This window comes from Anoplopoma fimbria, chromosome 14, assembly GCF_027596085.1.
Source record: "Anoplopoma fimbria isolate UVic2021 breed Golden Eagle Sablefish chromosome 14, Afim_UVic_2022, whole genome shotgun sequence".
In the NCBI taxonomy this organism is placed as follows: domain Eukaryota; kingdom Metazoa; phylum Chordata; class Actinopteri; order Perciformes; family Anoplopomatidae; genus Anoplopoma; species Anoplopoma fimbria.
In genome coordinates, this window is record NC_072462.1 from 12810626 (window position 1) to 12882714 (window position 72089).

At 41.7% G+C, this 72089-nt stretch overlaps 2 protein-coding genes and 1 long non-coding RNA gene across 4 annotated transcripts in view; 2 read left to right on the forward strand and 1 right to left on the reverse strand.

The window, feature by feature from the left end:
• Positions 1-1044: 1044 nt before the first annotated feature.
• Positions 1045-19513, forward strand: smad7 (SMAD family member 7). Its single transcript, XM_054612168.1, has 4 exons — positions 1045-2710; positions 4033-4086; positions 7599-7670; positions 18621-19513. The coding sequence occupies exons 1-4, from the start codon at positions 2245-2247 to the stop codon at positions 19157-19159; spliced, it is 1131 nt and encodes a 376-aa protein (XP_054468143.1). The 5' UTR covers positions 1045-2244; the 3' UTR covers positions 19160-19513.
• Positions 19514-49403: 29890 nt separating this feature from the next.
• Positions 49404-51463, forward strand: LOC129102700 (uncharacterized). Its single transcript, XR_008531718.1, has 3 exons — positions 49404-49507; positions 49656-49865; positions 50429-51463. It is a non-coding gene; the product is annotated as an uncharacterized LOC129102700 (long non-coding RNA).
• A 7364-nt stretch (positions 51464-58827) lies between these two features.
• ctif (CBP80/20-dependent translation initiation factor) overlaps positions 58828-72089 on the reverse strand; it is a 46870-nt gene continuing 33608 nt past the window's right edge. For both annotated transcript variants that reach the window (XM_054613064.1, XM_054613063.1), the window contains 5 exons: positions 69879-70506; positions 68549-68848; positions 65041-65196; positions 60521-60574; positions 58828-59462 (listed from right to left, as the gene is read on the reverse strand). In XM_054613064.1, the coding sequence (XP_054469039.1) occupies positions 59241-59462; positions 60521-60574; positions 65041-65196; positions 68549-68848; positions 69879-70506 (1360 nt within the window). In that variant the 3' untranslated portion in view covers positions 58828-59240. The remainder of the gene's footprint in view (positions 59463-60520; positions 60575-65040; positions 65197-68548; positions 68849-69878; positions 70507-72089) is intronic.

Sequence of the window (72089 nt, forward strand, 5' to 3'; positions counted from 1 at the left end):
GCAGTGCGCTCCTGTCTGGGTTTCGGACACGTTTGTAGCCCTGGGTAGAGGCTTACAGGCACAGGCACTATCTCTCTCTCCTCCCCTGGCCTCTCTGCTTGTAGTAAAAGACCCAAGCTACATTTATTAAAAACCCAAACCTGAGAAAAAAAGGTCCAACTGTAACCTAAGCAGCTACAGAGCTTAGTGCTGCCTGAGAAGACATGTTAAGGGCGAAACTCCCTTAACATAAAACCAGGGGGAACTATTCTGCTGGAGCCACATTAGAATAGCAACATGTTTTATTATGAGGTTATAGGGACTGCTGTAGTCCATGTTTTAATTATATTGATTTCCACCTCCATTGATTGCTACACACTGTTATCATGCATGCTTTCTTTAATAGGCTATGGATATAATACAACATGGAACAAACGCCTCAAACTACACAGAGATCAGACATTAATGGCACTTAAAATGACCAAAAGTGGAAAAATGTATACACACACACACACACAAAAAAAGAAGCTTTAATAAGACACCCTAAGCTCCTCTGTATCTTATTAAAGCTTCTTTTTTGTGTGTGTATACATTTTTCCACTTTTGGTCATTTTAAGTGCCATTAATGTCTGATCTCTGTGTAGTTTGAGGCGTTTGTTCCATGTTGTATTATATCCATAACCTAATTAATCTTCACCAGACGTATCTTTTCCTCAATATAACCGCTTCAGAAGTTAGAACAGATATGACTTAAAAATTATGATTCTCTTTTGGCCAAGCTGCTTTCGTTTCTCAACCAATCCTCGTATTCTCAAACGTTACACTTTGTCAACTCTTTTTTTCTAAGAAAAATGTTAACTTTCCTACTCATTTGCGTGTGTGTGTGTGTGTGTGTGTGTGTGTGTGTGTGTGTGTGTGTGTGTGTGTGTGTGTGTGTGTGTGCGCGCACTGTGGGCTCTACTTGATCTGTTGTTTGCGCAACACAATCACATTTCTTTTAAGCGACAGGGTGTCTAGACACACACGTGACCGGGCGCGTCAATGCGCACTGGAGACGGAGAGAGCAAGGGCACCCGAGCCATCCGCCTCATTTGCAGACAGAGAGCCTTCTAACCTGCTCCAGACCACTCGTCGGCTCGCTTCTTTTTTTTTTTTTTTCTTCCTCCACCACCACCCACCTCCACCTCCACCTCCACCTCCACCACCACCACCACGACCCTCCACGCTTCAAAACTTGGTGTAGAGATATCGAGGTTGGGATTATTTAATGCTAAAATAGGTCTCGAGGCTTCGGCGAGCGCGGACGGACGTAACCCGAGGGGGTCTCTCTCTCTCTCTCTCTCTCTCTCTCTCTCTCTCTCTCTCTCTCTCTCTCTCTCTGTGTCTCTCTCTCTCTCGCTTCTATCTTTCTTTTTTTTTTTGTTCAACTCGGGCAGAGAGAATCACCAGCCCTGCATTTGCTCTCTGGTTCATTGGACGAGGCTCACTCACTCACTCACTCACTCTTTGCCAGCAGACCACATCCTTCTGCAGACGATAACATATCTATTTAAAACAAATTATAATAAAAAAAAAAAAAAGCCTGCTGGAGAGCCCTATATACTCGGATGAAGGATTTTATGGATTAATGCTCTTTGGAAGACGCGAGCGGCGAGCGTCGCTTTTTTTCCCCCTTCCCTCCTCCTCCTCCTCCTCCTCCTCCTCCTCACCGGATAATTGTGATAGCGTTCAGGCTTTAATTAGGCCCCCAGCTTGGTCTTCATTTCCACCACACAGATAATCCGCATTAATAAAAAAAAAAAAACAACAACCAACCAAGCAGGTTTGACATTGTTTTACGCCTGAAAATCGGAACTTGCTTTACGCAGCGCAATAGGCTGCAGATCACTGCGGGGATCACTGCAACACATCCCGGCTACATGCTGCTGCTTTGTGGCGGAGGTGTATAAGCTGCTAGATTCATTTAATATCTATATATCTATATATATATAGGCTAGTCTTAACCGTCTGGATATGATGGTTATTTATCCACCGAGGAAAAGCTGACTGTCCCGGGAACCTCCGCTGCTTTCCGGGGATCAGGTCTGCAGGAGAAGGCATCAGACTCTGGCGTATGCTACAGACTTCCTCTGCTCATCCAGCTCCCGGTTCTTCCACCGTCTTTTCTCAGGCTGCTTGTCATTGCCTGGACTCGGATCCCGGAATCTTCATGATTTGCGGACACCATGCTCGTTTTTTAGCCGGGGAACCCTCTTTTCGTCCCGCATGTTTAGGACCAAACGATCGGGGCTCGTCCGGCGACTCTGGAGGAGCCGTGCGCCCGTGGAGGGCGACGGGGAGACGGATAGAGGGACGCATGGCTCCGGGGGCTGCTGCATGGGCAAAACGACAAAGGTGGCCAAGTCCAACGCCGGGTCGGAGGCTGAACTGAAGGCTTTGACCCACTCCATACTGAAAAAGATCAAAGAGAAACAATTAGAGGTGCTTTTGCAGGCGGTCGAGTCCAAGGGGGGTGTCCGAAGCCCTTGCTTGCTCCTGCCCAGCAAAGTGGACGCCAAAGTGGGTCAACAGTCTTACTCTCTCCCCATGCTGCTCTACAAAGTGTTCAGGTGGCCGGACCTCAGGCATTCCTCGGAGCTGAAGAGGCTGTCTTGCTGTGAATCCTACGGGAAAATCAACCCAGAGCTCGTTTGCTGCAACCCGCACCACATGAGCAGACTTTGTGAACTCGGTGAGCTGGATTATTATTGTTGTTATTATTATTATTATTATTATTATTATTATTATTATTATTATTATTATTTAATAACAACCCCTCCATCATTCTCAAGACTAAAAAGTTACATTAAAAGCATGTCCACGTGCAGTCACCGTGTCATTGTGTCAGAGAGGTACCAGACTCCTGGAGGCCTAATTAGCCTAATTCAGATGACATCACCTCTCTTGGCATAGTTGTCTTGAGTTTCCATAAGGTCAAACGTGTCCTCTTCATAGGACTCTAGTGTCATTACATTTGAATTTGGCAACATCACATTGAAATAGTCACACAACAAACTGCCCTTCCATTTATTGTTATTATGATTTGTTGACTGTTTGTGTGTTGGTATATGCTGGATGTTTTGCTTTCTTAATTAGGGGCAGCATCCTGTCTTTAACATGTGTTTTTATTGGCACGTCAGCAGCGCCAAAGCACTTATGAGCTGTTTATTCCACCTTAAATCGGAATATTTTACAACTTCATCAAAGCCCCGCTTCATAAACAAACAAACAGTCTGCTATTTCAACATTTCACAAGTGCCATTTCCAAAGTGCAAAGCAGACTTTGTAGTCTTTCCACGGTGAAGTTTCCAGGGCCCGTGTGTGTGTGTGTGTGTGTGTGTGTGTGTGTGTGTGTGTGTGTGTATGTATATGTATGTATGTATGTATGTATGTATGTATGTATGTATGTATGTATGTATGTATGTATGTATGTATGTATATATGTATGTATGTATGTATGTATGTATGTATATATGTATGTATATATATATGTATGTATATATATATATGTATATATGTATGTATATATATATATGTATGTATATATGTATGTATATATATGTATATATATATGTATGTATATATATATGTATGTATATATGTATGTATGTATGTATGTATGTATGTATGTATATATGTATGTATGTATGTATGTATGTATGTATATATATATGTATGTATATATGTATCTGTGTGTGTGTGCTTGCTTGCTTGCTTGCTTGCTTGCTTGCTTGCATGGCGTCCCGGGCCAAAAGAGGCCCGTATCTCAGTTTGTCCTAGACGCTGATAGTGGCCCTCCTGGCGCCAGGCGGCCCCCTGTTTATCTGCCTGCCAATGAAAGGCAATAGCCGCCCTGCCGGCCTCACTGCTGTCTCTCCAGGCTGAGCTGACAGACACAAAAAAAACCTTTTCCCAGAAGAATGACAACTCTTATCATAAAGTTAAGATCTCTCCCTTGTTGTTGTTGGGTTTTTTTTGCTCATGTTCTGCTTATTTTTTTTTCACTCCATGCAGAATCTCCTCCTCCTCCATATTCGCGCTATCCCATGGACTATCTTAAACCACCAGGTGAGCTTAATGAACACATACTTGCATATATATATATTTTAATTTCCTGCATGTAGGAACGCCATTCATAAATGTTTAACGTGTTGATAGACGTTACATTTGCATATGTTCTCACACACTTATCCTGTTGTGTGTGTGTGTGCCTGTGTAGGTGTGTGTGTGTGCGCGCCTGTGTGTGTGTGTGTGTACGGAAACAGCTCCATGTTATGTTGTGATTTATGATAGCAGTGGAGTGGCTGGCTGGCTGGGCCGTTCTAGCGTGGCTGTCAGCCAGGGCAGAGCAGCACAAAGTTGAGATACCAGCTATAGACTGACTGGCATGTCACCAGGGGCACAGTGTGTGTCTGATGGGTGGGGGTGGGGGGGGATTGTTTGTTTGTGTGTCCATTTATCTATTGTGTATCGAAGCACAGACAGCGGCGGCGTCTCTGGAGCCAGCAGGCCGTTATCAGCTGAATTAATCATCAGATTAAGGTTGAGGACTTGTGTATATATGTGTGTGTGTGTGTGTGTGTGTGTGTGTGTGTGTGTGTGTGTGTGTGTGTGTGTGTGTGTGTGTGTGTGTGTGTGTGTGTGCCACTGTCCCACATCTCTGTTTGGATGCGTTTTGTTTTGGGGATCTGGGAGAGAATTTGCATGTAGCGTTTCATTTCAGCCAACGACCTTCCAACTGTTTCCCCCTCTGTACCAAAGCTTCGGTCCTGCTTAATTGTTTTCTCCCTCATGGTTGTTATCCTTTTTCCCAGTGCTGGAAATTGCCATCATATCATATCATAGTGTGTTAAGTATGTTAGATTTCAGGCTATAACCAGAATAGTGCCAGGCTGGAGTAGAAGAAAAGGAGAAGAGGATCATGTCACAGAGAGGGTGACAAATATATAAAATCCATTATTGGCTTTTTTATTTTTATTTTTCTTGCTTCTTTTTCTCATTTGCGTCCATCTGGCTGCCTGTCAGTGCAGGAATAGCTCAGAGTTGAAACAATGGCCGACCAGCCAGCCAGCCAGCCAGTTAGTCAGGAGAAGGAGAAAGTGGCTTTCAGTGAGTGGAAACAATAGGAAGTCATTGCAGCTGCAGCTGTGGTTCTTCAAAGCCCCCCCCCCCCCCCCCTTCTCCCTGTCTTCATTTACCAGGCTTTAGCGATACTGTTTTCACCTGAAAGCATTCACAAAACCTTAAATACAAGCAGAATTCATATCTCAAACAATCCTCCTCGTACTCAGCCTCCCCCTGATGCGGTGTCTGTCTCCGGGTAGAGCTAGTGCAGGGTCTTTCACGCGAGTTCAGTTGGAAACATTCCAGTGATGAAAGGAAGCAAGAAGGTAAAAAGGATATGCAGACAAAGGAAATGATTATACAACCCATGTTACCACCCTGTTTGCCCTCTCAGAGCGAACTGCAGAAACTTGAATTGGTTTGACTTTGTGGTAATTCATTATTGGAGATCTTATTCATGTATTTATGTCAGTATTTAAGTGAGTCACCTGTTATACTATTTCTTCATTCAGTCATTGCAGCTGCTGTTGTGGTTAATCAAAGGAGTGTCTGTCTGTCTGTCTGTCTGTCTGTCTGTCTGTCTGTCTGTCTGTCTGTCTGTCTGTCTGTCTGTCTGTCTGTATTTGCGAATGAGGGTGAAAGACAACATATATTAATAGGACAATGGAGGCAGGCTGGAGGGTACAGACACACACACACACACACACACACACACACACACACACACACACACACACAGAGGACAGATGAGCTTATCATGCAGAAAGACGGTGGGGGGTGGGGGTCCCCAGTGGCCCCTGGGAGCTGTCAATCATCAATTCCATCTCATTACTGGAGGCTATTACAATTTTCTATTCTCCCCTCTGTATTTGCTTTTATTTTAAGCTGTGTTAAACCATCGTGACATGTAGAAGATCCGCATTGCTAACTTTTAGAAGGCAATGAGACGTTGTTAAAAAATCTGCATGAAGCGGAAGAGCGCCTGATTTTATGACGATGGTTTTATGATTCCACTGAGCAGGAAGTGAGGGTTATATGTGTCAGGGTGCCAGTATGAAAGCAGCCGAGACGTAGAAACGCTACCTTGTTTCAGCTCTGGGGAATATAAATCACACACTGTTTTAGCTCTGTCTCGCTGATGCCCCATCAGCCTTGTGGTCAGCTGTGAACTGTTGCCCGGGAGACCAGGGCAAAGGCTGCTGGCAGCCAATGAAAGCGAGGCATGGTGTGGGCTCTGCCCGTGCATCTCGTTACCGTGACCACGAGCAGCACGGCCCGCGTCAGGACTGTGAGGGGAACCGCTCACGATGCTGTTTCTTTATTTCTTGTTAGCTACTGCGGCTCTGCTCGGTCACACAGGAGGCCAATGAGACAATCTGTGGAAGTATTCAACAGAAATACCATCCTCCTCCTTCTCCTCCTTCTCCTCCTCCTCGCCTCATGTGGATTAATTACATATTGAACCCCTACTCCCTATATTTCTTCCGTTTACGTCCCCCGTATTCGTTCCATAACACCTCAGATTAGAGCAACTCCAATTAAATGGTGATTTTTTTTGCTCTTTTAAGCTATGCGCTTTTAATGCAGCAGTAACGTGCATTGCGTGTAATGAGCTGAGGGCGATCACCACCGCACACTGTGGTTGAATGGATAGAAGGTGCAGCGCAGCATTGACGTGCAGCTAGAGGAATGTATCATTAGTGAATACCAAGCTACCAGCAGAAGCTCTGCAGCGGAGTTAAAGCTAGCCTGCTCCCAGTGGTGTGTTGCTCCGTTCAACACACACAGCAGGGTTTTTTTTTTTTTTTGTTAAAGCTCCATTCAGGTGTCATGTCGAAACAAGTCTACACTACAAGTCTTAGTGAGAGTTAAGCATTGAAAAGCAAAGAGAGGGCAGAGTGAGTAGTTTTTGTTTTGTTGTCAGCCTGCTAGTGTGGTTAACAGCTTTCAAGGCCTTTCTGAGCTCCGTCTGCCAAGGCAGCCACAAACTCACACACAACTGGATGCAGAAACAATTCTGATCCAAACCTTTTTTGTTGGTGTTAAGGCTCATATTTATCTGCCCTTAGACAGAAAAAAACATTACAAGACCAGGATCTCTATTAAAAAAGGAAACCAGGAACACATTTGATTATTGAGCAGGGATAAGAAGTCTCCGGGTCCAAAAGCCCTCGCCTCGGTCTTTAGCAGACAAGAATACAGCTCCTTCCAGATCAGCAGCTCATCTACACGGGGATGCAGGGCTAACGCTCCTCCTGAAGCAGTGGCTTATGGGGGATTATCAGGGGTGTAAGAAACTCTCCTCTGTAAGTCTTCCCTGTGTGTGTGAGAGAGTGTGAGCTCCGTCGTCAGCGTCTTCATTAGGCATTGATTTCACCCGAATGATTGACGGTCTCACAGCTGCTGCTTTGCCTTCTCCCCTCGCGCACACACACACACACACACACACACACACACACACACACACACAAACACACACATTTCTAATTCAAAGTCTCTCTTTCTCTCTCCATCAGATTCTCCAGACTCTGGACCGTCATCCAGTGAAACTGGGGGAACGACATACTCGGCCCCTGTGGGGCTTTCAGGTAAATATTAATACAAACAGACTTCCCATCCTTTTCTACCGTCCCTCCCCTTTGAACGTCATATTATTTTCCTCCTATGTTTTCTTTTCCTTCTCTGTTGCATTCCTCTCAACACACACTCATCTCATCTCCCTTCCATACTTGTGATGATGAGGTGCTGATTGTGGGGGCCCCTGCTTCCCCTCTGTAATAAAAAAAGGAAGAAAAAAAAAAAGCATGCGAGGGAGGGTGGTGTATTTCTCCCACATCCACATAAATTCCTCCCTCCTGGCTCTTTGAACAACGCTCCTCTCTTCTCATCTTCCTCTTCTCCCTTCACGTGTGATGCTGTAATGGAAGACAAACACGCAGAGCAGTTGTTTGGAGAAGAATATGCTCTGTGCGTGCGGTATTGTGGGAAAAAAAAATAGCAGCAAAGAGAGGCTCCGACTGACATGCGAGTGTTTGTTTGTGCGTACAGGGGATGTCTTTGTGGACAGTTAGCTCTCCTCCGGGCTCTGTGTGTGGATAAGAGCGGGACACAGGCGCCTTTCTTTCTTTCGTCCATCTCTCATGCAGGACGTGTTTCGGGCTTCCTCGGCTTTTCTCCCATAATCCCCTTTGGCAGCATTGCCTTCCTTACCCAGTGCCCTGTCCTCGGGCTACAGAATAAGATGGTGTTCGAGAGAGAGAGAGAGAGAGAGAGAGAGGTAGTTTTGCTCTCCACTGCCTGAGATCGCTCTGTGCTGTTCTCTGCTTTCCCTTTGCCTCAGATGGTTTTCATTTAAAGCCTGTTTTATGTCAGTTGGTGTTCGCTGCCCATTTCCCCCTCCTCCTCCTTTGTTTGGTGGTAGGGGGGGGGGGGTTGGCTTGACTGCCTGCATGTGTGTGTGTGTCCTTAGATGGGGGAAGAGATTGGAGCAGTGCTTACAAGAACAGAGGAACTAGAAATAAGTCTCTCCTTCTTCCTCTCCTCTCCTCCTCACCTTCTGATGGACACTGAAGTCCTCCCTGTGTGCGTTAACGAAAGACACATTTTAGACCAAGTTCAAACTGTGAAACCCTAGAACTGGAGTCTTAACAGGCGCCCCCACGCTCCCTCCCTTACTCCTTCCCTCCCTCAGCAAGGCCTACCCTTCACCTCCTCCCTCTCCTCCCCCTGTTTTTCCTTCCTGGCGAGGATGACATGGCAGCGGTGGCGGCCAGTGCTCCAGTGAATGGGCCTCCTCAGTAAAAGCAGTAGAAGGTAGAAAGGCCAGGGCGGGATGGCCGAAGCTCTCTGCCCTCATGATTTCCCCTGGCAAGCCAAGAAATAAAAAGGCTCCTCCATTTCTTCCCCGCCCTCCCTCCTTTTCTCTCCCTGCTTCCCTCCCGTGCTCCCTCCCCTCTGGGGCCCTGACAAAAGAAACATGGCTCTCCCAGAGGCCCGCCGCTGACCTTCTAATTCACTCACTCTGCCCTTTTTATGTTCTTCTCCAGACATATTTACAGAGAGGAAGAAGGAAGAGAGATGAGGGTGGCTTTTAGCGAAGGAGCGTGGCAAAGACTTGAAGTCTGCAAAAGCTGTGCTGTTACTTTTTTTTTTTGCGTTTATAGTAGAATAGTTAAGACCTTTTTAGAATAAGCTTGAGTGGAGAGGTAAAGCAGTTTTGGAAAGAGCAAAAACAAAATGACGCTCAAAAGAGATGCTCATTCATCTATGAAACACAGTTCAGACAGAGCTCATGAGATGAACATCCTCCTCTTCCATATTTCCCTGTGTATTCTGCTCGTTTATCCGTCTTGAGAAAAGCCAAGACCGTCCAGGCTGGAAGGAGTTAAGTGAGCTGCGACAGCGACAAGCGCAAATGCAAACTAGGCTGCCTGCCAGGCTACCAGCTCCAAAGCTCCTCTCGCTGGCTCACGTCATCAGCTTGGAACAGAGCAGAGAGGAGGGAAGAGAGGAGGGAATAGGAGCAGGAGAGGAGGCGGGGGGGGGGGGGAGGGGGGCTAGATGGCTGCAGGCCTGGAGCCGGGAGTCAGGGTGCTGATCTTGGTTTGCGTTGGTGTGAGGGCTTAGCTCGGAGGTTTAGGTTCACCCAGGAAACTGAAGGGGGAGATCAAGAGAGAGATTTGGAAACGGGAGATCGGGTCGGGGTTAAGAGGCCGCTGGATTGTTGGTTATGAATCTGTGGGGTGTTAAGTAATATTTAAACTTGCTAGAGACTGGATGGTTTATGAGCGGCTCTGGTAGCACCCACGTAGCCAGATGTCCATCTTGTCAAGCTGAAAGAAGTCTGGAACGAGTTGTCTTCAATAAAAGACCTCTGTGGGCTTGTTAGGACAGAGTTTCAGGCTAGTGCTGCTACGATGCCTCAGTTTGGGAACCAATACGAAAAACAAAACTTTCACTAAACAAAATAATTCAAATGTTGTCACGTGGTAAATGTTGTCCAATCACAAGCTGACATACAAGAACTTTTGCTTAATAGAATTTGCGACTATTTGAAATGAGTGTGGGACAATCTGAGAGATAATCTGATTATGAATCAGTTTGATGGTATTTGACAATCGATAATAATAAGTATTGGGTATCAATACCCAGCCGTAGTGTGTACATGCTTTTAATCTTCATTAAAGGCCAATAATAGACAACGTGTTCGTGCCCAGCTCTTCCTGGTTGTGTAGCATCGGTGTGTATTTGTATGTGTCTGTGGCGTGCCTGATGGTGCCATCGGGGACCGACCCGGACTGTCTGTGTGTAAGAGGATCCAGTCAGGCTGCGGTGACACGTACGCACACACACACACACACACACACACACACATTTTTCACACATACACACTGACAGGCAGATAGAATGACCTGGTGCGAGCCCTGGCGCACGGCCGACTGTCACACAGGCGCTTCCTCCCACTGCAGGTTAAATTTAGGCCGAGTTGTATTCTTATACCACAAGCCAGTCACCTCACTCGACAGACAGTCGGCCAGCCCTCCAGTCAGTCAATTAGTCATCCGGTGAATCGGCTGGAGGTATAACCTTCATCAGGGGGGCTCTGACAGAGATTAAATTTAGTCGCGGCACCTTGGCTCATTAAATCAAACTAGTTCTGCTGTCGTACGGGAGGCCCCCGAAGAAATGGCCCATTTTTCGGTGCAAATGGAGTGTGAGAAAAAAACGCCGGCGTGTTGTTTCGTTCACCGCTTTATATTATAGATCACCGATTCTATACGCAACCTTAGAATTTTAAAGGAAGCTAACTTTCACTAATCAGCAGCTCAATTCAGAAACACAGCGCCCTCAGTCTCCTTCCTCCTTCTCTCTCGGCATTCCTGCCTTGTTTGGGTTAGCAGGCGAAGGAAAGGGCTGCGCAGGATATGACCTCATGTCTTTGAGGAAAAGGGTAACGGACAGGCAGGCGAGGCATCTTCGTGACGGAAAACAAACACTGGTGTGCACCGACCAGAAAGAAGGAGGGAGTTCAATGAAAAAAAAAAATAGATTAAACATTAGTTTCTACAAAGATAGAAATCTTAATGCAGCCTATTACACTCTGGCATACTGGAAACTAGTCTAAGAGAAAAAGGACACCATAAAACCGCCATACCCTGATTGTTTTTTGCTTAAACACTAAGAGGAAGGAATGAAGTAGGGAGAGAAGATGGCGGCTTTGGGTGGAGGGAGAGATGGCCGGCAGCTCTGCTCTCTTCTCTGTAATTTGGAGGCTGTGTGTTCAGCCAGCGAGCTGAGCAGAGCAGAGCCGGGCCACTCCGAGCCGGGGCCAGGATCTCTCATTACTCCCCACTTCCTCTCCTTGCGCGGCAGCCAAGCCGCCTCTTGGCAAAGGACTTAATTTTGGTTTTGGCCGTCCTCTGTTCCCCACCCTGTGTCATTATGCTGCACAAATCGAAAAAACAGCACGTGGAGACAGTGGAGGACGGAGAGAGGGGAAAAAAGAGAGGAGAGGAAAGAGGAACGTTGGCCTAGCTTGTTTTGGGTTTGTCCTGAAGGTTTTTTTTATCAGATTGAGATGCTTCATGATGTGTTTTCTTAGCGTAGCATCAATATGGCATTTACCTTTTATAAAACATTGAAAAACAGCCTACCTTAGCATCAGCCAGTTGATTTGAAAGGTGGACTATGCAGATTGGGCTCCGAGCCAGAGCTGGAGGGAAGCCCAGAACAAGATGAACATTGTTTTGGTTTGCAGTCACTCTGTGGAAGTGGATTTTGACATTACCTCAATGTATAAAGATATGAAAGAGGGACTGAGTGTGTGTGTGAAGACGAAAGATGAAGGGAGGGGAAAAAACCTTCCTTAAGCAGGATGAAGATGGAAATGGAAATAAGTGGAGACACTTTCCTGTAAACCTGTGTGTGTGTGTGTTAGATTTCTAGTGTGACGAACACTGCTGCTGTCTCCACCCTCCCTCCCGCTCATTCATGTCGTCAGTTTGTCTTTTGTGATCTCTGGTGACTGGTTGGGTGCGAGTGTCTTCATCTCAGCGACAGACTGAGCCCTGTCAGTAGCCACAGCTCCATCACAGACCACAGTTCTGGTGTATTCACAGACACAGATACTGAGGTTCATGCATTTTGAAAACAAAGAGACAACACAAACAAAAGCTCAGACTGCACACACAACTGGCTCTGCTGGTTGTCTGCCTCTCTGTTTGCATGTGTTTTTCTGTTATTTAGTTCCCACGGTGGTTTAGCACCGCGACAATGAGGGTGATTGTTCGGCTTGTCTGTCCATCCGTCCGTAGTAAGTGATCCTCTGACTTGTGTGTTTGCAAAAGTGAGCTGATGACATCATCACGGCCTGCCTGGCACCTTGCGCCCAGCTAGCTAGTGTTTATTTGTCCTGTCACCCTGGGAAAGCTGGGCTGCAGGGGATCATTGTGTGTGAGGGTCAGCATGATGAAGTGTTGGAATAATAACTCTAGCAGGAGTAGGAAGGAGGTGTTGCAGGGGAATAAAAAAATCCTTCCAGAAGAAAAAAAAAAAGTATTGCGCTGTAGTTTTATGATAATATGGATCCAAATGGAAGATGCTGCCCAATTAATTATGAAACGTTCCTGTATTTTATCTCAAACTTGAGATAAACACCGAGGCTGAGCAGCATCAAGATATGTGGCTCTTGTAATTATAGCAGAAGCCTCCACTCAGACAAAATTATACCGTAGACGGAGGCTTTAGGAAAACATGCACCATTCTCCTCCTTATCTTCTCCCGGTCGTGGCCGGATGGTTCAAGTTAGAGATGGCGTGTCTGCAACTCATTCTCTCTATCTGTGTTTCTGAAAGGAGTCAGATCAGTAGATAGGGAAACTGTGCCACTCCCCTGTGTGGTTTTCCTGCCATCAGGGCTTTTTTTTGGTTTCCTGGAGTGGGGGGAAGGACTTTACATTTTATGTAAAGAAGAACCTCCCCTGTTAGCTACTACCATTTCTCTATCCGTCTATTTATCTACCTAGGGCTAAACAATATGTCGTTTCTTCTTCAGATTTGTCGCTTTGCAAAGAAGGCACTTTAACGAGGCATCCGCTTAGTACACTTCTCAGATAATTATGGAGTTAGAAATAGTTTCTTGATTGAGGGGCAGCAGCTCAAGGCTGCTTTAGCCGCTACTAGCATAACTAGCACCTGAATTTTCGACCAAACTGCTGTAGGTTGATTTGCATCGTGGGCAATGTAGTCGCCAAGAGTACACTTTTGAGGGAAATAACGCAGTCCAGCTGATAGATGATTTAGCCTGATTTTATGAGAATTGTGTTAAAAGATTTTATGCTTTTCTGCATGACATGACAAGTGACATATCAAGACCAACCAAAAGCAGAATGACTCATATCTCAAGAAAGAAAGAATCCAAACCAGACAGTGTACAGTGTACAGTCCATGGCTCAAAATTAGGAAAAGCTATAGTGTATTGATGTGAGACAAGGACACTCTCAACGTCTGACCTTTTTCTGTCTGAAGGGGTCGTCTGTCATTGAATAAGAAGAAAATACCCAACAAGCCTGCTGTTTAGGACTCTCTTCTTTTACTATTTTACTTGAATTACCTCGAAAGAATCTATGAGACCAAATATTTTTATGAATACTGAGAGAGAGAGAGAGAGAGAGAGAGACATGCACAAGCTCTCATTTCAGGCAGAAACACACACACACAGGGCTGAACATATATACGGCGTGGCAGTGAGAACAAAAGGAATGCCTCCAGGCTGACCCTTGACCTTTGGAATAGACTTTCGCCGGCTCGAGAGAGGGTGTTGACTTAGAAAATAAGGCACCATGAAGAGTCCTTCCTTCCCCCTAGAGCTGTAGCCTTCATGTCTTCCCCATTCCTCTCCTCAGCCGCTGTGTGTGTGTGTGTGTGTGTGTGTGTGTGTGTGTGTGTGTGTGTGTGTGTGTGTGTGTGTGTGTGTGTGTGTGTGTGTGTGTGTGTGTGTGTGTGTCCGATGACGACAGGGTCATTACATGTCTGAGAGCTGGCGAGGCACAAACACACACACACAAACACGCACACACACACACACGTACACTTAAACACACACTTGCATATATAGGGCTCTCGGGGATCGATACGAGACTCGTTCTCAGGAGCCTCCTCACTATTTACCGATGTTGATAGTGTTGTGTCCAGGAGTGAAGGTTGAAAAGTGTGTGTGTGCGTGCGTGTGTGTGTGCGTGTGTGTGTGTTTGTGCATGAGGGGGTAGGTGTTTGACTGTGCTGACTTCTAAGTTTAGTAGCGACCTGGTTTGTGGTGTGTGTGTGTGTGTGTGTGTGTGTGTGTGTGTGTGTGTGTGTGTGTGTGTGGAGTCAGACAGAGGTAATGATTAACCTTTCCAGACTGGCCCTGCGAGAAGCACCCAGTCTGTCGTCGCCCTTCCCCACCCCCCACCTCTCAGCCACCCCTCCTCCTCTCAGCCGAGTCCAATTGTCTCAGCTAGCATGGCGTCCACTTTTTAAGACCTTGGACCATTAAAATCCACAGGGGAGCTAGCAGTGTGTGTCTCCTTTTGCCAAATGTGCCCTGCCTCTGCTGTGGTTTAAATATTTTGCATTGCACAGGGGGTTTATTTAATCACAGATATTTACAGTGTCTCTCTCCCTCCCCCCTACCTCGCAGACCATAAGCTGATCATCCATTAAATGCCTAGAAAACATGGGCGCAATATGCTGTTTTTTGTGTGCACAGGGTTGCTAATGGCTAATCCACATTAGCTTGCACCAGCTGCTTGTTGCAATTTCTTACATCGCTAAAAAACAAGCTTATAACCTTTTATTTTTTATTAGAATCCATGATGATGTGATGCACACCAATCTGCTCCAGTATCTGTCAGCGGTAGTATATCAACATTTTAGCTCTCGTCCTGCGTCATAGAGGACCAGCAGTCTGTTTTTTGGAATGGGGTTTATGTGTGTGGAGGCCCCATGGGACAAACCAGACTGGGACAGACTGGCAGCAGACATCTGACTGGGGCAGAGCAGAAAGGGCCGGGGTGACAGATGGCCTCAGGCTGCCAGCTAGACCGCTTATCTCCGTCGAGGAGGAGCTTGAGACCCACAGGCTGAAAGGCCTCAGAGCAGACAAGCAGGTGGGGGCGGCAGACAGATAGATGGACTAATGCTTCGATAGGCAGACGTCCAGAAAATCTGACAGATGTACAGACAAGCTCTGTAAGTGTTCAGAGGCCGGAGCTGACGGAAACACGTTTGCTCCAACGACAGACGGACTCGGTGCAGACACTCTGACGACACCGTCTGACAAGCGCTCCACACACCTACGTGAGAAGCCCCTGAAATAGTGTCGGAGCGTAATATGAGGAGCAAGACCGGCAGCAACCTCACACACACACACAAACACATGATGTGTTAAAAAATTTAAATTCAGTTAAATGAGCCTTGCACTTGGAACAAGGTGTGTTGTTACAGGGCAACGCCACATTAGTGTGTGCGTGTGTGTGTGTGTGTGTGTGTGTGTGTGTGTGTGTGTGTGTGTGTGTGTGTGTGTGTGTGTGTGTGTGTGTGTGTGGTTCTGTTCTCTAGAAGCATTACTCATGAGGTGTAAGCTCATCTGCTGTCAGGACAAGCTGTGAACATATTCTTCACAAGGCTGTGCCCCACAGATGGAGGAGTCTGTCTGTCTGGCTTTTTTCTCTGCTGATATACTGAACACAAAAAGTTTGGTTATGTTTCCCTATGAGCATAGTTTGAGCAGGAAGAATAATGTAACTATATTTATTTTTGTGTCATTTGTATCTCTCATTAGCTTTCAGTCAGTCTCTTATCCAACAGTTGCTGTTCTTTTTTTATACTTATTCTTACATTTCAGAAAGAAATATTGTCCTTTTTAAATTTTTCCCCTTGGTCCGTAAAAGCAGTCAAAGGTCGTTTGTGGCGCCAGAGGTAGTTTTACAACGATTGTGATGATGTCATTACCATGGTTACCTCAGTTTGGACTTCAAAACTATAACAGAAAGCCTGTGTATCGTATAAGTCAGGGAAGCTCTAACAAATAAGGCTATTGAGTTGCATTGTGGGGAGTGTAGTATTGAGATTTTTTCGGAGCTTGACCCATACTAGGAATGGCATATCTCTGTGGATTATTGACTTAAACCATTCTTTTTTAATCTCTCTCTGGCAAGACCGGTCTTGTAATGCATTAGTTCTATTTCTATTTGGTGGTATTGCAACTTTTACATAAGCATACTTGCTGTTTTGCTAGCTGACATTTTCTGTTAGCCTCCATGTTTCCCTCTGTTGTTTTTTCTGTCTTTCTTCAGCCCTTTGCTTTTATCCTTCCCTTCGTTTTTCTCTCCTCTGTGATTCTCACTTGCTACCAGTCAGAGTTTCTGAGAGGGGAGGAGAGGAGGGAGGGAGGGAGGGAGGGGAAGCGGGGCAGTAAGTGAAGTCCTGAATAGCAGGGTGTTTTCAGGCTGCAATGACAGGCTCAGACAGGCAGCCGCTCTAATGACCTCTGACGCCAGGCCCTGTCTCTCCCAGCAATAACAAACACACACACAGGGCCCCACAGGTGAGCTCCACCAGCAGGCCCTCTGTCAGCTGTTAAGAAAGTCCAAAGCATCCTTCTTCTTATCAACCCCGGCTGTTCTTGTACGTACATGTAAATCAGACCCGAGAGCAAAGCTCGGCCAGGTTTCGGAGACTCTGTCTGACAACAGCTTGAGACACAAAGGACACTTTCTGTCTCTTATCTCAAAGATAAATGCTTTTTTCTCCCCCATTTAGTCTAAGGTAGATAGCTGGGTACTTAGTTTTCCCCAGCACCCCATGAGGACGGATTTACGATAAACTCCCCGGGGCTAGGCTCTGACCAACTTCAAAGAAACACAGCCCCTCTTGTTTTATGGAAGGCATGCTTTCAGTTTTTCTCCCCCTCTTCCTCCCCTCCTCTCTGTTTCTGTCTATCTTCTCCCAGCGTTGTCCCCCCCCCCCCCCCCCCCTCCCTGCGTCTAATGAAGGCTAATGACAGGCCGCGGTGAGTTCGCTCAGGCCCGGCAGAGATCCTGCCGCATTAACGTTGCAGTTTGTCTCAGACGGGACCTTCCAAATTACCGGTTACATTCACAGCCACCGCCAGATGAAACGAGGAAGGGGGGGGCTGGGAGGCTGGGAGGCTGGGAAGGACGGGGGCGACTGAAAATGGCTCTGAGAAGGGGCTCTGTTAATTTTTTCCCTCGCATATATTTCCCCAAGCTTTCTTAACCCTTGAATGTGTCTTTCATCACGGCTGTATTTCAGTGTGTGTGTGTGTGTGTGTGTGTGTGTGTGTGTGTGTGTGTGTGTGTGTGTGTGTGTGTGTGTGTGTGTGTGTGTGTGTGTGTGTGTGTGTGTGTGTGTGAGTGAGTGAGTGGAGAGGAAGTATAAGAGATTGTTGAGCGGTTGATAGGCGTTGCAGCAATTAGGTGACGACCCTAAAAGCACAAGAGACGCTTAGAAAATCAGGAGAGGAAGCAAAGTTGCAAAAGTAACAGTCAAAATATGTGGAAAAGCATTCCTTCTCTTCCCCACCCCGCCCCCTCTTTCTTTCCTCTCGCGCTCTCTCTGTCTCCCTCTATTTCCCTTGCGCCTGACTGGCTCCTACTTTTCTAGCTGGGAGTAGCTGGGAGCCAGATTTCTGTGGAATAGAGATATGAAGGGGGAGAGAAACGGCGCAGGAGGCACACTAAAGGGAGACGAGAGAGAGGGAGGGAGGAGGGGGGGAGTTGGAAACTGGAGCATGGCCAATGCTACACTTCTTTTACGCTCAGGGGAAACTTTAGACTGGAGAGGCCTAGCTTGTCAACGAATCAGACACCAGGGTTTGTGAGCTAACGGCCTGCCTTTCTCGTCAGCTAAACACCATGTGCTTCACCGTGGACAGCGACTGGGTTCATGTGTTTATGTAGAAAGTCACATATCTCGTCGCTCTGTCGCTGCGACCTCAAATCTTTCAGCATAAAGTCAAAGATTTAGTTTGGAATTTCCTCCAGCGGGGTGAAGCATGTTGCTGGAGAGAGGCGATCGGTCAGTTGACGTCACTACATTGTTGGCCGCGCCGCTACAAAAATACAGCGAGCCAGACAGAAGATAAGCATTTAATGCTCGGACAAATATTGTGCTGCGTGTGGATGCTTGCCCGCCAGTGACTCCCGAGTTGCTCCTCTTGTCTGAAGTCCAGGAATTCCAACATGGTTTTCGTGTGTGGCAGAAATTTAGGATGACAGTTAAGTTTCTGATCCGGACTAAAGCAAATTCTCTGATTCCCAAAAATAGGAAAAAGGTAGAAATTGGGAAGAAGTAGCAAATGATTGAGAACTCAGTGTCGCCTTTTGCTTTTTAGTTGAAAGCCTCATCTTTTCCTCATCCTCTCTCATTTTCCTTACTTCTGGATCTTTGTCTTTTACAACTATTCAGTGTCTTCCTGTCTCTACTGTGCAGCTTCCAACATGTCTGACCATCTCCTTCTCTCTGTGTTTCCTTCAGATTCCCTGGCGTTGCAGGAGTCTGGCGATCGGGCCCATTGGTGCGTGGTGGCATACTGGGAGGAGAAGACACGTGTCGGGCGCCTCTACTCAGTCCAGGAGCCCTCTCTGGACATCTTCTATGATCTACCTCAGGGGAACGGCTTCTGTCTGGGCCAGCTCTGCTCCGACAACAAGTCCCAGCTGGTGCAGATGGTGCGGGCCAAGATTGGCTATGGCATCCAGCTGACGCGTGAGCCGGACGGGGTGTGGGTCTACAACCGCAGCTGCTACCCCATCTTCATTAAGTCGGCCACACTGGACAACCCGGACTCGCGCACGCTGCTGGTGCACAAGGTGTTCCCCGGTTTCTCCATAAAAGCTTTTGACTATGACAAAGCCGGCAGCCTGCAGAGGCCGAACGACCACGAGTTCACGCAGCAGCCTCGCACGGGCTTCACGGTGCAGATAAGCTTTGTGAAAGGCTGGGGACAGTGCTACACCAGACAGTTCATCAGTAGCTGCCCATGTTGGCTGGAAGTCATCTTCAACACCCGATAGCAGCAGCTTTCCTCTTCTTCACCCTCCTCGCCTCTTCTGCCCCTCCACAAACGGACTACACCCACTTTTCCTTTTTTTGTTTCAGAGAGGTTCAAAAAGAGAGAAAAAAGTTTTAAAAGAAGAAGAAGAAGAAGAAGAAAGTATAAAATTCTGACGGACTTTGTTTAATAAATGACTAAGATTTAATTAAATAAAATAAGAAGCGAAAATGTATTTTATGTTATATATAAATATATTATTAATTGTAAATATGAAGACGTTTTATATGCATCATTATTTATGTATTGTGCAATGTGTTGATGAGAAAAAGAAAATAAGATGCACTTTGCTTAATATAAATGCAAAACAAAGAAATGCCAAAATAAAAAAAAAATACAAATAACATTTGTTGTCCGGTCTCTATGTTTATCTTGAGGTTTGTGGTGGTTTCATTCAGTTTTTCAATATTTTAATTTGGTTTTGCGCATAATCCAAATGGGATTATTTCTCTAAAACCCTTCTAATTTAATCATGGCGCAGAATAGTGTCTCTTCATTATGACCAAAGTCAACATTGGCTTAACTTCACTGAAGGACTTTGATGTCATGTTGTGGTTCGTAAAAGCATTTCCCTCTGAGACAAAATGAGTCAGACTGTGACAGAGCCATAACTCACTGTGCCTGTCCTTAAAGGCTCATTACGCCTTTTACAATTGTCTGTTTTTTTCGGAGTTATTTTCGGACCAATGTCCCTCTTCCCCTCTGTCATTAACCGACTGATGACATCACAGCCAGGAAGCAGTAATGACAAATATCAGGAACCAATAAAGTCAACAGAGAGTTCAGCTTCCTGGAGATGCCCTCTTTATTTTAATGGCTGATAAAAAAACAAAAGAAATGTAACGAATAAAACAATTCCAGAGAATTTGGTGCCACACCTGAGGAAATGAACATACTGGAAATATACTGGGAAATATACTGGGAAGATTACAACTTCATTTAGACATTCTTTGACATCAGATGAAAGGCCTGAATATGTCATATTTATGACCTATTGCATTTCTAAAAACAATACAAAACACAATAGATTTCCTTGTTACAAAACCGATACGTATATCTGTGTGTGTGTGTGTATGTGTATATGTGTGTGTGCGTGCATGTGTCTGTCTGGGCCGTGTCCTGTTGCTAGTCAGATGGGTGTCTGTGAAGAGGATTACTACTGTAAGCCTGCTTTACCCACACACACTGTCTCAAAGACCTACATTTACAAGACCCACTTTCCACGCCATCCAACCCCCATCCTCCTCTCTGTTCCCCATGCTTTGAAAAACCTTGAATTTTTATTTAGAATATGAGAGAGAAAACAACATATTTAATTCCTAGTGACTCAGTTGTGGAGGCAGGACTGGAATCATGTATGTGTACTTCCTCCGTGTTCCTTTAACCCTTCCTGTGAATAGAAATTTAAAAGAAAAACAATTCTCTTGTCCCTGAAATGATTATTCCCCAGCACGATTCATATTGTTTAGTGTTTTTATATAATCGGCAAATCCTCACTGAAAAAAGGACAATATGTAACACTTAATATTTGTGTGGTATAAGCTGACACATATTATGATACAGACAGAATACTGGACGTTAAAAGTCTCCCTGAGTAAACGCTTGTCCAAGGATACATATTATTAATCTTTCGCTTCTGTTTTATTAATGACTGTGCCCAGTGCGTACACTGTATTTACTTTAAAACCCAGAAAGACAAGTTTAACGACAAAAGAAGATCAATTATTCAGAAAACACTAGAATATATCCCACCGGGGGGAGGACCCTGTTCCTTGACATCATGCACTTTAAACTCAAGTCTGCCTGTATGGCCTCACAACAATAATCCCTAACCCTGCTAATACAACTAAAGCAGCTCGAAGCTTTGTGAATGTGTGTGTGTGTGAGAGAGAGAGAGGAATGGCGTAATACCCACGACTTCCCTCAGACAGGCTGACCCTGATTCTGTCCACCAATAATTCCATTAAAACTATTACAGATTGCACCAGCAACTCTAGCCAGCAGCACGAACATGTGTACAACACGTGAAAGCTGTTCTAGTGAGCAGCTTCCAAGAAAAACACTTTGAGTGTTTAAAGTTGACTATATCTAGGTAATTTGTATTTGTTCTAGCTTTTTTCTGGCTGTTTGGAGAAGACACGGAATCACTGTTTTTACAGCCATGTACATAAAGTATAATTTAACAGTTAAATGAAAAAAATGTAATATGAAAAGTTAAAGAAATGTGAAATAATAACACATTTTTATTTTTATTTTTTAAATCCTAGCTTAAGTCTTGCTTGTGCCCCCCTAAAATGAAGTAGTATTTAGTTTTATTATATTTTTAAGACTCCTTTATTATCCAAACTACCTATCGCTGTGATTTTCCTAAAGATATATAACAATGTTCTTATTATTTTGTTGTTGTGGCTATACCTTCAACCGAGCTTCCTTCATTTCTGTAGAACAGCGCCCCTCTTGATTGTAACGGCTCGCACATGTTATTCATCGTGTGTGGTGAGAACGAGTACTACACTCTGCCGAAATGAAGCAGCCAGGTAAAGTTTGCATCTTTCCTATAAAGTAAACTATCAAACAATCAGATGTGGTCACAACCTTGTTAAACTATTAAAGGACATGTCTCTGAAAAAGTAACTGTTAAATAGTGTCAGGCCTCACTCCAAACTAATTGTAGGCTTCAGTGCAGAGGGACATGACAGACTGGAGCGCGTGTCAGGTGAGTCAAATGCACCCTCCCTGTCTGTGTGTGTCTTTGCTTGCTGCTGGCTTTACTTGTGCTTAAATGTGTGTGTTTAAGACTTACTGTGTGGCTGTCGGTGTTGTGGAATTTGTTTTGTTTATTGTCGTCTTGTTTGTCTGCAGTCTGTCTTCAGTCCCCTGTTGGCTGTGTGTGGTTTATTTGTAGACAGTGCAGATGGCCTTGTTGATGCTTGTGACATAATTCGCCTATTCTTGTTGATATATCTAGCTACAGTGTTTGTCACTCTAAAAAGGGTTTGGATTGATCCAAGTATTTCTTAATACAATACTCAGGGCTGTAGTTAACTGTTTGTTTGGTCTATTGAATGTCAGAAAATAGTGATTTTCAAAAAAAGCTAGTTTTGACCAACAAAAAGTCCAAAATCCAAATATATTCAGAAATGACAAAGAAAACCAACAAATATTAACATGTGAGAAGCTAGTTCGAGAAGAAAAAAAAAGAAACGTTTTGCTTAAATATGACCTAAAACAATTAATTATGATTAAATGGTTGCAGATTAATTTTCAGTGGAATAAAGAAATGTTTTCAGCTCCACTCATGACCATGTATTCTAAACTTAAAGAGTTATTGGTTGCTGTAATCATTCCTCCTATACATAGATTTTAGGAGTTTCATTTTTAAGTTCAGAAAAAGCTACGAGACTTCAGCATCGTCAAACCAAGTAGCTTCCAAAGTGAAGTTCTACTCCAAAACAGACATATGGACAAGTGACTATTTTATTAAAATAGATCTGAGTATTTTTGAACCTATGCTTTTCAACTATCATGTTGACAAAAATACCACATTTGTTCCACTATCTCATTCCACGACATAATGAAGTACTATCAGCCGCTGCATGCTGGACCGTCATTAGTAAGACTCTTATATACAGTCTGTGGTAAGAATCGAACCAACATGCGGTTTGTCTGTGGTTCATACACCCATGCAGTCCATAGTAGGTTAGCCACTGAGCTAGTGTGTTTTTATGTATGTATATTTATATACATATGTATATGTGTGTATGTGTTTGTGTGCATGCAACCTGGGGGGTTGGGAGGATGAACAGGGTTGTGGTCTTTAGGTGGGGCCTCACAGGGTTAGTGGGGGATGCTTCGGCCTGCTCTTTGTGTGTAAATGTGCCCTGACCTTTTCACTTAAGGAATTATTTTTTTCCTAATTACAATGTCATCTGACATCAAATCTGATGTAAACATCCTCTTTGATTGTTTAAATAATGTGCCGCAAACTTGTCTGGAATGTGAGTCATCTTAAACCGCATTATTGTTCGAGGCATCCTATACATGCAGTATATATAGATCAAAGGACTCTACGCTTTGTCTTTGCGTTTGCGTGCCGTGTTTCATATATTATTCGCTGGCCTGTTTGTGTGTGTGCTCATGTGGATGTATGCCCATGTATTCTTGCACACGTGCATGCATGCATGCATGTAGGCAACACAGAGTCCTCGTCCGTGCCGGTAGACACAAAGCCAGACCCCCCCATCCCCCTCTTCCTCTGGGGAGGGGGGGGATAAGACAGTCTGTCTATCTGCATGCTCGCAGCGTGAGGGGGGCTGGGGCCCAGGATGGGCGGTTTAGGAGGTGGTGGGGTGGGGACCGTCTAGCCGTTTTAACTGGCTGGATGTGTCTGTTGGGGGTTTGAAGAAGGGGACAGTCACTTCTGGCATTCTTATGCTTATTTAACCCCCACACAGCCTGCAGTCATGTTTTTTTTTTTCTAACCTCAATGATTCCTAGAAAAAAGCAAACACTAAGTGGCTGAAACATTTGTGCACAAAGTAGGTATGTAAAGCTTTGATCCGTGTTACAAATAAAAATCCCTCTTATTTAAAAGTTGTTAGTGAAACCTGCATTGCCGCTAATTAAAAAGATCCTGACAAATATAATCTATGATCAGAATTAGCTGACAGAGGCAAGAACGTGGCTCGCTGATCGTCGTTAGAAAAAAAATTCTCTGCATTTTCCATGCGATGCATCTTGAGCCAATATTGATCCGTTGCTTGGAACAGTCACGCACAAGACTGCTTCTCTGTACACTGTTTGCAGATGTAATTAGAGTTTGTGAGGTTTTTTTTTATTCTCTTATTCATCTCCATGCCAACTGATCTTGTGCCACCACACATGTTTGCACATACAGTGTAGAAAAACACGGATGCAGCATCTTTGATATGTTTTTGAAGCCTAAACTTTGTTTTGCTGCACAGTACCATCTTCTTAGTTATTTGAGCCAAAATGACATTCCTCATTTATAAGAGAATACCTTCTGGAGTTTGCCGTCAAATTATGGAAATTACAGAAATCACCTCAGTACAATAGTGTAGACATGAGGATGTCGGTGGTGATATTGATTGATCCGAACCTCTTTACGGAAGAATTTCATGCATTACTGGGTTGAGAAAGAAGTGGTGATGTTCTTTCTTCACCACTGTGTGACCTGATCACTGTGCTTTTATTGCTGTAGCTTGCTTAAGAAAAAAAACATTGAGTTTAGCACTGACATTGTTGCCGTCATTTTCAACAGTTTCCGACAGAGCTGCAACTAAAGATTGCTTTCATCATCGACTAATCTGCTGATAATTTCTTTTGATGAATTGTTTGGTCTATGAAATGTCAGAAAATAGTCAAATACGCCGATAAGAATTGAAAGCAAAAAAGAAAGCAGATAATCTACACACTGATGAACTTGTTCCAGAGAGTGCTGCTTGAAAAATGGCTTAAACAATAAATCAATCAATGAATAAATCAAAAGAGGATTCCACACTTTTATTAAGCAGCATGTACACCCATCAAAAATCAACATACATGTGATAGAATTGCAAACAATGACATCCTAAAATGAGTTGTTTTGGTGTGGACAGTATTGTGGATAATCTCTGCACTGATTGTGGCACCACCGGCTTTATAAACGTCTCTGCTGAAAAGAAACAAGACATTCTCTTTCTCTCTTCATGAAATGTTAAATGTTTATCAGATATATCACCCAGAGGATGAGGCCTTATATAATATCCACATTACATTGTTAATTGAGGCAGATGCAGCATTAACACAGTATTGACTTTGAAGTCTGTAGAGCTGCAAAAGTAATAAATCAACCAATTATGTAAACAACCCCATCCAGTTTAATAATTGCGGATTTATTTAAATAAATCTAAGTTTTATCAGACGCTGGCTTATTCTTTAATGGATTAAAAAGAGTTTCAGTGAATATATTGTTAACGAGTATTCCACCAAAATATCAAACACTTTTCCTTCGTAAGTTTTCAGGCTCAAATCTGGCAGGAATTTGTCGTTAGATGCATTTTGATAAAAAGATGCTGTTTGGATTTCCATGTTCTTCCTTAGACACCTAATTCTATATATATTTTCCCCTCAACAGCCTCTCTGCACGCATCACATCACATTAAGTCACATTCATTTCCCTCTACGATGCCCCCTTCTCTTTCTGTATATTTGGACACGCGGTATGTGCGCATTATTACTATGATAAATCAAGAGAAATGTCAGTGAACACACAGGACACACACTATGAAATATGATTGATAGGTGCAATATCGGCATGAGACAAGCTCGAGATGACTACAATATCCTTTCGCCTTTCTTTTTCAATTACATTACACAAGAAGAGCCATTTCCTTGTCTTCCTCTTGATTATGAATTGTACTGTGCTCTGTCCCATTGGGCCATCCTCCCAGAGGCCAAAGAAACACAATGGAACAATGTTGATGTCAGTTTCACTGTCAAAAAGCTGATTTTAATAAAGCAATGGGAAATTCATTTTCAAAGAAAGGAAGCAGCGTGTGGAGACAAGACCCAAATATGAGACTGTAGGCACGGGTATGCACATGATGATGCAACGGAAACACCGTGCTCTTATTCACACACGCACAAGAACACAGATATTTGCGCAAACACTGATGTCATAAATCGGATGCTTTTGGGGAAAGTACATAACGCCCTGAAGAGGTTTGCAACATGCGTCCGTGCGAGCAGCTGATTGGGCGTCTAGTCGGCCGACTGTAACGGCATTCCTTCCAGCAGGAGGGTAGGAGACGAGGTCGAGGGCTAAACCACCACATCACCGCTGCTCCCCTCACAGTTTGGTGTGATGTGACAAACACCTCCATGTGGATTACAGCATTTCTGGCATTTTACAACCAGGTTAGCACCACAGCAGCAAACACAAACCTCAGCCACAGTCGAAGTCGTTGTCCAAACTCTCATGTTGTGTTGCATTTTTGGATTGATAAAGAGTTTGTGTTACAGTGAGGAAAGAGGACATTTAAAGAAGTGGGGAGGCGACGAGTGTGGCATTTTGAGATGAATGTTTTGAGTTGAAAGTCGGTTTAACTTTTGACTGGAGATCTGTTGGGTTTGTTGGTCCCTGTGTTTATGTGTGTGTGTATTGGTTCTGTGTGTAGTGCAGACTTTGTAAGATTCCTGTGTGGATTGGAGTAAATGAGGGCTGTGGAATGTGAGTGGAGGGTAATCATGGCAGACCTACAGGAGTAACCAGATACCGACTGCCAGACTTCAGAGGAGCGGGAATCCCTCCTTGCCGTCACACCACCTCCTGCAGGAGACACTTTGGCTGGGACCCTAAAAAACTCCCTCCCCCCCTCCTTTAACCCAAAACTGGCCCTTAATGTCCAGCCTCCCACCTTCACTCCAAAAATCACATTTATGTCTGTTTGCCCTTGTTTGTGTGGTGTGTTTACTGGCCCTGAGGGTGATTTCTTAAGCCGTTTTAATGGTCTGAATCAGAGAGAAAATTATACTTTTGGTTAGTTTTCTATTTAGTCTGGTTCGGTTTCACAGTGCTCAAATTAAAGCAGACTTTGTGGGCTTTATTTAGCATATTCTCTATGTTCTCTCCCACTCATGTTAACCTGTGTCCATCTCAACAAATACTCACGCAGGCAGCCCTTAATCCCTTGCGTTTTGCTTCACTTCCTACAATTGGGTCTAATTATGCTCTCACAGCAATCGAACGGCACTAAGATTCGCTCTTCGTTTAATTGAAGCGGATTAAATATTGACTTGTGAAAGCACCCTTAAATGCACATGTGGTTACATTGATCTTAATTTAAATATGAAACAGTCAATTCATTGATTAGTCGCCTTAAAGAAAATCAATCTGCAACTACTTTGAAAAGCGGTTCATTGTTAAGGTAATTTTTCCAAGCAAAATATCTAACAGTCCCTAATATAATCCTCTCAACTCCTCAATTCTTCTTCAAAGTCTTATGTGAGAGTAAACTGGATATCTTTGGGTTATGGAATGTAGTTCAGACAAAACAAGAGAGATTAAAGATAACATCTCGGATTTAAGGAAGTTGTGACGGGTATTTTCCTCCCAATGTCCTGATATTTGTTTAGGCCACAAGATAATCAGTTAATCTAGAAAATAATCAGCAGATTAATGCTAAGAAAATAATCATTAGTTTGCAGTGCAACGCATGACTACTCACGGGCTTTGGCAAAGAAAGGCCTGTTCAGTGTGCTAGTTTGTAAATCTTTGTACTGCTTTCCTACATCACATATTACATAATGTGATGAGAGCATGAACTGGATGTGGCATATTTACTTGTTTTGTAAATTGAGAAATCACATTTAGACATCACAGTGCCACTTTTCCAATGAGGCATTCATTATAAGAGGTTTATGGGGTTGTAGCTTATTGTTTCTTCTATAGTTAATAGATCAATTATTAATGTTTCATAGATTAGTAATAAGCCTTTTGCAAGAAAAATAAACTTTTGCGTTATGATGGAGGAGGATGCACACACAGGAACAAACACACAAACATGTGATGCAAAGGAAATGGTTGATCTTTATCATCCTTTCTGGATCAGACCGTGACCCTGCTGTCTTACTCCTCAAAACATCCTGTCTGACCAGAGAGAGAGATACAAACAAGATGGGGTATATGCTGTTATTTACACTGGCAAAAAGAAAGAGACAAAATCTGACCAGGAATAGCACTATATCTATTTGCTGGAGAACATATTGTCCTTCTGCAACTTTACACTTTTCTATGCATCTCTTTATTATTCATAAAAACACACTCCACAGCTTACTTTAACAGTCTCTCAGATCCGGAAATGTTATTTATTTAACAGGGAATCGTCTGTGCATAGTAATAAAATGTTCAGATTTTGTCAACAAAGGAGGGAAATATAGCAAAAAAGCAGACCGACCCTTTTTTATTATGGATACTTTTCTACAGTTAATGTTAGGGAACGTAATGACAAAGTTATCTGCAATGACTGTTTAGGAATTCATCTAAGCTTCACTAATAGACTGCGATATCCTCGACTAATAAAAGTGGAGTAAGTGTTTAAGAACAAAAAAAACAAAAAAACCTTGAAGAATTAATCCCTGAGGGGAAATTGCCAAGTGTCTGACAATATTCAAGACGTACTTTTAAGTATGTATACTCATTCACATATGTGCGTGCGGGGCGTGCACAGACACACACACTCTGTAGTTTGGACTTTTTCTACTGTCTTGTACAGTAGACCCTGGGGCCTTGTTATGAGAAGAGCAAGATCAAAGCAGGAGTGCTGATCCAGGCAGGAGAGAGAGAGAGAGAGAGAGAGAGAGAGAGAAGAGAAGGAGAAAGAATGAACATCCTGGGATTAATGCAGAGACGGCTATAACTTCTGCTTTTACTCTAATTATCTCTTCGCTCAATGCCAGAAGAAAAAACACAAGTAGCACAGAAACTGCTGTCTATTCATCGTTAACAATCGACCAAGAGCTTGGTAAAGATCAAGTCTCACTGACTCCTGTGCTACTGACTTAGTCATCATTATACCGACAATTCAGACTTGCCCCCCAAGTTTCAGGGCATGAAGAAACTTTTTGTTTCAAGCTTAATGCCTCCAACTAGATGAGGTAGAGTTGAATGGATTTTCTTTTAAGTCTCCCATTTAACACCTTACATTTATAAAATAAAAAAATAAATAAATCTCCAGAGACTGTGTCCTTGATACTTCAGATAATCATCAGACTTCGCTGTGAACAGTTTTGATTTGAATAAAAAAAAGTTCAGAACACGATTTTTGAAAAAAGTGGTTGATTTAAAATATATATCTATATATATATATATTTAAATGTTTCAATGATTTGAGGGCAACATTGAAACTCTATTCAGCTCCATCCTTTTAGGACGGTGACAGAAACAGATTTCTAAAACCCAAACTATCTGCAATGGCTTCATACTTTTGATAAATGCCATATTGTCCCAAAATGAAATACTTTTCTTTAAATCACATTTGAAAAGGGGTTGTGTTATAGTGTGGCATTATGGGTTGTTTGTGCTTTAATGTTGCTAGGCTGGCGAGTTTCTTCATGCCAGTTAAAAGGGTGCCTTTCAGAAAGTTAGTCAGCATGAAAGAAGGCCTATATCGTGTTTCATTTTTGATAGAGACATGACCTCAAAGATGAAGACTCTCTTCTCCTTGGACTTGGAGTATCTCAGGGGAATAATGCCTACAGCACTACTCTTAAAGTGTTTTTTCTGCAATTTGGTTGAACAAACCCTTTAAGGCATTAAGTCACACACATCCACTGTTTGGGTTTTAAAAAAAAGTTCAGCGCAACGAATCCGTTCAACAATAGCCTTAAGGAGTGTTCAATAGACGCAAAACATTACATTTTTAAGATGTAATAAGTTATCGATGTTCTGTACTGTGTTTCACCTCTCAGTCTCCCTCCCTCCTCCTTCACCCTTCTCTCCTTCACCTCCCCTCCTGTCTCCTTTCTCTCTGAGTGGTCTCTTCCTGTTGCCTTTTTCTAAGCACGAGCCAACAAACGCTGACGTACTTCCATGTCGTACTGGGCGAGCTGTACTCTCCAAACAAACACACTGAGGCCGATAGAGACCCACAGGCAGAAAGAAGATCAAGATAACCAGGGTAAAGAATCACCACCAGGCAGAGACTGTTTGTTAAAATGAGATACCAGAGAAAGAAAAAGACAGTTTGATTAGTTGTGCTGTATGCACTGTGCTACACGGACATTAGTTAATAATATAGTGGTGGATATTAAGCTACATTATCAGCTAAATAAATAGATATGTTCACCCAAAGTTTCACATCTTACATCATTGGAGAATCACCTGATTTTCATTCCTGAGAATCTTTTTCAACGTTGAGCTTCTTTATAACTCGACAGTAGCATCGAATTACAAGTCAACAAGTGCTTTACTGCAAATTTCGCATTGATAGATAGATTTAGTTCAAATTTGAAAATCATTGTCCTTTTTTTGATCATTGTTCAAGATAAGTGTGTCTGAATCTGAAGCTGCTTTCAAAAGCTTTCATAAAAATTGGCCCCACACTCTTTCTTTGTCTGCGTTTGAGCACCATATTGACAAATGCCTCACTTTAGATTGCCTTGTTCACACTTGATGGAGCTAATCACGCGTGAGCAACTGGCTGTTCTTTCATCTTAAACCATTTTCTCTCTCTATTACACAAAACTCTTTGGTTTGTTGTAGTGATGCCTGATATTGAATGGCACTAAATGAAACGTTGGAGAGAGACTTCTAGCTGAAGTGAAGCAGATGCTGGCTTTCATCCAGTACCTGCCATCATTCATGTAGGCAACAGGGGTTATTGAGCACAATCACAGACGGAGAGAAGTGTGCTGACAAGCTTCATGCGCGTGATGATGTGTTGGTCTCCGTGTGCAAAGAGCCTGAGAAAATGTTTCTTATTCCAGCTTTCTGCCACTGTTACTTACTGCAAACTCTCACATTACAGGAAAGTAGACATTTATAATACTGTAAAAGGCAAAGACTTTAACGCAATCAAATAGTATTTTACATCAACTAAAGTACTGGAAGATCTCTATCCTAGAAGAAGGATGTGTAGAGGGATATCTAGGATTGAATCTCTGAGTATGTTTTATAGAAACTTCATATCGTAAAGCTCCATTTAGGAATAGTTCTCATATCAACATTCAAATAAATAACTCCCTGTATTTGATTTAAAAGCTTTTTGTTTAGTATGGAAAACCACAGAGATTAAACTGAGCTTTGGAAAGAACTTTGGACTGCTTCCACTCTCTGAGCTAAGCTAGGCTAAACATGTCTCAGACCTGTTTTCTGAACTCAGCTCACAGATATGAAATTGATATTGATCTTCTGGTCTGACTCCCAGTAAGAATGCAAACAAGCAGAGAGCCCTGTCAGAGCTCTCCTTCAAGAAAAGTTGCTTTACTGGCATAAATCAATAGCTTCATTTTTCACTTCACAAATTATGTGTCCAATTGTTTTGTGCTGTTTGTTATGGAGGACTGTAACCTTAACATCATTTGTGTCCACATAATCTGTGTTCAGAGATTGGGTTCATTTTTGAAAATGTTATTTTCTTGCTGAACTGATGGCAATTCTTATATATGCAACCGTGGTTGCTGATCTTGTTGCAGGTTGCTCCTTGTTAAGTCTGAGAGGCAAATACAGGAGGATTTGATGAATGATGCAACGACCATATAGTACCATAAACCATGCTTGTATACATATGACACAATTCCAGCTATCACCCCAAAATTTGCTTCTTGACTGCTAACCTTAAACTAAATATATATATATATATATATATATATATATATATATATATATATATATATATATATATAAAGAGAAGTTTGCAGGTCATAGTGTTCACTTATACAAAAATAGAATCTCATAGTCTTCCAGATGCATTGACAGAACATTTTGTACATGCATTCATGGTCTCCAGATGATGTATCCCAGTGAACAAGATTTTTCCTCCTTTTTTGTGAAATGTCTCTACAATTATTGGATGGATTACCATTCAATTTGGTATGGATGTTCATGTTCCCCTCAGGATAATTTGTGATAACTTTGTTGATGACTTGTCTTTTCTAGTGGCATCAACACATCCTTAATATTATACTTGCTTAGCATCATGTGTGGGGTTGGAAGTTCCGCTTTCAAAGATTGAAAGCCATGCAACACTAAAGGCTTGGCCATAGAGATGCAAGCAGAATAAGCTTGGGACTGCTTTTATAATTACAACAATCTATAACCCAGTGGAGAGGGAAAAGAAAGAAAGAAGGAAAGAGAAAATTGTAGATGGGGAACAGAAAAAGCCTGTATAGATTAAATCTATTTATAATGAAGACAGAAATACTGTGATAAGAGCACATAATGATGCTAGATGTGAACAAACCTCTGGAGCTGATGACGTCTTAAACACAGAGCATAAAAATGTGAACAGTCGACGCAGACATGGTGAGATTATTGAGCATGCACTGAATTTACTGGACCACTCTTGGCTTGATCCAGTCCTTCACTCTACACACACACACAGCAAATCCTGTTCATGTAATGAAATCCCCTTTCTTAGCCGAGGAATTTGTCCACGGGTCCAGGGTCTATCTGGGCAACGTGAAGCCTTATCAAATATTTGGCAACACACACACACACCAAACAGAGCTTCTTTGATTCCTGCTACCATGATGGAGAGATGAAGGAAAGACAAAATACAGTTGGATGGATATGGGGACGTGCAGAGAACGCCAAGCAAGAAAGAAAATTTTAATAAAAGTGAGACTCCCAGTCCCGTCGTTCTTAGCCTCCACTTACGTATACTAGTCTCTCATGCACAAACACAACCTTGGGTACTGTGATGTTCGGCAGAAATTATTATAGTGATTAGAGCAGTAGACAGAAAAAGCACACACACCCAGACACACACACACGCACACAGTTTCTTTAAGCTTTAAAGTCCCATCAGACATGAAATCAAAATATGCACACACTTCCATCAGAGCACAAACACACTTTCATCAGCTTACTGTGCTCTGGTGTATAGTTGTGGAGGGAAATACATGCTCATTAAAGCAAAAGCACAGCACCAAAACATTGATTAATTATGAGTTTATAAATGTACTAAGTTGAACAGATTTCAGTGTTTAAAAAAAATTGATTACACTTGACAGATGTTTTGAGTATGCCTTTTTAAAGCTCAGTATTCTGAGATGGGAATGTTTATAACCTTCCTTTCCATCTACAATTCAAACTATTTTGTGAAAATTGTATCCAAGTGTAGTATAAATAAAAAACATGACAAACCATAACAGGAAATTGTTTAATTTGAAGTTGTTTATTTGCTTGTCTGATTCCGCTAAAGTGTATTTACATAAACTAGAATTATTTCAGATCCTTAACTTGGGTCTAAGTCAAAGCTGGAATATGCAGACACTAAGAGCGCGATACGGCTCTGCTGTTGCTAAGCAACTGCATGCCTCAAAGTCCGTGGAATTTAAACAGTGGAAGGAATCCAATTTTCCTGGGGACTGATTTCAATGTTGCGCCCATCTCAGAGGTGCCCTGGACGTAAGAGGCGGAAGCTCGCCTGAACTGTGATGTGTGTGTCAAAGTGTAGATGTTGGTGGAAGTGTGTGTGTGTGTGTGTGTAGGTTGTGTATAGGGGGAAAGAAAATCCCACTGCAACCCTGAAACGTGAGGGGAGGCCAATTGCAGCAAGGTTGTGCAAGTGTGTGTGTGTGTGTGTGTGTGTGTGTGTGTGTGTGTGTGTGTGTGTGTGTGTGTGTGTGTGTGTGTGTGTGTGTGTTGCTGTGTGAGACTAGTGGCCTTGTTACCACTATAAGGCTCTGCATTTGGTGTGGAGGTGAATAAAAAAACAGACTTGTTCTTACACCTACATTAAAGCAAACTCCTCATCGACACTGAATGACTGTGTGTAGCTGACTCTCCAGCTGGTTCACCTTCATAACTGTATGCGGATTAATAATGCGCAAACAGGTCTGGAATTTAATTTTTTGTTCGTCTGGGGTTGTGTTGCCTCTTTTCCTACCAGCTGAGCCACACACAAAATCCCCCACCATTTACTGTGGCATGCTGAACTCTTACTGAACCAGTGTACCGTTAGTGGAGCTGAAAAGCACATCCAGTTCACAACATTGATTTCACTCACCTCGTCAATTAGCCGGCCAGTCAGTTATCCAGGCCGCCATCCAGTCATCCAGTCATTTTTTTGGGAACATTTCAGATGGGTGTTTGGGTGTGAGTGAGCATTAAGGGATGAGATCCGAAGAAAGATTACCAAAGACCAGAAAGCTGCCTTGGGGCTTCATGTGCTTTTCAACAGAACTGCCGCTGTCCCTGCTGCATTAGTGTTGGAAAGATGTGGTGTGTGTCACTCTTTCCCCCTCTTCCCGTCTCTCTCTCATTCGCTAAGTGGTTCAGACATTGAAAAACATGACTGCAGGGACTTGCAGTGATATCTAGGTCTTCTCTTTGATGATATTTTACCATTTTGTGGTCCGTGTGGCCATGACAACATCACATCTGCACCTCTCTTCGCTTTGCCTTTGACCGTCCTGCACTTTGCCTCTCATGAGGAATCCCTCTGTGTATGTCTGCATTGAACTGTGGGGAAGTAGCTGTGCATTGCTGGCCCAGAACAGGACATCTGGCCTAATTATTCATGCCGCTAATACCCTCATCTGGCCAGGGAGAGGACAGAAGATTACAGTGACAAAGCTCTGTGCCTTGGGGAGAGGTTGAGTCTGGGGTTGACCAGAGTGCTGCATTACGAAAGTCTCGGTTCTTCTGGCTAGTTATGTTGTAATATGAGTTAATAAAGGTGTGCTATTATGAAGCATGTCATAAGTGGCTCTGTTGTTGTGATCGTTTGTGTATTTGGGTGCGTGGCATCTATGATGAAAATGGAGCAACTAGCATAGTCTGCTCTTTTTGGGGGGATGTTGATGTTGAGTTAGTTTTGTTCTTTTTCAGCGTGTGTCTTTGAACGCAGCTTAGGCCAACAGCGTCTGTGGCCAGTATAAATACATGTTGATGTTGATTAAAGTGGATTCCAATGGTGACGTGACTCATGACGGCAGCACAATATTAAAACATCAATGAAAACTTGTCATGTTAGCTGTCCAGCCCGCACTCTTGAATGTTTTGGTTCACTCACAGCTCTAATAGCGTCAGTGAAAATACAAAAAAAAAAAAAAAAAAACACTTTCTGCTCAACACATGAGGCAGACAGACACAGTTACTAGCTGGGTGAACATAGATATTTTTCTCAGGAGTTGGTAGAGACCAAAAACTGTGATAAAAGAGAGAGAATATATGACTTGCATACACCAAGTGGCAAGAAACACAAAACAAATGTTTCTTCATAACTGCTCGATGTGCTCATGAGCATCTGTTTGCTGACCAGTTCTTAAAAGGTTATGATATGTCAATGTGTCCTCACAACTTGTTCACGCTGCCCCCCAATAGCCCCCCCCAAAAAAAAGACACCTCTGTTGATACAGTTCATGAGCTTAAAATTGCAGTTGAGGGTATTGGGACACACACATTCTCCTTTGGCTTCCTAGAAAATCATGTTGCCCCTTCTAATTTCTGTACACTGTATGTTGTGCAGACCTAACACAACCAATTTAGTGCCGAGAAAGTCTGGTTCTGATTATGCAAGATTTAACCAAGACACCCACACAGGAAGTGGTGTGTATAATTGGGACGGCTCTTTGAAAATGTGCGGCACATCCCTCAAGTAAACGGTTGCCAGTGGAGTGCACTTACCTGTCCTGCTGCCTTCAGATAAGATGACTGTGGGGATTTAATAACCTGAAAGTGATGTGTCTAGCATACAAGCAGCTGTGGATGACAGATACTCACCACCATGGAGCAGAGTCAGCCTCACCGGCCTTAATCACCCACTGATGTGTGTGTAGTCGTGTCTGGTGGTTGAAGAATTGCTATCAAACTGGCAGAGGGAAGCATTGCTGTCATTTTAGAGAGCTGTATGTGGGAGTGCCTCTGCTAAGTAAAGCTGTTTTCAAAGCTTCGGTTAGCACGTCTTACTGTCTTTGCGGAGACTAGCTTTGAATAGTGGGAGAACTGGAGACACTGATTGGTACCTTCACTCGTCTCTTCTATCCTCCCTGCTCATTTTGGCACAAGAGATGTCAAGAGGAGCCATGAAATTACGTGGTGCAGATGGGAAATCTTTACCACTTCATCGACGTGAGTTTTTTTTCCGTTCCATGTGTTTTTGTTTGTGAAAGGGACAAGACTTGGCATTTATACTATCTGAACATGAAGAGTATTAACAAGTAAAACAGTGTTTGCCTCTTACACCGTGTTAAACCCTCACGAAATATGCCAACATTGTTGAAAAAAAACTCATCAGACGAATAGTCAACATGAAACACAATATGTGGCGTCTGTGCCAGCCAACCCACAACTGAACCCTGAGTGTGACTGAGAGTGTGAGAGACAAGAGGGGAGGAGGAGGAGGAGGAGGAGGAGAAGGAGGAGGTGGTGGTGGTGGTGTGGGAGCGACAAAAAAAGCCTGGTGAGAAATGAAGTGGTGAGTGTGTGTGTGTGTGTGTGTGTGTGTGTGTGTGCGTGCATGTGTGTGCGGGTGTGTTCATGTCACCTCCTCCTCTCTGCACCATAACTTGTGAGGGCGACAGCCTATAAGACAACAGGAAGCAGAGGAGAGTGTGTGTGTGACAACAGGTGTGTGTGTGTGTGTGTGTGTGTGTGTGTGTGTGTGTGTGTGTGAGAGAGAGAGAGAGGGTAAAAGATGAGTCGGCAGGCTAGCAGCTAGCTGAGCAGGCTAGCACTCTGTTCTATTAATAGGATCAATATTTGTATCTCCAGAAGTCAGTCACCTTTTGTTGAAATAAAAACTAAATAGTGCATTTGAATTCAAAATAAACACTAATTATATAATAAAAGTATAATTTTTTGTGGGATTTTCAATCAAGAGTGTATAGTTTAGATTAAAAGGCCTTTTTTCTTTTTAGAAAGCCCCTTTTCTGAGAGTATTTCCTTTAAATCATGGGTGACAGATTGATAGGATGACAGATAAATGCTGTTTTTGAAAATCCAATAGAAATTCGCTGAAGCACCAGCTTGTTCCGTATGTGACCAAATTGCTTTTCACTGAGGGTCCAAACTTACCCTCCCAGTTAAATATTAAAAGCAACAAAGGCTTTGAAGAAAGTGAGCAACAGAATCATTGTTGAGTCTCCACACTATTGTTTCTACCGATTAAAAAAACCAAAAACTGTATTCTTTCAAGTAAAGTCCTGGAGGTAATGAATTAAATTTAGCTTTTGAGGTTGTTTGCAGCACTAAGACTGTTACTACAAATCACTTTTGTGAGACAAAAAGAAAAACAATACGAAACTTTCTTACAAAAAGCATACATGATCAAAAAGAAATCATTATCAAAAGGAAACTTCAATATTTGATCCTTCTTACCTATAGCATAGGCTCGCTATACACAGCATATGTGAACACATCACAGATTCAAGAGAACTTTTTAGTTTGGATGTTTTTTTTTTTTTTTTTTACATAAGGTGCCAGGATGCATGCAGGGACATTAACTGAACCTGCAAGGCTCTAACTGGAGTTCCCCGAGCCAGCTGGTGCCTTGTCTAATAAAGACGAAGTGCAGCAATCAGGGCTGAGTTAGCTGAACGTTTTTAAGCCACAACACAACAAGAATAAACACCACAGAAGGTGTCTTCTGTGTCTCTCGGTCCTCCCTTCTCTGTGGAGCCTTTTCACACATAACAATGCCAAGATTATTGACTATAAGATAATTCTGGTGTCTGCTGCTAAATTGTGTATGCCAGCAGTGATGCCAGGGGACTGAAGGAGCAGTGACCGGCTGGAGGATAAAAGCTCGACTAGTATTGGGTTTTTTGAGACAGACACTGACATCGATATATGAGAGTTCAAAAAAATCAGATATGAGCAATTTTTTTATTATTATTTTTCATTTCTGCACAACAATTTCTTTTAACTTATCAGCCGACTTATACAAATATACACACACATCTGCCTGGCTAATTTATTTGTCAAGTTGTAATGAGCCGCAGAAACTTTTATTTAGAGTTTATTTTTTTGGTTTTCAATTTAAGAAATTATGTTTTTTACTCTTTTTTTTCAGAAAGTAGAGGGGGAATAAAGGTGGAAGACAGACCTAAAGGTAAAATCCATCATAAAACAATGTGTGGTGCACAGAGCACTATGATTCTGTATTCATAACCTGCCCCCAACCAGCAGACAGGATACCGAGCGCAGCTGGCAGCCTAGTGTCGATGTGTGTGTCTGTGCGCGTGTGCACATGGTGGCTGCATCTAAAGTAGCCCCTGTTGTACACTCATGGCACCATGATTCAATTATATAGAGCCAGTGCTTTGCCTGAATATTAATCTGGGAGCCCAAACTTAATTTGTCTGGCGATGGGGGACACAAGCCCATCTGGCTGTATGGTAAGTGTGACTCTGTGTGTGTGCGTGTGTGAGTGTGTGTGTGTGTGTGTGGGAGAGGGGGTTGTCTGTCTATTGTGAGACACAGAGGGACCTGTCACACTGCTCTGAGAAAGACAGATCAGTTTGTAGGAGGCAGACAATCAATGGACGCACACACACCCGCACACTCACACACTTACACACTCTCACACACACACCAGAGACAAGAGGAAGAAAAAAGACAAAGAGAATTTTCCAGAAAATTAAGGATAAGTGAGGATGATTTTTATACGCAAAATATAAAGCAGTCATGACAAGCTGTGTTATAATATGAAGAAATATCCACTCCCTGTGGGAAAAAAGACTCTTTTTATTTTGGCTATAAATGCTTATAATCACAATAAACAGTGAACACTTCTGCTCAAAATGTGAATCTGAAGCTTTATTATTCTTCCCTGTGTACCATTTATGGCGTAAAGTGCACAAACAAACAGTTGCATGAATCATCTTGTAGATCCATATTCACCATAGTGGCACTATAAAACTCTTGGAAGCATACAGCTGTAGATTTGTTAGCTGAACATCCAAACCCCCCCCTGAGGTCAAGTGGGGAACCCCCACCACCACCACTACCACCACCTCCTCGTCACATGGCCCACAGTCCTTTGGGACACGAAGCAGCGGCCCGGGGCACGAACGCAACCTCTCCTTGACCCCCCTGTGTGCAAGTGACCTTCTTCTGACGTGTACGGTTGGCTTTTATATACCGGTGCCGAGGTCACCGGCAGTGACTGAGAGGAAAGAGGCTGAATAGAGGGGAGGCAGAGAGGGGGGGGAGCAGAGAAAAAGATAGTGGAGGGAGCTGGGACAAAGAGCAGAGTGCAGGAGTGTGGGTGAGACGAATGGGGGAGGGTTGAGGAAGTTAACAGTTCATCCAGCGTGTCTCTCGCATTCTGCTTCGCACTTCATTTTTTTCATTTTTTTTGTTGCTTTTCTTGCCTTGCTCGTCAACAGGAAGCCACAGGGCAGAAGAGGGGTGATAATGCAAGTAGACAGACACCAACACACACACACAGTTTATGCTTGAAAGCTCATATTTCAAGGAAGGCGCCCATGAGTTTTTTGCATGTGTAGGGTTAGAGAGGGTGTGAAGAAGAGGTGTCTGGGGGTGGATACCAACTTAACTGACTGAGGAGGATATTCTTGGTTGTCTCCTCTTTCTCCGTCATGTCTGTCTTTGTCATTAAGGGAGAAAAAGTTCTTCCTCATCTCAATCTAACATTGCACGCTTTACTTCTTAAATTCAATCTTCTCTCCTCTCACCCCACTCCTCCCTCATCTGTTCTCCTCTTAACCTCATAACTACCTGAAACATAACCTCCAAAAGGGCAGAATTTCAAAGCTTATCAGCTTTCTTTCTCCCCAAATTCTCACCTGATGGGTGAGGCTTGGGTTCCAGCTTTGCTCTCTGTGATTCAATTTGGGCGTATCTGATACAAGCTCCTACCAAAAGTTTAATACATCTAAAAGGAAAGTTGATGCTAGGCAAAAAACTTAAAAATCTTTGAACACATCCATTGCGTTGAATAATTTAATTTGAAGAAACTTTATTTCAAGGACCAGACTCATGGTATTGCAAATTTATTTTAGCCTGTAAACAACACATTTCCGCCAAAGCATATTATACGTTTTTTAAGATTAATTTCCTACTTTCTAGGCAGCCACTTGTTCCTATTGTGTTCAATACACAATGAAAATCCATCTGTTTATTTTCTAGGTCTGTCATTACAGATTATTTTCATTATTCATTTACCAATTATTTGGTTCATAAAATGTCAGAAAAAGGTCACATCACAATTTCCTCACAAGGGAAGTCTTCAAATGTCTTGTTCTTAGAGAGTGCAAAAGTCCAAATACCAAAATATTGAGTTTACAATAATATAAAACAGAGAAAAGAAGCACACCCTTCCCAATGGATAACCTGCAACCAATCTTTGCTATTTTGGTATGAAAAATTGCTGATTGTCAAATGCCAATAACCATTGCATCCAGATGTCGAGTCCTCAGAGGAAAAGAATATAAAGAAAAACGACAAGTAAACATTGATTCTGGATTAGTTAAGCTGCTGTTTAGAACATCCCTAGGGAAAATGGTTATTGGAACTTTTACAAAAGACTAAAGGTTTAACTTATGGTCTCAAGCAATAAAAAAGTGATTTTTATTGTTTAAAAATACAAACCAGCGGCAGCCTAAAAGGTAGGAAAGAGAAGAGATTCTTTTGAAAATGGTCGAGCAATGTAAAGTAAACACATTTTATAGTGAATGGCCAGTATAGTCATATTTACCTAGAAAAAATAGTGGCATTTGATTTACTCGCCTCTGCATCTGGTGTTGGAGTGTATGTCTTTTGATTTAAGGTCAGCTCCCAGTCAGCTTACTTTAAAAGCTTTCTTAATGCACATTCAAATACACCTCAGCCCCTGTTGGTTAGCCTGCAGTTTCAGATATATGTGTTGACATGGATATATCAGCCAAGCCTGTGGCTCTGAGGGCAGAACAGGTTTTTGCACCTGTATGTTAATACTGACACATTGGTGTTTCCCTTGGCTCTGAGGCGAGTGTTAAGACAAACTAGGGTTTAATTACTAGCCAAGCAGTCACTCCCCACACACGTTAGACTGCACTGTAAATACATGCAGGAGGAAAAGGTGGATTAAAGTATCACACCGATGAAAGTAAGCAGTCCTCATTTCTCCTTCTCTGACTCATTGAGATCAGGAGTGAAATAATGAATGTGCCTGACCTGTGTGCGTCTGCTATTCTTTGTTCTCCATTTCTTCACCCTCCAATCTACGCAACAAGAACAGTGAAAGTAATTTCTGATGTGTCTTGTGACATAAAGAAAAAAATCTGAAGATTGTCATTGAAAAACACATCAAAATGCACATATATCAAAATTAAATAATTTTTAATTCCTGTGATTTTTCTCCCAGTGGAACTTTTTTCAGTGCCAATGTTTCCTTTTTCAATGCCAAATTTTATTTCCCATGCCAAAGTGTTCTGTCACTGTCCTAGCCCCCCCCCCCTCGGCCTTCTTTATCTCTCACCACTGTTAAAATGCACATGTGTAAGGTGTGTGCTTTATTAATAATTTAGATCAATAGCATTGGCCATTATATAAGCAGGCAAAAACACATGCTGGAGGAGATGTTATTGAACAACGGTTGTGTTCTTATAGTGACCAATCAATAAATTAATCAATCTGTCTAGGAGAAGTACGAATGATGAGCAATCAAATCCAATAATGTCTCACCTTAACTAGCGCGGCACGACTATATCAATAAAACACAAATCAGTTGAACGAAATCAATCAAGTCTATCTGATTGTCTAAAGAGTTTGTCAATATATTAGACAGTCCTTATATGAGGTTCATTTCATATTGATGGTCATTTTGTACATTGGTTGCCTTACTTTTGGATGTACAGCTCGTAAGTAAACTATCAAATGTCTGCTGTTTTTTTGTTCCCTTGTGATCATTTCTTTCATTGTGAAAGTCTTACCTTTTTGTACCACAGCTATTTTAAAATCAGGGCTTCATTTTGTGAATGAAAAGTTAATTTGAGAGTTGCAGAGTTTTTAAAGCATGTTGACAACCAGAAAAAAAACTGTGAATTAGCTGTGAATGGCAGGGGAGTCGGGCCATGTGCTCCTCACCGACACGCCATGAAATAACAATGAGTGTTTGTTAGAATGTGCAAAGAGGTGAGAAGCTAGCAGATCGCCTTGAGGGAGACGGGAAATATGCCGTTACTAAGACAACATGCCTCTAAACACCTACTGCTCCCGGGAAGAGAGACAAGCATCACCATCACGACTGCTGAACACTTCCAGGATGGCAACGTCTTACTTAGTTTCAACGAGTTCTCTAGCACGCACGCTGCGCGATTCACAAACACGTCCTACGCTCGTACGCGTCTGTTTGTTTGTGTGCTCCCGGCGTTTGGAGCTGGAGCCTTGGATCATTCTTCTAAGGAGCGTGGTGTAGTTGTGCTGACTCCGAATAATGTCACTATTGTAGCGCCCGGTGCCACAAATCTCGGCGTCAGCCCCAGTGTCTCCGAGAGAGGCCTTGCGATCCACTGAATGGGTTGATGAATGGTCCTTTGTCTGCATGCCTCGTGTCTGAAGTGCAGCCATGGAGGCTCTGACACACACACACACACACACACACACACACACACACACACACACACACACACACACACACACACACACACACACACACACACACACACACACACACACACACACACACTCACACACACTATTGTAACACCCACTCATCTACTGGATACTTTCGGTTGCGTAGAGGCCAGACTGAAATGTAACGTCTGTGTTTCATACAGATTACATTAAGTGAAGCATTTAGCAGCATACACAGACATCTCCTCACACAAATACAGAGACGCACAGATAGGAGACCAGTGGAGATGGATAATGAATAACTTTAGATGGGGGATGCTCCAGCCCACACATTGTAATTATCATATATATTGTATTGGCATTTCACTCATGGCTCAATGTCAAAAAAAAAAAAAAAAAGGTACATATTTAATGAAAAGAGTGGCTGTTGGAAGAGGAGTACCAGACCATATAGAGAGTTGATCCTATGATCTAATTAAGCATTTATTATTGTCATAAAGGAGCAGTAATATACATTGTTACCTCTTAAACTCATAAAGTTGCTGTAATGGAAATGCAATGCTTCACTACAAATCAAATTTCGGTTTAGCGGAGTGGATAACAAAATAAGATTCTTGTGGGTGAAAATGTTCTGTTATTTTCTTCAGCTTAACACCATGTGCCCTTGTGCTGAAAAACACTGTGATAAAGAGAGAGACGGATTACGGTGAACTGTCTGCTCCACTGTTGTATAGGGAGAGACGGAGAAAAAGCTACATTTTGTTCCTCTCCGAGACAGAATTCATAAACACCGATACAGAGAAAAGGGAAGGAAAAAAATAGGCAAAAGAAGCGTTTCTGTGTGTGTCTGTGTGTGTGTGTGTGTGTGTGTGTGTGTGTGTGTGTGTGTGTGTGTGTGTGTGTGTTCTGGATATCTCGGCTCTGTCGGCACAAATATTTTTTTTCGACACAATGAAGCATTCACCGTCAGGAAGAAACATAGCCAGATAGCTGTCTCCAAAGCCTGCAACCCCTCTGGACTGGTCTACAGTTTGGGCACCACATGACTAACAGGGTGACCCACTGACCAGTTTCTGTGAAGGGTGAACTTCGGTCCACCGGGGCCTCAGGGACGGTGTGTAGTGTTTGTTTGGAGAGGATGTGAGACAGAGTCAGTCAGGTGGAGTCCGATTTTGGACAGCAAGTGTTGTCTGGGTTTCCCAAAAGACATCAGGGCTGTTTTTTTTGTCATGTGAGCTCAGAGTTGTACACAGGGAGAGGATCAACATGTCAGCAGGAAGCCTCTGGGTAACACAGACGTTTGGTATGGTGGTGTGGTTTTCTGTTCATATTTATAGATCTTTTATAGTTTTCTGTCCACACTGAATGTCAAAACAACCATGTATCACAGTTTACATTAACATGCCGCTCGGTTCCTGCTGTCAAACGATATGTATGAGGGTAAAAAAAGGTGATTTAAGTCGCTACTTTAATCACAAAACCTTGATTGTTTTAGCTGCTCTAAAATGCAACATAAATTCATTAGTATAAGATAACAGATTAGCATCAATGTTTGTTGATGTATATTCCTTAAATCTCACAGAGTCTGTTGGAGGTATGAAACACCAAGAGAGAACGTTTTGACGCCACTTCCTGTTTAGCTGCTTTTCCACTGAGCTCATCTCTGTAACTCTCCCATTGAACATTTATTTCACGTGTTTTTCTGAAAAATGTGAATGTGTTACAGGAGATGTGATAAATGAACATCTACGACAGCACTTGCTCCTAGAATTTGAAAGCTTTTGTAATGTTGACAAAGGATGAGGTTATGATTGTTTTTCAGGATACAACAAAAAACAACAGCTCCCATTAAAGATAACTGCCAGCAGGAATTGTACCTCATTAGGTTGTTATGTCCATAAAGTCCACAAACTCTCTTCCCCTAGCGTCTGCCTATCATACTGATATTTACCATCAAGTTTAATTTAACAGAGCAACATTTCAATCCGGTATTGTCAAATAAACATATATTATTAATGTTTTTGCCTCAAAATACAAGCAGCAGTTACATTCAAGCCATTGCTAAACATGTTCACACAATGATGATTAAGCCAATCGTTGCCAGGGGAAGCTTTCTGTATTTCTCAGAGTACCGTAGGTGTGGTTTCTGTGGCGACATTTCCGCGCTGAGAACGCCTGAAGAATGCCTGAAGAATGCTGATCGTTGTCTCAGAGCGAATAGTTTGTTGACTCCACAACAACGTGGTTACATGAGCAGTACACAAAGCAAAAGCTCAGAGCTCGCACTTTAACGCTTTTATGTGAAGAAGTTTTCTCTCTCTTTTCAAGTGTAAAGAGAGCAAATAATAAACAGCCAGGTTGTTATCAATGAGATCAAATTGTGCTGAATTACATGCATGCAGTTCTTCTTTGAATACATTGTGCTTCAGTAGACTCCAGCACTACAAACAAAAACTACTATATCTCCTGAATGTATAAACATTGAATGAATTGAGTGTTTTGATGACTCTGTCTAACAATTTGCTCAAAATATCCACGGGCAACTAACTTAAGATTCACATCATTATTATACTCATCAAACCATTTCCTGACCCTTCCCACATGGAAGCATCTTTATTCAGGTTTTACCTCCAATTTGTCAGCAGTCTTTATGCCAGCCATGTTTGTGAAAGGTCGGTTTCATGGCAGTCAGCTTTGTTGTGAAAGAGATGCATTTCCAAATTCATTCACACTAATGTGGACGCGGTAGACAGATGACGGCTAATAAAACATCAGACAGCTGCTCTACCGCTGCACCAACTCTGGTTACTAGGAGACCAAAAGACTCGATGTGTAAAGACGCCTACTGTGCCTAACGTCTGTGTGTGCCTTTTGTGTTTGTATGTTTGGTGTGTGTGCGTGTGTGTGTTCTTGTAGGTGCCAAGTGGGCACGCCGTTGTTATGTACAAGTAAAGAAGAAATAAGGAAGACAAAGAGGGGGTGGGGACGAGAAGAAAACAACTCTTTTTAGTGTTGTATCTACTGTAAGATGAAGGTGAAGATAAAGAAAAAGAAAAACAAACAACTCTTTCAGTTTTGGGATTTACTGTAAGATAAAATACCTCAAAGCAGTTAACATGCTGTACTGGAAACAAACAAAAAAATAATGAAGACATTCTGAATAATTTATGCACTGGCCAATTGTTTTGTGGTTATTAATTCACTTTTTACTGTGCTTTTGTTAGCAAACTTCAAAAGCTCGGCTGGTGCAAATGCACCCAGCATGTTCTGGTGAGCTGATACGCTTGCAACAATACTCTTAATTAGATGAATTAACTAAGCTCTCAGCTCAGTGTAATTATGCTACCTATTCTCCTTTCTGCTGGCGTTGAGCCACGGCTCATTCATTAACAGTCTTTGTGTTGCTGGATATTACTATCATGTTTTACCAAGTCTTAGGATAATTGTATAAATCAGTCAAATCTTCCTCCTGCAGTCCTGACACCCGAGATCAAGTGTTATGGGGACTCTGGATTCCTGATAGAGGTGAAAGTGGCAGCGAGTGGTTGTATGTTTATCTGGTTTAACCCTGTGATGGACTGGCTACCTGTCCTGGTTGTTGTCCTGCATGCTGTGAAAGGTTACCACCTCCTGCAAGCTGTAACTGGAATAAGCAGATAAAAGGGTACAATACATTTTTCCAGCATTGTTATGGCTATAGCATATTTTTTGTATGCAGCACAGTAAGAAAAACATGATTTTCTTACCTCTCTTTGCAATGTCACGAAAGCCCAAGTGAAATGTCATTAAATCAACAAGATATTCTTAAAGTTGGATCACACCAGCATATAAAATAGTTAAATTCAGCTGTGAAATCAGACCATTTCAAGTATATCAATGGTTCATGTGGTCATTAACTTTGATCCAAATATGCAACGTTGGCCAGTAGGAAACAGTCTTGGAAGTACTAACCTCCCACAAAAGTTGCAGTTTTGCACCATCCACTTTTAGTTAACGTACTCCGTCGGAGTACAAACCACTCCACAATAGTTAAATGGTTTATACACAGTAAGAGACAGGATTTACATTTGCAAATACACCTCCTGTCTTCTTGGTAATTGTCTGAGTTTGGAGCATGGATGTATAAAGAGGTAGGAAGTTTATTTACCTAAACAAAAAAAATGATCTGCCAATTTACTCCTCGAGTTTGCTCACAACAAAAATTAGCATCAAAGCCCGGCTCTCTTCCTGAAGGCTTGGTTTTAGGAGTTACTGTGACCAGCACTAACATGTGAGTGGTTAGCTCTTCAGTTACAGTAGTTACTAAACTAGCACCACATGTAGTCACTATGTCAATTTCAGCAAGCCTCTAGCACCGCCTATTATGTGAGGATGTGTGGATAAAGTTTGCTGTTCTACTTTCTGGTGTTACCAAGCTTTAAGACAAATAAATTAATTTATAGGCGATAAAAAAACACCCATAAATTCAATACACGTATGGGATTTTGCTGCTAAAGCTGTAGATATTGCTATGCATTTGCATTGCTGCTTTTTTAGCATTTTACCAATAAATATGTCAAAGATATGGTAACACAGGTAAAATAATAAATATTACATCTAAGTATAGGTTGTTTCCTTTGTTTGTTCCAAGCAAAATGTGAACAGATCTCTTTTTAGAATTGTCATACAATGACAGATTAACATACGCAAAGGATGACAAATATATATGGTACATCCTAATTTGTGGTGGATTGAGTAGTACAATACCCTGTAACGCAGCATCATTTAAAGAGAGAGACTACAGTCATGCCCGGATCCCGTGGGCGTATGATACTCACCCGTCAATATCACTCTGACTCACACATCACAAGAATTCACACAATGCCAAAACTAATAGTGTTGGACACTAACAGTTATATTTGGTGGTGTAGCATTGCCTACCCTTCTGAATCATCCTGGGCCATTATTAGAAATATCAGGTTATACTATATACAACTTGTTTTAACTTCTGAAATGTCAGTCCTCACACTTACTACTGTGTAAACATGACTCAATGTATACGTGTTAATGCAGCTTCAGACCTACAGCACATTCAAATATACAGTGTAGGAATTGACTTACATTTTTTCTGTTAAACTAAACTTTTTTCAATCAAGCCATTTCAGCATGACTACTGTGGTCCAGACTATATTAAAAAAATGAAAGAAAATCCGCCTGGTGGATCAGCCAATACATCCAAACAAAACTAAGGTCTGAAGACGCAACTCCCACACTCTCCACTTGTTAATTAGATTAGATCTTGTGTCATGAATTCTGAAATCATTAAAAAAACATCTCAGCATTACATTATTTAGCACTTTTAAAATTAAATGTATTCCTGACACATGTTTGGAAAAATCTGGGCGATTTGATATTAACATTTAAATTTACTTAATAAACCGAGGGCCTTCCTATACGTTTTAAGACTATCTTGCCAGACTAAATGAAATTCTTCCAGATTGGTGGAACAACATTTCCTTTGAAGTTTCTGGGACATTTGCTTTGATTTACGAGTTTTGGGTTATTTGATACAGCTAACTTTCTTGATTTATTATCTTCTTAACAGGATGATTAATTTGGATGTAACTAAAGTTTGCATAAGAGACCTTTGTTTTATTGAGACACGGCATTGAATTAAATGCAGATGGATCCCATCCTTTTGCCTAATGACGTGTACTCCAGTAAGAGGAATTTAAAAGTTATTAAATGATAATAATAACTGATGTTGTGGCTCACAATTATTCTTGATGTTTAACAGACTTATCAATAGATTAATAGGAGGCTAAACTCAGTCATAACTTGCAGCTTAGAAATACGGATTGATATTAAACAGGCCCTATTATGCTATTTTCTGGGCGCATATTTTTATCTCAAGTAACAGTTACAACATGTTTACATGCATTAATGCTCATAATCCGCCTTGTTTTTCTCATCCTGGCTGTCCTGCAGCACCTCTTCTCACACTCTCTCTGAAATGCTCCGTAGTAGCGCTTGCTCCTCCCTCCAGAAAGAGAAGTCTGCCCTGATTGGTCAGCTAGCCCGCTCTGTTGTGATTGGTCAACGTTTCACATTTCAAAAAACTCTTCCTCCGGGGCTTCAGCTCCATCTCTCTTTTGTTGTTTGAGGGCCAAACTAGCCGGAGGAATTTTACGTCACTTCCGCAACATGATGACCTCATAAAGTTACAGTTTCAGGCGGCTCAGGAGCTTCTGAGGGGAAGGGTAACTCCTTTTAGGCGTGGACTTAAGGTTTTACACTCTACGGACCTTTTACATGTACAACAATATATATAACACACTAGAGAAGAGGAAAAAAGTGGAAAAGCATAATAGGGCCACTTTAAGATGAATGTCCCTTTTGTAGCATATGCTGTACCGAAGAACCTGTACTGTATGTAAAATGAATATGGCACAGCACAAGTAATCTAACACTTCCACATCTGAAGTCCACAGAGAAAACAGGAACATTAATATCTCTACACCTACAAGTGTGTTTGTCTGCATGAAATTAAATCAAAGTACTGCTGAAAGTACAAAAATATATATAACACACTAAAGAAGAGGGAAAAAGTGGAAAAGCATAATAGGGCCACTTTAAGACTTTTTATATCCAGTAATTGTGGACATACACATGCTGTGCATTAAAATAAATGCAGAGTGAGTTGTACTGCAGCTTATTATGTTGCAATAAAAAGGTACAAGCTGGGATAACAGGGAGATGTTAACACGACATGAACAAGGTTTTTCATGGAGGGGTTTGAAGAAGCAGGTTGTGTAGATGGTGTATTCAGTTGATGTGTTTGTGTATTGGGAGTGTGTTTACTGTGTGTATGGAGAGAGTCTGCGTGGACACAGACAAAGCAGTACCTTGTACAGTCCATGTGATCCACTGGCTGTACGCTGAACTCTTTTATGTGTGTTTACACACACAGTATACTGGGAACACGCCTCGCACAGCATGCCACCTCACAAATCAAAGAACTGCTGGCACGCGGGGCTGTGGGTCTGTAAAAGCAGGAGAAGGCCGACAGATGCAGCTGTTTTGGTAAAGACACACTTTATTTCTTGCTGTTTTTGTGCTTCACTGCTTCTTTTGGTAATCTGTCCACAGACCTTCATGTACCATAGTGATCTTTCTACCTCGTTTTTCTGTGTTCAGTTTTCTTTACTTCTCTATTTTTTCTGTCTTTCAGTTTCGCTCTCACCACAGAACTTTCCAACTATCTGTCACAGAAGTTCAGGTTGCCTGGCAACAAGGTCGTGCTTGTCGCAGCGGGTTGCCACAATGACAGTCGCTAGGCGGGAGCCTACCAACAAAGACATCAGGTGTTACTTCCCACTGCTTGTCTGCGGACACTTCCATCGACCTCCAACGGCTGCCGTGTGTGTGTGTACACTGCACAGTACGTGCGTTCACCTCTGCTCCAGTTAGCAGCAGAGGCTCGGCTGATTCTACTCATGTCCCTTACACGTCTCTAATTATGATGTGCATGTGTGTGTGTGCGAGTGTTTGTTGATTTCTGCTTGAGTGATCAGCTCACAGCAGAAGCTTTGCTCACGCCGGCTTGTCAGCCACAAAGGAAGACACACTTCTGGGTGGCTGGTCTGGTCTGGCCAGGCTCGAAAATGACACATACGCACACACACGCACACACACACACACACACACACACACACACACACACACACACACACACACACACACACACACACACCCACACACACACACACACACACACACACACACACACACACACACACACACACACACACATTCCTCATAAATTACAGCATTTAGCTGAGATGAACCTTGAAAGAGAGATAAAGGCAGAGAGAGAGAATGATCTAATGGTTCCCCTTCCGTTTGTTTCATCTGTACATAAACTGCTTATTCCTCTCTGTTATCCTGTTCTCTGAAGTTTATTAATTTTCTTTATTTTGCCCTTATCCTCACCTTTGTTCTCAGCTCCCTGTATGAAGATCTGTCTGTTGACGTTGGCAGAGTGTGTGTGTTGCTGCTGGCTGCAACAAAGTGAGAAAAGCCTTCTGCAGCACACTCCTCAGCCCGGCCACCGCAAGAGTACACAAACTCATGAACAACAAAGACGTCATGTTTCCTCACCAAACAGCAAGCTGTTTCAGGACCTGTCACTGGCTTTCATGAAAGTGTGCTATTCACATTTCTGCAAAAACAGTATTATGTCTTATGCATTCATTGGGCTTAAATGGCTGGTGCTTTAATTACTTGATTTAATGTATGTTTCAAGGACACATCCTTGAGTCACTTGGACCCTGTTTATGATTTAGTAAACTATTGAATGGACATTTTCTCTCTGTCCCTACTGTATTAATTAAATTGTGGAGTGATTGTGATGGTACATATTTGCCAACAATGAGCTGTACGGTGTTTACAAACATCTTATCATTCATTTTAGTTTATTATTGTGTTCTAAGAGGAAATGTTGGTCTGTTGGGTCCACCACTTTATTCCAAACTAATATATCTCAACAACTATTGGATGGATTGCCAAGACATTTTGTACAGCATTAATGTTCCACAGAGAATGAAGCCTATTGATTTTGGTAAACATTTTGTATCCAATATTAGGGTTTGTAGACACATTTCTGTAAAACCAACGACAATCCCATTAGTTGTACTTTTTGTCTAGTACTATATCCAAATGTTAGCATGTTAACATGCTAAACCAAGACAGGTAACATACTTATGCGAAACATTAGCATTTTAGTATTGTCATTGTGCACATGTATGCATATCTACGATTGCATTTAGCTTTTTCTAGTATTAGAACAAAACAAATGCCAACCAGAAAGATGAGTTCAGGCTGAATAATTAGGCAGATTGTTTCACTTGAATAAAAGTTCTGATATTATGTTGATTTGTACAGAATGAGGTTAAAACAGTCTGACAGCACGTGAAGTTTTCCATATGTTTTAAGAAAAAAACTTTTTTGCAATGTTAACATACCAAATCACTTAAATGTACACAAAAAAAAAAAAAAAAAAAATATATATATATATATATATATTTTTTTTTTTTAAACGGTTTCTTGCTAGCATAGTCTCCTTTACCCTCAAATAATATGTTTTTGATAAATGTATCTGCTTAATTATTGCTTTAAATATAATCTATTAGTGAATTGCTGTGCCTTGATGTTTATATTTTGGTTATACTGTTGAATGGAGGAGCAGACTGACGGGGTGTCTGAATTTACTCATGAATCCACTCTCATGAAACTAAATAGATCCACCGGTATATGATGGAGCAGGTGAATAACTGGGGATTTGATCCATTTACAGCCCAAGAAGCAATCATTTGGTTGATTTACTGACTCAGTAGGTGGTTCACCAAAAGAGGCACTGAAACAGTTCATTCAGGAAGTGAGCAGGTCATGACATCATTTCCTACACTGCCAGTCCAGGAAACAGGAATATAGCTTTCTAGTTTCCGCTCTTGTTGAGATCACATTTTTACTTTTCCACAACAAACTCTAAGACTTTTGTCATAAAGCGTGTGTGTGTGTGTGTGTCTATTATTTTTTAGGTTTTTGCTAGTCATTAAGTATATACTATTTCTTAATATTATGGCTGTTTATTGAGCAGCCTGTTTCATGTCAGTCTGTTAATTTGGAGAAAAGTAGTTTTAGTTTTTTAACTTTATTGTTTGAGGGTGTAAGTTAACTATAGCACAACACTATTACAGTGACACAAACTACAGAGGAGCTAAATACAAAAAACCTCTTGCCAGATAATACATTCTTTAGAAAATGGGGCACCTTTATGGTTATATAGTATAACAAATAATGTCTCAGTTTGACACTGTAAATGTAACAAACAAAACAATAAAATGAGTAAATATAGGTAAATAGCTGGAAATGATACACTGATTTAATTTGAAAGAAGGAATAAAGAAATACTGGACCTAAACAAGTACTATTTATAAATAAATGTAGTCCAGAGATCTGATTCCAATTATAGTGGAGATGGAATCTGTTTTTTGGGCAGTAGAATAAGCTTCCGCGCAGTAGCTGCTGCCGAGATGGAAAGGTCAAGAGAGCGAGCTAAAACCACTTCGTAGCCCACAGTTATTGATTTCTCCCACAGCAAACGTACTGTAGGAAAACATCTGGGGATGCTTGTGTGTGTTTTAACTTCACTTTGTTTTACACAATATCTGGCCTCTGTACCCCTCGGACCAAATAGAAGGGATTCTGCAGCACTCTCCTCTAGTTTGTTTGTGTGCTGATCAAACATAGAAAGACTCACACAGTGCAGACGGGAGGGCACAAACAAAAAAAACATAGGTCATAAAAAGGTTGAATAAAAACACAATGTGTGAGCCATCAGACAACTGGAGATACGAGACACATCCACAAGGAGATACTTGAACACAGGATTTGCTGGCGCTCGTGTTGTTTAAGTTTGTGGGAGTGTGTGTGTGGTTAGTGTGTAAGCAGTTATCTAAACTCAAGGGTCCTCTCTCCACGTCTTTGTCATCAAGGCCAGCTGAGATGCAGCCTGCTTTTGTCTGCCTCAAACAATGGATGGTGCGGCTGTGTGAGTCACCCTGAATACTCAAATCCATTCATCCATCAATGCCAGCCGAGAAAGTAGGCAAAGCTCCGGTCATTTAACGGAGCCATGATGCACACATGACCAAATTTACCAATGTAGTCCAAATTATACGCTAATTGTTATTTTCACTATCAATTAATCCACTGATACTTTTCTCGATTAAGCGATTGTCTGGTCTATGAAATATCAAAATAATGTGAAATTATCCATCTGAAATAAACAGCTGTGTTAGAAAATAGCAAATTAGTTGAAGGTTCATGTCTGAATAGATGAAAAAGTCAGATTACAAGTCAACCGTGACTCCCAATATGCATATTGGCAGGAAGCAACCCACCAATCACAAAGTGTAACATACTGTTAGGTGCACCCCTATGGTTAGCTGAAGCTAAAGAATAGGCCTTCAGTGTTGAGAAAATAGATAATACCATCTGCAGCTTCTATATCAATCAATTCATTTTTGTATTCCGGCAAATATGGCGCAGTCTCTTACATTTTTCTTAATTGTGTAACTTTGCTTGCAGACAAATAACACCACCTTGTTGTAATGTGATTTGATTCTAAATTGGAGACAGCTGCTGTGTCTTACCAGTTTAGGCTCCAGCACGACAGCAAGACAGTATCCCTTAGGGCCAACATGTCTGTTCAACTGCCTGTTTTCAGTGCACGGATCCAAATGAACTATGATGCTAATTGTCGGCCAGGGCAGGATCTGTCTTTCTTCCACAGTTTGCATTCATTCCTCAATATACTATGACTTTTTTGCATGAAATACCTTTTTCTTTTCATAACACTTTTTTTAAAAACATACTATTACATGATTTTTTTAATAGCATGCAAAAAATTTTTTAGACATACAATACTACTACTTTTTCTTAAAAATGTTCAACATACTCTACTATGACTTTTTCAACATACTAAACAATAACATTTTTATAACCTTTTGACATACCAAATCATGACCTTTTCATGACATTTTTCTACATACAGTATTATATTGTGACATTTTATGACATACTATACCATGACACGCTGCACTATGACATTTTTCAACATATTATGCAATGATTTTTCTTGACATTTTAGGCACATTATAATATGACATTTCAGAAATTATGTTAAACTATACTACGAATTTTTGTCTGTGTGAGAATCAAAGAATCAGAAATCTTCACCGTTAAACATACTATACTATGACTTTGTTTGATATATTGTACTACAACTTTTTATGATCTTTTTGGAGTTACTGTACTACACCTTCTTTAGGCCGACTATACTATGACTTTTTTAGACTTTTTGCGTTAAACTTTACCATGACTTTACAAAAAACAATTTCCACATGCTTACTACAATCTTTTCTATGACTTAAAAAAAAACATCGACATATTTAAACTTTTTTAGTCCTACTATACTTTGGATTTTAAATGAATATTTTTGACATACTACACTTGTTTTTATATTATTACATAGTTAATATTGTTTGACACATTTGGTCATATTATTCTATGATTCTTTCTTGACATTTTTCTACATACTATACTTTGACTTTTTAATAACATTTTTGTACATACTTTTTTTAGGGAAACTGTATTATGACTTTTATTTTTTTGACATGGTATACTGTCATTTTTTTATAACTTTTTTCAACTTTCTATGCCATGACTTTTGGACATTTAATACTTTGACTTTGACACATTCTACACAGACTCATTTTGAGATACTAAACAATTACTTTTTATGATTATTTTTGACATGACTGATTTTAATTTTTTTTGACATACTGTTGGACAACATCTTACTCTGCCGATAGCTGAAGTAAAATGCGGGCTGGATGAAACCAGGAACCCCAACCGATAGATTTTATCTGACTTTTTTTGACATAACATTTTATTTTTCCGACATAATATACCTTGACATTTTCATAAATTCTTTCTCCACAGTATATTATGGCATTTTTCGTCGCACAATACTGGGGCTTTTATGACATCAAACCCTGACTTTTTTCGTCACACTATATTATGACTTTTGCTCGACATATTATACTATGAGTTTTCTGGGACTTTATTCGACATTCTTTACCATTACTTTTATTGTGATCTTTTTGGACATACTGTAATACAACTTTTTTAGGACTTTTTTTCGATATACTATACTATGACTTAATAAAAAAGAACAAATACTATGACTTTGTACGACATGCTATACAATTACTTTTTTAATGATCTTTTTCAACTTGACTATGCTATGCATTGCCTTTGACATGCTATTTGACAACATCCTTTCAAAATACTCTTCCCATACTGGGAGTCAAACCCAGATTGGCTGGTTGATAACCATCAGTCCTGACCACTACACCATATTGAACTTTGTCAAGACTTTTTTCAACACTCTATACCATGACTTTTCAACACAGTATACTATGACTTTTTCATGACATTTTGACGTATTATATCATGACATTTAAAAGAAATACTATACCATTAGTTTTGATGACATTAAGCCCAAGACTTTGTCTGAGCTATGTTGACTTTTTATTACAGCCTTATTCTCTTTACTAAACAATGTCATAACATTTTGTTTTTTAACTTTTTAATAGAATACTTTTTGTGACCTTGGCCTCACTTCAACTTCCTTTCTATTTCACTTATCCTGAACCATCTTTTTCACTTGTTATTATCTCCCTCTATTCTTCCACCACAGCAGCTTGGTTACTTACTTTCTTTACGCTCTAACCTATTGTCCTTGCTTGTATTGTGTTAAAAAGACACTTACACTCAGTTTTGGTTCTAGAGGAAACAAAACCATCATCATAAATCCATAGCTGTCAAGGACACAGCCAAGAACAAAGCCTCTCATCATGTTCATGGCAAATTATAAGTGCGTATCACACTGTCAAATGGATTTAAATATTTTTCTGTATGGGATTATGCTAAGTGTTGTGGACGAGTGCTGAAGAAAGTTCGATAGGTTCTAAGGATGGGGTCCTCAGCGGGGAGGCAACCCAAGCACTGAGATCTCCCGTTGGGACGCCCGCTGTCAGGGAGCCCCAGGCATGTGTCGGGGCTAACCGAAGGCAAGTCCCTGGCCAAGGACGCACTGCAACATTTTTTTCAAAATTCTCAAGTGTGGTCAGTTAAATGTGTGACCATGTAAAGGCGAAGACATGTAAATGAGTTCCAGCGTGCACATGTATGAATTGTTCGTATAATGACCTACTGTGGTGCCAAGATTAGTTACGCAGTCTAGCTGGTTAATAGCAGAGGAAATAGAGTGTGCACCATTGTTTCCTTTGTGATGTCTGAATGTTTTCATGATACTGCACTGACTTCCATGTGATGGTGCTGACAAGTGAGCAGACAGAAAAACACACCAGTTTGTTCCGTGACATAATTTTTTTTCTTGTTAGTTTATTTTTCAGTTGCTTAGAAAAACAAAAAAAACAAGAGTTCACAAAATGACCCACTACTGCCAATCTACAGCTTGTCTGTGTGCTAACCAGAACCTCGTTTTTTTTTTCTATATTCATGCGAATATGCAAATGAAAGGGTGTCTCATTCAATTGTCGAGTGAGTCATTGGACCCGACCAGAAGGGTCTAAGGGCACACAGGGTGGGGGGAGGCTCCAGTACCACAGACGAGGGGGGCTAACCCCACTGCCCCCATCTGCTGTGAGAGCAAGTTGCTCTTTGCATAATGGAAACTCAACGATGGGTATTTTCTTTTCATAAACTAAAACACTGTAATACCACACTTACACAGCAAGCTAGGTATCACAACTGTTTTAAATGTCTTGAAAACCCAACAGATGGTAAAATTTATATATATATATATATATATATATATATATATATATATATATATATATATATATATATATAAAATGAGCTAAATATAATTTAAATAGAAAACTAGAAACAAAATAAAGAACACGACAAAAAAAATAAAAATAAAAAAAATTACTTCTTAAGTAGACACACACTCACAGACGATTAGGCTGCACCCCCAAAAACATATGTGAGCTTTAAATCACCCGTTTCCTCTAACTCATTTCTGGGGTGTTTTTCTACCACACAGGATTCTTAATTCTTGATGCAAGACAGAGAAAATAATATAAAAACACTTAAAACTGCCCACAGAGCTTCAATGGGTAACTAAGTTCCTGTTTACATGTGCTTGTGCGCATGTATGTGTGTGACTACTCCCAAACAAATAACTAGTTCCTTATAGAAATGAATGTGAAGGCCAAACTCTAGCCACACAACCACAGTCTTCCTGTGTGTAACATCTCTGTTGCACTATCCCCCTCTATTCCAATGGTGTTAAATACTTAATATACTGTATGCAGATTATATATAGAGCCCATTTACAAATGGTACATGATTGGCTTGGTACGTCAATATCATAGTACACACGCTGGAATAAGGGTCACATATGATTAGCTAATGAGGTCATACAATAAGATTTCTTCTTTTTGTCATTGTCATCTTCAAATACACAGGTTAATAGTTGTCATTTTCCTCAAACACAAAGCAAATACAGTCAATATTAAACACTTGCAAAATGTCCACTGCAAAGAATGGCTTGAGTAGGAGAACATTTTAAAGAAGCATCTAACTTCTGTTTCTCTGTGTGCCATGCTCTTTTTTTGTTATCACTTTCTTTCCTTCTTTTTTACTCAGCAACAGAATGATGTGAATAAGTCCTCAGCATTGCTCTCGGCTGCAACAAGAGAGCTCCTATAAAGATGGATAAATTACAAGGCCACTATTCCATTAAAACATCCTAAATCCACCTCACTATGCTCAACCCACTTGTCTCACTACTGAGAGGTTTACTATTAATCCACAAGCACTGATTCAAATTCAAACTTTTGTTTTTTTTTCAACTTTAAAGCAAAACAGTGCAAAACAAATCAAACCTGTGCAATAAGGCCTACCGCTAATACCTCATACAGACATTTTTTTTCATAAAAACGAGACTTCAAAATGAACAGACAATAAAAACACTAAATTATTAAAAAAATAATATAATGATAATATCAAAGATGTGGTTAACAAAGCATGTACATGCACGGCTTAACATAGGAGAAGAGACCTTCCCCTGGACCAAAACAAAAGAATTATCCCACAGCAGTGTTTGTTTTAATGCTTTTCTAATGCACCAACAGCAATATTTCTTACTGCTTCCATTGGAGACACCGGCCAAGGCTCGGGGAGCTGGGGAGCTGGGGTGCCAGAGGGGTGTGTCGTCTCACATGGGCTCAAGCAGCCATCTGCCACCCTACTCTAGCCAGCCTGATCCTTATCCTCCACCCAGCCTGGCCCAGCAGGCCCGCTGTCTCATCCCCACAAAAAGGCTTCCTGCAGGGGTGGGGGGGGGGTGTGTGTGTGTGTGTGTGGAGTTGGGGAGACAAAGGCGGGGAGGAGCCGCGGGAGCTCCATGGCGAGGCCCTTTGACCTGGTCCATGGCCCGGCGGGGCAGACGGCCCCAGACAGACAGCGCCGTGTTTACTCCCTGCCTCCTCCTCCAGCTCCTCGCTCTTTTATCCGCCACACAGACCCCAGGGGCTGAGGGAGAGACAGAGGAAGGGGGAGGGCGGTGGGCAAATGAACACAATGAAGAGACTGACATGGTCTACCCTGACCTCCCACACTAACCCCCTCCATTCATCTTTGGGTACGGATCTCTCTATTCCCTACGGGCAGGCTGCTGCCCTCTCCTCCTCCTCCTCCTCCTCCTCCTCTCCCCTGTGTTCTCCCCCCCCCTCGTCTGTCCCCCTCCTTTATCGCTCAGCAGCCACAGCAAGGGCGAGCTCCAGGACTCTGTGTGGCTAAGCACGCCCCTACTGGCCATATGTACGTTGCTGTTTTCCGTGTGTCAGATACGCTTCTCATTGTTTGAACGCCACACGTAGTGTTGCCTTGATAGCTTGCTTAATAGACAACTGTTTGGTGGATAGTGTTCTTTTTTTTTTTGTGTGGCAGTTTCGCCCATCTGGGAGAAATTAGCGAATTTTAAAACTAAGTTTAAAACCCAAATAAAGCATGGACTTATTTAGTGCAGAGAGTGACCTTATAATTAAATTCCTGTGTTTTGATAAAACTAGAAGAGCAGATTTTTGCTCGGCTGGAAAATGTTTCAAAGGGGCGTCAGCAGGGTGGTCTCCTCTCCTCCTGTGGGAGATGGCACCTAGGCAGTGGTGGTGAGCTTTTGGATGGTACGGTTGTAGTATTGGGTGGTGAGAGCCTCCAGGGGGCTCCAGCGATGTGCATGCAGCTCGATGACCTCCATGAGGAGAGAGCGAGTCAGCTGAGATTCGGTTGGACTGAGCATCTTGTCCCTGACGGCTGCTAGAAGCTCCGTCATCATCTCTGGGAGCTGCTCCTCCAGGAGACGCCCCATGCTCTGCAACTGGTTAAAGAGAAAAAGAGATGGAGGGAGGAGGTCAGAGAAAGTGTGTGTGTGTGTGTGTGTGTGTGTGTGTGTGGTGTGTGTGTGTGTGTGTGTGTGTGTGTGTGTCCCTTACAGTGAGCAAAACACAACGTCTGGCACCTGGTTACTCTGGATTCACTTAGACAGCAGAGGTTCACACACTGCCATAAAGCTGTGTGTGTGTGTGTGTGTGTGATGAGAGAGAGAGAGAGAGAGAGAGAGAGAGAGAGAGAGAGAGAGAGAGAGAGAGAGAGAGAGAGAGAGAGAGAGAGAGAGAGAGAGAGACTGCTGCTAAGTAGTCAAGACTGCAAAGGATGTGGTTTGTGTGTTTGTGAGCATCTGGAAACTGTTTGCCAACCAGAGCTCACCTAATCTTTACTCTTTCTGTTGTTTTATCAATTTAATTCCATTCAACGTAGCTTTTTTGGCATGAAAAAACCCACAATGTTGCAAAAGCATCAAGATACAAAAGCACACAATAATATCAATATGAATATTAAAACTACATTACAACTGTTAAATAACAAATGGTATCTTTTCACGTCTCGGTCTTATTTCCAGATCATTGCTGGCGAGAGCTTACTGCTATTCTTTATATACCTAACTCTTAAATCCATAGTTCTACTTAAATTCACTGTCACTGCTTTATTATTCATAACCCTCAGGAGACTACGATAGTATATCAAAGAGATGTGTTTGAGATTGTACATACTAGAGACTACTCCAGCTTGTACTGAGCGTTATAATAAAACATGGGTGTTGTTGGTTACAATACGCAGAATTTGTTTCTTACAAACATTCGTTCAGATGTTTTACTGCTTTTAATTATGTTGCCTGGCTTTCAAATTTTCAAAGCAGCCTTTTGCCTCTAACAAAGAACCAAGTATGAACTGTGTGTGCGTGTGTGTGTGTGTGTGTGTGTGTGTGTGTGTGTGTGTGTGTGTGTGTGTGTGTGTGTGTGTGTGTGTGTGTGTGTGTGTGTGTGTGTGTGTGTGTGTGTGTGTGTGTGTGTGTGTGCACATGCCGGGGGAACGTACCTCCATGGAACAGCACAGGACTGCATCTTCCTTAACATCTGTGGACTCCAACAGCTAAAAGTGACAAGAACAGACACTATGTGAATATACTGGGACACTGCAAAGCAAAGAGCTGCATACACAAGAGGGAGCGAGCAAACCCAAGGCCTAGCAGATATGAAAATGTATATTTGGGTGTAGGCCACATGGGGAGATTAAGCAAATGCAAGTGTTTGTGTGTGTTAATCAGTTGAAAAGATGAAAAAACCAAGACGACTTAATCCCAATTGTAAATATTTTCTACATTAACATTTTAAATCTTGGAAGACAACACACCAGGCTTTCATCCTGGCAAGCCAGCTAACCATCAGACATCAAGGCTGGCTTTGCACTCACTGTATGTCTGCATACACACACTGTAGCCAAAAACAAACAGTGGAGCTGGTAAACATGCTCGCTTGGCTTTCCGGCCCCAACACTGGCCCCATGCACAGATGGGCATACAACTGGCACTTTCAAACAATGCATGGAGCGATAGCAATAAAAGGAGGTAGAGCGACGGTCAGCCTCCCGAGCTAGACTGTAAACATCTAGTGTCGGATTACAGCAGAACGGAATGTGGTTAAATGCTTTTTTTCTTTTAGTCCTCACATGACTGTTTCCAAAGCGCTACTTTGATTAACAGAAGGGAGGAAAAGGATGAAACAGATGAAGGTATTTTTACAGGATTGAAGTGTATTTAAACATTAGAAGCATTGGCCTGCTGCACAATGAGGAAAATAAAGCCCCTTTCACACATACACTGCAGCCTTAAGCTGATCTAGACCCAGAGGAGATGTATGTGAGAACACAAATGTCTGAATCAGTTGGACCGCAGATTAAACAGACTTTACCCGGCTAGTTCCCGAGCACATATGTCCGATTGAGCCCATATGTGGATTAAACGGGTCATTGTCCAGAGAATTCATGGCGAGCGAATATGCATGTGTATGTTACGCGCAAAAACGGCAGAATACAAACAAGTGTTTTATGACATATTATACAATGATACGTTTGAGTTTTTTGTGACACAGATTTCATAAAAAGTCACACTATTATAGGACATTTATATATGATATTAAACTGACTTACATTTGTATGACATACTATACTCTAACTTTTTTATGTTGAAAATGATATTGCATACTCTACTATGACATTTTAATGGCATACTATACTTTGACTTTTTAGGACTGACATTGTTTTGTGACGTACAATAGTATGACTTCTTTATGACACGATAAGTACTCCCTTTTCCTTCCTAAAGAAAAGGAAACCTTTTTAGTTCTACATGACACAAGTGGAGTCCTTCATTTTAAGCAAATGGACATTGTTTGTTTGGTCTATATGACATTTCTATCAATCAGTTCCAGATTGATGAAGCCTCTTAAATGTGGACAAAACGTAGGACTAAAACGTATCCAGTGAACAGGACAAACGAGAATCTTTGCAGAGAAAGATTAAAATAATTGAATATACTAGATGATTCTTAGCATATGAATAATTGTTCCATACATATTATTGATGTAACTTCGATATGGTACTTCATTTTTCTCAAAACCACGCTCAAAGAAAAAAAAAAAACAGGCATCAAAAAAGGGAATCACCACCATGTGATGCTCTGATCCACACTCAGTATGAGCGGTTATTTCTAAACTGTAAGCTTAATGGTATTCATTCATAACATCCAGCCCCAGCAGACGCCAGCTCCTCAGTATGCTCAGATGGGTGTGGTGACAGTGTGGCTGTTTGATGTGGGAACTAAAGTCTTGTCATTCCTGGAGTCGGAGAGCTCTGTGACGAGCAGGATTAGCTCATAATGAGTTCTCTGGGGAGCCCAAGGGGAAGTTATTGCTCAATACCTTTAAAATGGTCTAATCTATTCTCATTTAATCAGTGCCCCATCTACTGTGATAGCTTTTTTTTTTTTTTTCATCGTTTGTTCTCCAAGCTCTTCTCTGTTGCTCATACACAATAACATACATTAATCACTCCATAATTCCTGCATTTTGTAAGTAGAAGAGGAACTGCAGAAAAATAATACTGTTTGTGCGAGACAACTTGACACACTAAAGTCTCTCTGCTGAAGCTGAACACAGACATATCTCTGCTAAGTTAGCTAGTCATGAAAAAAAGCTCTCAGCAAAGGAAAACATTAGTATTTGGCGTGATTTCCATTTACAGTATTTTCATTCAAATGACATTTTATCAGGAGCATAGAAAGCGAGACAAATTAGGACAGCTGTAATCATCTTGTAGCACTGAATGGAAAAAATGCATCCAACATAACACCTTGAATGACTCAATGAAGTCAACTAGAAAAACATATTTATTTAATTCTAATGAGCTAGTCATTCAGTTTGAACTAATTACTCAAACTCATATTTCTATAATGTATGTCATCATACTGCTGAAATAAAAAGGAAAGAAAAACATCTTTCATCAGAGTACTAATGACACGAATGAGTGCTCAAAGTTAAAATTATGACTGCTTCAGCTTTAACTGGATTTTCAATAGTTGCATAGCAACAGCAGGTCTAGCATCAGCAACAGAACTTACAATCGTGGATGCTCAAAATATTCCTTTTTTTTTTTTTTTTTTTTTTAAATGTACATCATCATTTCTGTGTTGATTGTCTGAGACTGTGAGGGCCAACTCTGACTTTCAAAAGAGGCACAATATAAATAACCCCTGCGATCACCACAAGACAGTGAATGTGCGTGCTTTCTGATGTGTGCAACTGCAAACCAACACCCTGATGAAGGCGTCTGTGGGCCACATGCAGGTCTTTTTCTTCAGTAAAAGATTGTTATATGATAATGTGAGTGCCCTGATACCTGCCCTTTTCTCCTTCTCCTGATTTTCCATGACTATTTGGCTGTGCAGGACTGTTCCTACAATATTATAATACAAATCTGTTTTGCATTGTGCATGTGCAGTGTGATGCAGACTGTGCTTTACATACATTTATGGATTGTCTAGGTAAATCCTATTCAAAATGTAAATCTTGATTTGCCTGTGTAGGTTTATTTAAACAATTTTAAATAAACCTACACAGGCTCATCACGGTTCTAGATTTACACATTCACCACAAAAGTTTCTAGACAACCTATTCAACTACACTTACATGCTGAAAGTGTAGCAAGACCAATGAAAAGGCAATAGTACCTAAAACATTCAATAAAGAAGTATCTTATTTTGTTTAAAAAACATTTCTTACATGTTCACCCTGACAACTTAATAGGTAAATATAATGTCAGTTTACAACTTGTAAACCTGGCTTGTAGGTCATGAATGGATGAGATCAGCACGCACTGACTTGCTCCGTTTATATGTAAGGCTGTCATGTTTACTCAAACACACATCTTAACACACCTCAGTTGTTACATAATCCTGTTTTGCTGGTTACAGCTACAGAGGACAGACAATGCAAAGTGCAGGCACACATACTGTAATATGCAAAAACACATACACACACACAGGCGAATGCAAATTATGTCAGACAGATAATAGCTGGAATCCAGCAGCTACATGTAATGACAGGATAGACTAAACAGCAAATGGATAAAAAAGGAACAATGACTCTGTGGAATGGAGATGGTCTAACAAGCACGACAACCAACCACAAACGGACTAATTCACATATATTATTATGCAAATATTGAGTATGTTATGACCTCGAGCACCATCAGGCTAAACGTGAACCTGCTGATGCTGGAATATGGAGGTGTGTTACACTGTGGGTCGACGCCCTCGGTCACGTTGCGGAGCCCTCTTAACAAGCTGAGATAATGCCCTGGGCATACGCTCAGACAGGGAGTGGATGGCATTAGTTGTGTGTTGATTGTTGTGTGGGGTGTGTGTGTTGAGTGCCAGACCGGCAGAGGTGTGGACGTGGGTGGTGAGACTACCTGGCACGTGCCTCAAACCTGCAATTACTTTGTTTTCTCAGCCTCTCAAAAAGATTTTCATTTACAGATTCTGTGATCTCTCTATTCTCCATTCTCTTCCACCTGTCATGCAAACAGTAAACTTCTTCTGCAGCAACTGTCAACCTGACCACAGACTCCTTCGCTTCCTCTCACCTCTTCTCTTTCTCCCCCCCCCACCGCTTCCCCTTTCAATATTCCATCTGTTGTTAACCACTTCTGTATCGCGACGTGTCTGCTGTGGCTACCCTATATGGTTGCCATGGTGACCGCGGTAGTGTGTGTGTAAGACAGCATGACCAGCTGATGAGAACTGAACCTGGGGTCACGTATTTTCCTGGAACTGATGGCTGTCCTCACTGTTTGCACCACTAACCAAACCCCGCTGTGGTGTCTCAAGTCTAGACAACGTCTGGCCAAAAACAGGAAACTCTGTGCACTAATCGATCTGAACAGACGAGATATACAGACACAGCTGGACGCTTTCCTTTTACTGGATCAAGAAGACGGGTTTGATCAATTGGTAATTGGCATACTTATTGATTAAAAAAGGGGTGTGCTCGGATACAGACCTCTCGTAAGCAGGTGTAGATGGGACACACCAGCACCCTGAATGGCTCCGCTGAGCTGCTCCGCATGGTTCCAAACACCTCACACAAGAATGTGATGAAACCGAGCCACCTCTCCACATTTGACTGCTGGAGCTCCTCTCGACAGGCAAAGTCCCTCTGTTTGGGGGGGGGAGGGAAGAAGAAAAATACAGATCAATATTTGGTCTGGAAAACACAGTGGACAACTAGAGTCTACCCAGCTTTTTTTTTTATAAATGTGTGGTACAAGTTCTAAGTAGGCGGTAGGTAGGTGGATATACAAGTGTTTCATAAATTCATCAGCAGCGGTGGTAATCACCATTAACATCTTTGCTATCTCCCTGATGGGAGTTTTTGTAGGAGGCACATGTATTAACCTCGCAGCTTAAAGCACTTAAAAACCAAAAAGCAGTTGAAAAGCACATTAAACAAATGAATTTCTTTTATCTGCCAGAAGTAGAGGAGAATATGTTAATTTGGTTTGAAAAGTGAAGGGTAGTGAACGGTGTCAACGCTGTAAAAGTGTTGGGGTTAATACGGGTTAATGCGTAATGCACACTTGTAAAGATGTTATATGGCGGGTTAAACTGAAACTTTATTAACAGTCAGAGGAACTCACTGTGCTTAACCAGAATGTACTGCCTGCTACTGAAGTGCACTAGAAAAACCCGCAGCTCATATTTTCCCGGACTCGTACAACTGCACTGAAGGCCGGCTTGTACACAGACATACACAGAATGTGTGGCCTTGAATGGATCCAAACATAAATAAATAAATAAAAAAAATCACACTCACACTGTCAAAAACAAACAAACCACCCACTCAAAAACAACTGCACATGCCTTTCATACACCTCCGAGGACATAGTACTGTTCGCCACAGTACTTGACACTTCCACAATAAGCCTACAAAACGGTATGATACACACATATAGAAAAGCAGACAAAAATACATGACTGACACAACAGAAAAGAACAAGCTAATTCAAGAAAAGAAGATGATGAGGAAGGTGCACATGGCAAATTACAAAAAAAAAAAAAAAAAAAAAAAGGCCACTAGCTCTTCTTAGCTGTAAATAAATAGCATTTTTCACAGGTAACAATCTGACCACATTAAATGACAGCAACAACAAACCTTGAAGCTTTTTATACACAGACTAATTGCTCCCATATTGAGATCCAAGGGGTCTGGAAGCAACATCATTAATGACGGCCTTTATGAACCCACTTGTGGCATTTAAAAGGTTTTAAAGCCAAAAAAAGCCAAAATGTCAAAGACGAGGAGGGGGTCCATGCTGGCTGGGAAGCGGGAATTGAAGTGAGAAATGAAAGAAGGGGAGGTGTGAAAAAGAGGGAATAAATAAAAAGCATAGAAAGGGGGGTAGAAGGATTAAGGTGGGATTAACTACTCCTGGGTACACGCATACAAATCTCAACATCGAAAGAAAGAGGTGTTTTAACGCCAAAACACAAAAACAGAAGGGAAGAAAGAAAAGACAAAAGTGTAGGAGTGCTATCGAAATGAGCATCTGCAGGAGACGGAAAAAGGAGTCAAAAGTGAAAAGAAGGCAGCAGGTGGGTTAACATTTAGACCCTGACTGTCTAAACGGTCTGCGGCAAGTTTGTCTGACTATCAGGATAGAGGAAGGGGTGAACGGGAGGAGCGTGGTCAGAGAGAGAGAGAGAGAGAGAGAGAGAGAGAGAGAGAGAGAGAGGAGTTGTGCAGGGAGAAGTAGCGAGGCACTGGCCCGTGTCGTTCTGGGTGAGGGGAGGCCATAAGACAGGAGAGCTTGGTATTACAGAGCTCATGAGGGACCAGGAGGGGGAGAGAGGAAAGGAAATATATAACAGCTGAGAGGATGTTTTCCTCACGGTGCAAGACTGGGACTGTGCAGTTAAGTGTGTGTCTGTGTGTGGAGGGGGGGTGTCTCGATCAGGTCTCTCTCCCCTGGGTGTTTAGATTAGCCACTTTACTTGCTGACATTTACAGCAGCATCTCGCCACACACACACGCACACGCACACGCACACACACACACACACACACACACACACACACACACACACACACACACACACACACACGCACACACACACATATATATATATTTGGCTTTCACCTGAAAGTGCTTCCTCATAAAACTACTGAAATTACAGGGAGAATTTTGTTGAAAGCATACGGTTTAAAAAATGACTGGTTTGCCAAAAAAACATCTACTCTACTAAAAAGCGCCGGTAACTTAGAAGGATCTTTAAAAGGGCACTTTGAGATTTTGTTCACAGTAAGTTCTGTATTTCTTGGTGTATTTGGGCAAAAGCCACACAGGGATTCAAAAAGCAAAGCAATAAACTTTAGTGAAAGATTGAAAGGCAGTTTATCCAAAACATGCAAAACCCTTAAGGTTTATTATCGTTTAATCTAATGAATCGGTTAATCAATCGACAATTTAGTTAATGTAATAAAATGTAATAAAACAGTGGAAAAAACCACTCCCAATGTGCGAGCTCCATGGTTGAGATCTTTCAAATTGACTTTTTGTTCGACTGCAGCAAATCTGCACAATTAAGACGCTGTAACAAGAGCATGTTTGACATTTCTACTTGATTAATGACTTTTAAACTATTTAATATTAACACTGGATCATTTTCTGTTGATCAACATAGCGTTTCAGGACCAACTGAGCCTTTATAGTAAATCAACTGATGCAAACTAGTCCTGAGAAAGATCCCACATCAAGCTGTAATGGAGATTTGAATTCCAAATAATGCGTTTGATAAAGCGAGCATCATAATGTGACATATATTAAAATATCTAAGTACATAAAAGTATTTACAGAAGATAACACAGTTAAAAGTGAAACTAACAAGATCCATTGAGCTTCAGAACAGTGGTGATGCACAGACAAGAGTAGAGACAGTCATATCACAATTTTCTTTTCTTTTTCTTTTCTTTTTTTTTTTTCATGATTTCGCTGCTCTGTCAGCTCATTATAAAACCAGAAGCGTATTGCACAATAAGAAGCCCGTCTCCTACAGAAACAAAGCAGTGGTGGACGAAGTATTCAGATCATTGATTTACTGTAGGTAGGAGTTGTTGGAGGACTGCTAAATTAGACTGCATTGGTTTTCACGTAGGTTTATTTATAAACTTTGCCTGATATCAGAAATAACAGTCTGACGGTGCCTCCACTCTCTTCGATTTCCATGGAGGGGGGGATTCAATTTTAACTAACCAATCACTAGAGACACAAGTATCTGCTTGAATTTAACCTAATTTTGAGTCGATAGGTGATGTGTTGCCATGACAACATACTTTGTGCCGATGCTTTAAGTATGCAGCGAAAGACAAAGTCAAAAAAACACAAGGCAGGATCATTTCATTAATAGGTTTGTTATATTGAAGTCTGAGTTGTGTCAACAAATACGAAAATATTGAACAGGAAAGCTTGAAGCAGCAACTGCAACCACCAGATTCTCCATCAGTGCTCTCACCTGCAACATGTTGAGGAGCAGCGATCTGAACTTGGTCCCCTCCACCATGAACATGGCCATCTTGTCACAGAGCTTGGCGGCCGTGGCGGCAAAGCTCCTGTCTGACACGGCCTTGGCGTAGATCGTGCTGACCACCTGAGCCAGGGTTTCCTCGGACCGCGCCGAGCACTGCGCCTCCTCCATGAAGGAGGCCAGCTGTTGCTCCACCCCGCTGCTGTTGCTCCTCATGCTGTTGAGAAGGTCCACCAGCCGGTCCATGCTCTGTGATCCGGAGCCCGGCGCCTCCACGCGTGCCTCTTCCTGAGACGGAAGATGGAAAAAGAATACGAATGGTAGGTGACAACATTCAATTTCAACATACTGGAGGCTTAATTCCGCGATTTGTTTGTACGCTGACTTTGTGTTCTTTAAAGGAGCAGTTGTTCTGGTTAGAAAATAGATTGGATATAAACAGGGAAGATTAAAGATGGATACTATTTCACGAATGTGCTGACGAAATGTGGCTGTATTTTATTTATTTGCACTTAACATTTCATTGGACACCAGCAGTTATTTTCCAAATGTCTTGATTTGATTAGATTTTAAACTGCATCTTGTTTAACACTGTTGATCATATAAAAGTGTGTATTGTTTCAATATTTGTTTTATACAATTATACTGTCAACGTTTAGTTCGTTATGGTCAAGCTTGCTTTTGTGCTACTATTTGGAGTAGCAGAATGGGGTCTTAGCAAGTTATAAATGTATTTATACTCCCTATATCTATCTATTAAAAAAAAAAAAATGGTGCCTTAATAAGTTGCATTTTATTTGCTGGAGTTCAGTAAACAACCCAATCAAGCAAAAGCTAACTCCGAGACTGTATTCATTGATCCATTGAAGTGGCTGTTTATTAACTCCTGCCTCGATGCCTGCTGGGGAGTTCCATGCAGTCAAATCAACTGCCCATGGTGGCAACGATCTCGAGGAGGTAGAGAAGCTGAGAGCAGCAACACAGTTGGCCGACTTGCCAGTTTAGGGCACACAGTGGAAAACATCAAAAACTGTTACGCTAATGCTGCTTTAGCTTGTTCACCTCCTTAGTGAGAACACGTGCTCCCCTCCGCGCCAGTCTGGGTGTGTCAATCTGAATGCTGAATAACTAAGTATAGGACTGACCTGAAGAAAGGGCGGTGTAAGAAAACTATGTATCTGCTTTATGTGCATGTGTGTGCATGAACATAATGAAAGTAATTATAAGACTAAAAAATGCTAGCATGTGTGCGTACACATACACATTAGTCCCGATTGCCTTAATACTGACTGACAGGTGCTAAGCAGCTTTTCGGTACCTTGTCCTTTAGTCTCCTCCTCAGCCTCTCCTTCGACGACTGCAGCAAGCTGATTTTGGGCTGCTCCGACTGGCCCTCGCCTCCCGTTCCACTTCCTGGTGGGTTGGGAGACTCCTTTCTAACTGTCAGATGGGGGAAAGCTTTTGTATTGGGTGTCGACTCGGGTCTGGGGCATTCATTGGGACTCTTACTGCTGTTGTCTTGAGGTGGTCTGATCTGCTCGCCGTCTGGTTTTACATTCTCAGTCTCTTTGTCTTTGGTTGTTCTTGGCGGTACTCCTTTATCGCCTGTAAAGTTTGTCTGTCCGTGCCCCTGACCTTTCTGGTTGTGGTGCCACCGGCGGTTCTGGCTGTACCCGTGGTGCGGGGGTCCTCCTTGGCGCTGCCCATGTCCTCCTTGATACTGGCGAGGCGGCCGACCGGCGCTGCTGTTTCTGTTATCTCCCAGTTCTGTTAAGTTCTGCTCCTGTTGGTTCGGAGATTGGTGTCGGGATTGATCCCTCTGGTGCTGTGGTGACTGCTGTTGTATCAGCTGAGGTTGGTTCTTCCCTCCTCCTCCTCCTCCTCCTCCTCCTCCTCCGCCACCGCCTCCTCCTCCTCCTCCGCCGCCCTGAGGCCGCTGTTGTCTCCTGGAATTGGAGCAGGTTACAGTTAGCTTCATTGTGATGTAGCATCAGCTGGCTTGTTACTCTAAAACTGCTCTGCTACACTTCAACCGCCCCTGTGTCACAATGGCACAATGCAGCCTTCCCCCCCCTCCCCCCTCTCAAAACTCGTTATTTTTGTGAAAAGGATCCATTTTCTGTTTTATCTTCGACTGTTTATCTAGTAACAGAGACTAACCATCTGTCAACACTGTGATAATTCACAACGGGACACAAACAGTAACCTATTATCTACTGATCTAATCTTTAAGTAAATAAAAATGAAAAAGCACAATGACAGCTTACATGTGTATGCACAGTACGTCTGGGTTTTCCTGTCCTGCATAGCTCTGTCCTTTTGCTGTACTGACTCTGTGCTTGTCAACCCGCTGACATATGGTCCAGGGGATTAGCTTCCCTGGCACAGAGGAGGCAACCTATTATCTGCCTCAGTCTGTGAACTAGCACACCTTTGCTCAGATAAACTCGGCTCCAAGGGTGTTTTTTCACTGTGAAATTGTGCAATCAAATGAAGGGGATTTACATATTTTGGGTATAGGGATGTATATTACTGATCAGTGACAGATAACCAATCTAGGATAATGAAATGATCCGTTTTATTGTAGTTCGCTTGAACGGTCAAAACCTGAAACCACTTGGCCAAACATGTCAATGGGCCTGTATTAGGAGCCCTATGTATCCACTGCCGTTCAACATAAAACCTGAATCTCTCCATTTTTTTTTTGCCAGAGACTACAGATGGAGAGTTGCTAGTTGCCAAGGCTGGATTGACGAGCAAAGAAAGGCAACTTTCCTTAAATGCTGTAAAACTGCTGTGCAATGCCTTTGAGTGCACTTTTTAATTTAGCTGACTTTCAACAGTTTGATTTTTGGAATAAAAAAAAGATTAAAAGGTGAATCAAAAGGTCAGACGTTTTTTCGAGACTGCGTTACAAAAGCACATGAACTATTCCACCTTGTGAAAGAGAACTGTGTGTCATTATCCCTCTCAAAAGTTAAGGTTTTAAATGTATTAATTTCTTTCAAAATAAATCAATGTCCGAACAACCTTGGAAATGTTCTTTGAGCTTAAAAGAAGTTTAATATATTCCTATGTGCAGCACTGATACATGGCAGAGGAATAATGGATTTTATTGTGCATATTCAAGTGAACTGACCTTTGCAGATATAAAAAAATATATATAAAAAACAATTGGAAAAGGGATCTGTTGAACAAACCTTTCAGCTGTTGAGTTTGAGGCCTGTTGTAAAGAAGTAAGCGGCCAGCAACCTATAAATGTGTACTTTATAATGCTCAACACAATAACATAAACACATCTCTGATTTCCTCTGTGACAAATAGGTTTGAGTTATCAAGGCATCCTCTTCCTGTATCGCTTAATAGCAACATTCATCAGAAATACTGACAAAATGGCCACAAACATGGATGAAATCAATGCAACCATAAAGCTGTTGTGCTTTCAGCAAAAAAAAAAAAAAAAAAAAAAAAGCCAAACATAATGGTTCCAGGTTCTTAAATGTATGAATATCCTGCTTTTCTGTGTCTT

Bases quoted from the DNA above. Each gene is read 5' to 3' on its own strand.
- smad7 (XM_054612168.1), top strand. From the start codon at position 2,245: ATGTTTAGGACCAAACGATCGGGGCTCGTCCGGCGACTCTGGAGGAGC. The intron at 2,711-4,032 runs GTGAGCTGGATT...CACTCCATGCAG, and splicing joins GAGCAGACTTTGTGAACTCG to AATCTCCTCCTCCTCCATAT. The intron at 7,671-18,620 runs GTAAATATTAAT...TGTTTCCTTCAG, and splicing joins GGCCCCTGTGGGGCTTTCAG to ATTCCCTGGCGTTGCAGGAG.